The sequence below is a fragment of the Gopherus flavomarginatus genome, chromosome 4, assembly GCF_025201925.1.
Source record: "Gopherus flavomarginatus isolate rGopFla2 chromosome 4, rGopFla2.mat.asm, whole genome shotgun sequence".
NCBI classification, from domain to species: Eukaryota; Metazoa; Chordata; order Testudines; family Testudinidae; genus Gopherus; species Gopherus flavomarginatus.
Genome location: NC_066620.1, coordinates 15,036,986 through 15,109,074, shown reverse-complemented (window position 1 = coordinate 15,109,074; position 72,089 = coordinate 15,036,986). Strand labels below are relative to the sequence as shown.

The window sequence follows — 72,089 nt, the reverse complement described above, 5'->3', positions numbered from 1 at the left end:
TCCAGTAGTGATAATTGAAGCACAAAACCTCAAGTTCTCACCGAGCTGAGCCTTGTATTGACGCTGCTAAGAATTTTGCTGGAATAAGCTTTAATATTTCACCAAAAATATAGAACCTGGTTCTCTAATGTCTTTCACGTTACTCCTAACACACCAATATTCTAATTCACTCTCAGCTCAGGATGTTGGCTGGGACACCAGCTGGTTGGGACCCCTTTCTAAAAGGCTGGGACCATCCTGGCCAAACTGGGACTGTTGGCACCTCTGTAAATCTTTTAGGGATGTGAGCTGAGACATGTTTTAAGATTGTTCTTGCTTTGTCTCCCCCGCCAGCGTTGCACAGCATTATAATTAACTGTACTCAAACATTCCAAAATCAACCAGCATTTGCAGCCAGCACTGTGTTGCTTGCTTTATCCCCAGTCTATCAGTAACCATCCCCAGGGCCGTAGCAACAAAGAACGTGGCCCCCTCTGAACATATGTCCGGGGCCTCTTACAATGCAGAAACTGGAATGCGGTATTTATTTTATACAATATACAGGGTTCACATTATGTATACATAGGCTTACAGTGTACATGTATTCCGTATTTACGCAAAGCGCTTCTTTCGAGCCTTGTTCTCCACAAATTGGTTAATCAATGCGTCATATCCAGAGATCTGGCAATCTTGTTTTCGATTGAGATAACTGCAAGCGCAGAAAGCCTGTCATCTGTCATGGTTGAGCGCAGGATATTCGTGATCAGTTTCATTCTGCTGAAGCTCCTTTCAGCACCAGCGACAGTAACTGGTGTGGTCAGAAGAATTCTGATGCAAATGCAAAGATTCGGATATATCTTCTGAAGGCTGTTCTTGTATATGTACGTTAAAAAATTGTTTGCCGTGACTAGTCCTCTCTCTTTCTCGATGACATAAATAAAACGATTCGATTCCATTATGAGTTCGTTGGCATCAATGTCTCCCATTTTTCTTTCAAAATTTTTGCTGTGATTCTCCAGTTCATTTTCTCTGTGACACTGCTTCAGGCTGTTAGCGTTGTACAGAAATCCAAACAACTTATACCACTCCACGAGTTGGTCAAATCGCAATGAAACAGAAGATATGGCCTGATCAGCGAGAACAAGAAAGAACTGCGATTTGAATTTTTCTTCGGCAGAAAGACGACTCGAGTCATCAGCACATTCGTAATCAAACATTCTCTTCTTATGTCACACCCTGGTTTCTGGAAACACCTGCTCAATACCCATATGCTCTGCTATTTCACGTGCATTTGTGACCACAGAGTTATATCCTGTATTTCGATAGTCTTCCAAAAACTTCATTGTAGCACCGACTTCTGCCTGCAGTACGTCAATTGACACATCTGGTGACTGAATTAATTTGCTGGTTTTATTGATGTGAAATAGTATATCTTACTACGTGTACACAGTCAGAACAAAAAGGCCACGTAGTAACATGGTCTAAAAGCGCACCGGCTTCTGTTGCTGTATTGCCATCTTTCTTTTCGAGCGCATATTCTCGCAAAGATGACAAAAGCATTGCACAATTCTTCAAGGTGATAACGCAATGGCTTCACAGCATCAATTCTCAACACCCAATGAGTGTCCGATAACCCTTTAACAGATATTGGCATATGTTCTTGAAGAATATCCCAACGTGAAGGTGAAGAAGAAAAGATAACGTATATTCTGTTAATCAGACCGAAAAAGTCAACGGCATATTTCGATGACTTTGCCGCGTCTGAGATCACAAGATTCCAAGTGTGAGCTCCACATGGTACATACAAGGCACGGTCATTTATTTCTAGCATGCGGGCTTGAACTCCTTTATTCTTTCCTCTCATATTTGCGCTGTTATCATAAGCTTGGCCTCTCATGTCAGCAATGTCTATTCCTAAGTTGTTTGCCTTTTCAAGAAACGCTTCCAATAAGCCCTCGCCAGTTGTATCATGAACATTAAGAAAACCAACAAACGCTTCACAAATATTGATACCATCTTCACCGTTGCATTCAACAAAGCGTAACACCACAGCCATCTGTTCTTCATGTGACACGTCGGGAGTACAGTCCAAAATAACTGAATAATATTTTGCTTTTTTAAGCTGCGCTATGTTGGCCTCTTGAATGTTACTGGCAACAAGTTGAATCAGCTCATTTTGGATCTGTGGACTGAGGTACTGAACATGTGTTTCTGCCTTCTTAATCCTCTGTAAAAGTTTGCTGAGGACAGTATCATACTTTGTAAGCAATTCAAACAGTCCCCAAAAGTTGCCATTCGAAGGATCGCCGAGATTTTCATTACTTCCTCGAAATGCCAAGTTTCTTTCGGACAAGAAAATAACGACATCAACCATGCATTTGACAACATTTCTCCAGAAATCTCTTGTTTTCAGAAAAGCCTGCAATTCGAGTTGGTCAATAGACGTACGGTTTACTATGCCTGACCGAAGGTCAAACCATTTCACTATACAGTCTTGATGACCTTCGCCTGTTTCATGCTGCTGAAGTCTTTTTGACAGTGCTTTCCAAGCAGATGTTCCACGACGTAGCGGTATGTCGCCAGTGCCAAATAATTTACAACAAAAACAAAAAATGGCATCTTTCTGAACTGAGTACATTAACCATGAACGTCTTATTTTCTTGCCATTTGCCATGGTTCGATAGAAATGAGTACTTGTGAACCTCCGACTTTCCTCGTTAAATGGAAATTCGTAACTTTCATTCTGCTGTGGTGGGCCACTTGCAACAATGTCACACACTTGCCTGTCCGATATTATAGACGGCCAATCTCCTGGATCATCAGTCAGTGGTTCAGATTCAGATACTTCTTTCCCGGCAGCAGCTGGAATATCTGTCACAGTTTGTATGGTAAAACAACTGGCTTCACCTTCGACCTCACTTAAAGCACTTCTGGATACGATTAATCTCTGCTAGCGCTGTCCGTTTCATGTACCTGTACGTTGGATTGCAGCGCAAAATAAGTTGACAACTTTGGAATTTTCTCAAGTTCCTTCTCGGCATCTTTTGCTGCCTTTCGTTTACTAGCTCCACTCTTATACATTCTCTTAGACATCACAAAGCACACTTCTGCGTTGGAAACGATAAAAAACTAAACAACTAAATTAATAACATTTATACGCCGACCACCATTACACATAATGACTTCACGGTTTTGTCAGTAAAACCGACATGGATTGTGCAATTGCATCAATAAATGTCACTTACCTAGTTATACCTTACATTTTTTTTCCCACCTTTAGGGGCCCCCTTCCTTGCGGGGCCCCCTGCGGTCGGAGGCTACGGAGGGCGCTCACTACGCCTCTGACCATCCCTTGGAAAGCAGCTGGAGACAGCTATCAGTGGGCTCAAATGCATGTAGTCTGTGCAGTAACAAGCAAGTGTCTAAGGAAATTGCAATGCCATTCACATGGCTTATTCTCTCTCCTCCTCTCCCTCAGACATGCCTCCAGGAAGGAAACGTGGTGTTTTGCACTTGCGAGTCATGCAGTATGCTGCTCCTGGCAGCAACCTTCCTGTTTACACAGGCCACAAAAAACTTGTTCATTTTCTTCTCCATTTTCAACCAAGATGAGATGACAAAATTTGTCACCTCAGTGACATCTGATTGTTTATGCCACAGTACGCATCATTATCTCCTGATTGGTCCTCAGGTTCCCGTTTTGCATGTGTGCTGATCATTTAGTAAGTGTCAGATTGTTTCCAGCATTGGACATGCTGTCGCCAATACTTTCAGGGAGTGGGGTTGCTCTTACACCGATCTATAGCGAGCATTTAAGAAGTGCACATGAAATATGAGCAAGTAGCTAGATTTAACATAGAGTATTGTTCTCCACAAATTGAAAGACAAGCCACATGCCAAGATTTATCATCAAATTTAAATGGTGGCAAAAACTAACTAGGGTGATCATCGTTCCAGTCTTGGTTAGCCCTGTTTTTAAGTTTATGGTTCAGCTCCGCTGTTTTCCTCAACTGTTTTAAAAAAGAAGTCCAGGCTGAGACCCCAGATTTAACAACCCTTTCAATGTATTTTATTGGCAGATGAGAGATGGGCTGGGAGGGACAGTCTCAGATATGAACCTGTTGCTATGGCTTTGGTTCTGGATCAGATGCAGAACAAGAAAGGACCTATTTTCCCAGTTCTTGTTATCACATGGCTGGCATCTTGTGAAAACAGCCATTACTGGGAGATTTCCACTGTTTGAAGTGATGGAAATCTCACAAGGTCAGGCAAGTTTGAGAAATTTCTATTGTTTGGGGCAGACAGCCCACAAGAGTGGATCACAATATTTTCTCACTCCAGAATCCAAGCTCATACTTTAGCCCTGATTTTGCCTGAACCCATGTCCCAACCTGTCACTGAAACCCAATGCCACAGTGGCCCATCTTTGAGTGTGATGAGGTTTAATAAAATGCATTGATGATTTTGCTTACTTCCGCTTAAGATGTAATGGGCCCATCCTGCAAACACCTATTGAATTTCCATTTCTCCCATGGAGTACCTCTCATGATTTGGACTGATATTAATACCTTCCAATTCCATAGCCCCTTCTATCCTAGGATGGGAAAATGCTTTTCAAACATTAGTGAACTTAGGCTCACAGCATCTCCATGCATTAGGGCAAGGATTACTCTCTCCCTGTTGCCGATTAGGAAACGGAAGCATAAAAAATATAAGCAACTTGCCCAGAAATCTACCCAAGAACAGAATCCCTCTCAACTTTTGCCTTGCTATGCTTCCTCTGATAGCACAAGAAACAACATTAACTTCTGTACTGGATGTATCCAGGTGGAAATGGGACCCCAGGCAAGAAAAGTGCAGATGCTGTTGTCAGGTTTCCCAGAACTGCATCATCTTTGTTTTCACTTTCCCATAATACAGCAGACCTGGACAATTCACACAACCGCTTAAGTCACTTCCAGGACCGATTTCTCTTCAAGTCCTGGTGGATTTGTGTTAATCACAAACAGCACTCTGTCAGCAGACAGTAAAGAATCAAATTTCAAGACGGTAAACAAGCATTACTTCTTTCCTTGGGTTTATTATCTCAGTGGTGTTCTGTAATATTGCTGTATCCTCAGCAATAGCACTGATAGGAGTATGGACCATTAAGGGGAGATAATTCCACACAGAACAGAGCAGCCGGAAGTCCCAGTTGTGTCTCTGTCTTCTATAAGATGATTTATGTTACTGCAATCTGCTTATTAACCACACTGCTACGGCAGAATGGGTCCGAAATAAACATGCAGCATGAATCAGAGATTGTTAGCACTTAAAACATTTATCATAAATGCCATATGGCTTACACTCAATTTCTTATGGAAGCAGTTAAAAACTATTCCATTCAGAATTGGTGTTTTTACACCCTGGGGAAATTTTTTCAACTGGCATTTGAAATACACAAGACTCTCATGGTCCCAAATTGGGTAGTTAGTTGCACAGTTAACCAATGGTTTGCATTTCCAGATCAAATCCATTAGTCCTTGTACATCGAAAATTCTCACTGATTTCAAGGTAGGTAACAAATGCAGGACTGGGCCCTCTGCATATATCACTTTCAAATATATTTCCAGTATAATGTAATCCAGAGTTTCTGACTTGTTAAAAGCTATTATTCATACTGCTAAGACACAGTAGAGTATTCCTAAGTCATTATTTAATAGAACAGTTGGCTTAACGTGCACGGACTTGTCCAGCGATCTTGCAAATTCCATCTGAAACAAAAGGTTGTTAAACCGGACGTAGAAGGGCTAGTTTTGTGGCTCTCCTCTGTTTAAAAGGCAGGGCCTTCCGCATGCCTGGAGTCAGAGAGGCAAAGAGTCACCATGCCTCCTGCAATCCCACAACTCCAACAACTGTCTCCTCAGACCTAAGAGGGTAGGAGTTCATCTGCCGAGCCAGAAATTCAGTAAGATACACAGAATCAGGTCCACTAAGGGACTTCAAACCATACTCTCAGACTCAGTCTGTGTCCCTACAAAGACACACTGGGAAGCCGGCCATCTGCACCAAGCTCTGAGCTGCTTCTTTCTGGACTACCTATGGGAGACAAATCGACCAGCTTTTTGGTTCTCAGAGTACCAGCAGCCAAAGGTTCCAGTCACACTATGGAAAGTTACTCCTCTATGGTGCTTAGTTACAACCGAGGTAGCAGCCACACTTAAAACTTGGCTTTGTTGTCCTCAATCTCTCAGGGTATTTAAGAAGGTACTTTAAGCTCACAAGCAGTTCCATTGACTTCAGTGTTAGTAGCTCTACCCACATGCTTAAACTTAGATACTTTGCTGAATTTTGGTCTTAGTGAAGACAGAATTGAACAGAGCCTTTCACAGTGTAGATGGGAAATAACTAATGTCACAAAGGCACATGTCATAGTAATCAGATCACCATGTGACAGACACAGCTACAGCATGGCGTCATTCAGAGGGTAAACCAGTTCTCATATGAAAGCCTTTCAAAGTGATATTAGAGACTTATTTTAATGGGATGTGATCTTGAAAACATGATTGTGCAGATAGGCAAACAGTGTGTACTGTGTCAGTACTGGAACTTTCAGTAAGAATATTTTATACCGATGACAGAAGCATAGACACTAGATTACTAGTTAAGACTCCAATCCTGTTTTCAATGGAGTCAATGGGAAGTCTCCCATTGCCTTCAAATAAGGGTATTGTACTGAGTTCACAGCCCTCAGATCCTTGCACAGCCAAAGCCACTGTTGGAATTACTCCAAGGACTGGGCTCAACACTAAATTACTAGCACCATTGCCTGCAGCCTCTCCCTTTCCCTGCAGGTCTCTACCAGCTGCTAACCAGCCACAATTTTGCTTCTTTTGGGAGATGTGTCTGGGCACTACAATGATCATGCATTGAGCCATGGATAGAATTCAGGTTTTCAAACTCCTCAGGTAGGCCAGGTTCCTGCTACCTCAGATGCCATCTGCCATTCAGCAGCCTCAACAGCTATTTTCATCAGGAAGAGAGAAATTGTCCCACACACAAGCGTGAGACTTATGAGCAGAGGCAAGGCAGAGTTTTCTTGGAGACTAGCCCACAGCATTGGAATAGACTTCTACCAATGAGCCAGCACAAACCTCACTAGTTCAGGACAAAATACAAAGCCCAGCTCTTAATCACACACTTCACACAGTGTGTTAAGAGCTTTACTTTCCTGCATGCCCTCTCCAGCACCAGAGGAAGAGCACAGGGCTAGAGATAAATCAGCTTTGATTAAGCCACTCAGTTACACAAGGGTTAGAGAAAAATTCAAGGTGAGGTGCTCAGATACTGCAGCAGGAACCAGGCCCCTCTCTCAGTAAAAGATATACCAATATCTGGATACTAATAACCATGGGCTCCCCACTTCCTAGGGTGTTGGGTTTAATTTAGGTTCTTAAAAGAGAAAAGCAAAAACGTTAGGCCAACAACAAATCTCAGCTACTGATGGATCACTGGCCCAGCTACTACTTTAACCCTTCTTAACAGCACAGTACAGGACAAGAAACCAACCATCCTAAAGTCATAGTAGACTCACCCCATCCTGTTTTCTGGGTTAAAAGCCTTGGAGTGGGCTTCCTTACCAGTCTCAGATCTCCTATGGCCACAGCCAGCCCCTGTCTGTGGGTTATATAGTACTTCAGAGGTAGGCTAACAAGAACCACCTACCAAACCAAGCTAATTGTGTCTAACTCATGCTGGTGCTGGAAAAATCCCTGAAGTAAAAGCAGGGGTAGCAGGGTTTCTTATCCAGGACCAATTTGGGGGTGTGGTGCTGTCAACCAACACATCCCCTCACAATCGGTATAAATTACTAAACAGATTGGGCTAGATAGACCAAGATCACAGCCCAATGTTGGATACACCTGTCCTCATTTGGAGCCTGGTGATGGTATAATCTTTCACAAGACTGTTCTCCAGAGCCCCAGGCCAGGGTTGTGATCCTGAATTCCCCCCTTGACTTTGACAGGAGCAGGATTTCAATTAAAGTTGCTTATCTTTGTAATTCAATGCTTGAGCTGCATGCGTAGCACCTGCGTGTGAGGTCTGTTGGTTTGTTTATTATCTTTGCCCTTGTGTATATGCTGTTTCCTTGAATGTTTAAATAAACTGGAAATAGCGCTGAAAAGGCAGCTGGCCAGATGAACTTTTGAGCGTGGGCTTTGTTTTGATGACTGCAAACATGAAAAGAAACTTTTCCTAGTGTTCAGGCCAACTCAGTTCTTGTGACACAAGCACCGAATTACTTAAAGAAATCAGATGACTGCTACTCAGTAACCCTATTAGATGCTCCTTTGTGTGTGATACCTTATTCACTTAAAGGGAAGAACAGCTCCCATACACGAGCATCAGCACATTCACAAGTGGGGGTGAGCTTCACAATGCGCTGACCAATCGGTCTTGCAATTCTCGGTGCCCCAAGATACAAACAGCCCTCTCTGAGCACAACAACAGCCTCTTTAAGAGCCACCAAGTTGGTGGTTAATCTGGCATGTGGCCGTCCTTGTCACATGCAAGTGGGGAGAAAGCTGCAGCTTTTTCTTGGAACTCAGCAAACCAAGAGACAAAGGACAATGCTTGTAAGGCAGGGAAAGGAAAAGCCAGGCCAGGGAATAGCACATTATTAATGACATATCAAAACAGCAAACGGTCTCTTCTTAGCATCCCAGCATAACTCGTTGCAGTGAGTTACTTGTCATACTGGGGTTCCTGTACACAGAATGTGCCTTCGGGCTGAGAATGAAGTAGGCTGAAGCACAGGACTGGGAGTCAGAAGATCTGGGTTGTTCTTGTTTGTATTACATAGCAGTGCCTAGAGGCACCAGCTGAGAGCAAGCCCCCATTGTATTAGACATTGTCCAAATGCACAATAGGAGACAGCCCCACCCCAAAGAGCTTACAATCAAAGCACACTAAAGATGGGAGAAAGGAAGTATTATCTCCATTTTACGGATGGGAATAGAGAGGCTAAGGCCCAGATATACAAAGGTATTTAGGCTTCTAACATCCATTGAAATCAGTGAAAGTTAAGAACCTAAATACATTTGTAGATTTGGGCCTTAGTGTCTCTGTTCCCATCTGTAAAATGCGGATAATACTTCCTGAGTGACTTGGCAAAGTCACACAGGAAGCCTGTAGCAGAGCCAGGAATCAAACTCACATCCCCTGAGTCCCAGCCCAGTGCCTGAATCCCAAAACTATCCTTCCAGTCCCAGATTTGCCCAAGACGTCCCATGTGAACTGGGACTGTCATTTGACTTCTCTCTGCCTCAGTTTCTTCATGTGTAGAATGGAGCTAATCCCCAACCTTAAGATGACATGACAACTGATAGTTGTCAAATGTGTGGAGAGCTTTGCTATACATAACATACTGTTAAATAACATCTGATGGGATGTAGTTCATGAATAGATCTAATGCAATTACAGGTTTCATTTCATTCAGGAAATTTGGCTTGGTCGCTGCTCAGGGTCAGACTCCTATTCTCACTAAGTTTGCCCAGTTTCATTTTGTTTTACTTCTCTCAACACAGTCTTACATATTAAAATCTAAACAATCTCTTCCTTTACGTCTGCTGTATCCAGTCCTTTTCAGAGACCAACCAGAACTGCAGGGCAGGTCACCATCGTCCCACAGGAGGTTGGAGAGTGACAGCAGATAAGGCCTCCTTTGATTCCTGGAGTCAGGTGGTGTCATGGAAGTAGCATTGTGCACATTAGCTGCATTGGCAAGGTTGCTTAAGAGTTCCATGGGGACTCTCCAGCCCCCAAGAAAGGATATAGGTACTTGGGAAGGGACTGACTGCTCTTCTCCAGGAGAAAACAATATTGTTCTGGCAGCTGGACAAGTTATGAAATGGTTTCCCTGTGATGACGGGGCCCAGGGAAAGCCCAGCCACTTGGCCAGACTGACTCAGGCTAATTTATGTTAGTTAGTGCCTCGGCTGGTAGCAGCCCCCTTAGCCTTTGCCCGAGGATGAAATAGAGCTAGAGCGACAATCATACTGCTCATGGGAGAATTCTCTGCAACAAGGAACAGAACTTCCCCCCACTAAGGAAACAGCAGTCATGAGCATCAAGGCTGCACAGATTCTGTTACTGCAGCCACTCCCCACGCTGGCTCTTCCAGCCCCACAAAAACCAGCTTTGCAGCACGCCGGAGCTGCAAATTCCTTTTTGCTTGGGCTCTCCACATCCCACTTCCTCCCAGCTAGAGTGACCAGATGTCCTGATTTTATAGTGACAGTCCCGATTTTGGGGTCTTTTTCTTATGTAGGCTCCTATTACCTCCCACCCCCGTCCTGATTTTTCACACTTGCTGTCTGGTCACCCTACCCCTAGCACACACTGCAAAACAGCTGTCAATCAGGCCCTAGAGGTGAGGAGGGAGGGTTTGCCTCTCAATCTACCCATGCTGGCATGAGAAGCAGCAAACGGTCAGGCATAGCTAAGGAAGGAAAGGGCTCGCTATTTAATCTTTCTACTATCTACAGCGCCATTCTTTAGAGAGCCTTGCAACACCAACCATCGGTTCGTTGCGTGCTGATCGTACCCAGCAGAGCAAGACATTTCATCCAAATGGAGCTGAAAATGCAAAGGGTGAAGGTCACACTAGAGCTTCGTCCCACCGTTCACCCAGTGGCACTAGAAAGACAGGCAGTGACAAAGGGCAGAAGCAATGTGCAAGTACTCAAGATAAGGTCGTGCTCCTGTACCAGATCTGGACGGGCTGCAGAGCTTGGTTATGCACGCCAGGTATGTTCATCATAAGATCTTTGAAACATGCAGCCAGCTATAGCTCAATAACTCAAGAAGGTATTTTACACACAGTGCCGCCTAGTGGCTGAACGGCACAATACAGTTTAGCATTCCATTGCTACCATAAGGAGGTGAAGGATGATTAAGGCTTCAACTTTGTGACGGATGCCGAGACTTTCGGGGACCTCCGGGACGTCTCCAGTGGGTGGTGCGGCTGACCCCAGGACCACTTGAGAAACTCAGGCAGTCCCTGGCCAGCCGCACTGGCCGCTGCTGGAGCAGTCTCAGACCCCTCTCCCCCAGCAGCAGCAGGAGTTGCGTGTGGGAGGTGGCTCGGGGCTGGGGGTTGGAGCGTGGGAGGAGGTGAGGACTCTGGGTGGCACTTACCTCGGGGAAAAGGGAGGGCTCCACGGAAGCAGTGACTTTCCCCTTCCTCAGCTCCTAGGTTTCCCGGCTAATGAGAGCTGCGGAGCTGGTGCTTGGGGCAGAGGTAGCATGCAGAGCTGCCTGGCTGTGCCTCCACCTAGGAGCAGAAGGAAAGGGGTGTTGCCACTTCTGGGGAGGCGCGGAGCCAGGTAGGGAGCCTGCCAGCCCCGCCACCCTCCCCCCAAGGACAAGTGGGGGTCCCAGCCCATGCACTGCTGTCCCACCCCCTTCAGCACCAGCAGGGGTCTCAGATGACCCCCCTCAGCACCAGCAGCACCTCTGGCCTGCCCCTCCCCCAAGATTTATTCAGGGGTATATAGTACAAGTCATGGACAGGTCACAGGCCGTGAATTGTTTACTGCCTGTGATCTGTCCATGAGTTTTACTAAAAATACCTGTGACTAAAACACAGCCTTGAGGATGATGCATAGCCAGAAGCCCTGGGTAAAGTTTATGAAACCTGGGGAAATCAGTGCTCTGTAAAATGGTTGTGCTTTGGATTTCTCCCAAGATGTGTGTGATATGATGGATGCTCTTTGTTAAAATGCTGACAGGAGAGTGTTATGGGAACTGGGTGGGGGTTGAGAGAACAAGCAGAAAGTCCAAAACACAGTGGAATTAAAGTATCTGACTCAGAAGGAGGCAAAAAGCAATGTTTTTCCACTTCCACCCAAATATAGTCTGGAAATTCTCTTTAGATGATCTCAGGAATTCTTAATGATACTAGCATGAGCCTCCAGTGACACGCTAACATTAGCGAGTACACCAAGAGCCAAACCTCTGTTCATATCCCCCCTCTTCATTTAGCTCTCCCTTTGCTACCATTGCTTATTTAACTCTGTAACATAATGTCATGTGTACAGAAGACTGCATTGTGTTTGCCCCATGGCTCTCAATGGAGGCCACCCATGGACTGTGGCCACCAGACTTATTTCCACTATAGGGCCTTAGCTTCTATCTATGACTCAGGCAAAACCATTAAGGTCAATGACTATCTCACCTGAGTAATGACTCCAAGGCCAGGCTCTTGATTAATCCCACGTGTAAAGGAATCAAAAGCACCCAAGCTTTAGGTTCAGCATCGCTGTATTGGAAGGTAATTTTATTATATTTAATGCGATAGTCCATATAAGCACATAGCACGTCAACTCGGTGTCATTTCCCCAAGCCAGCATCTAGACAGAAAGGTAGGCACTGCATCATGAAGCAGGTTAGGGCCTGGCTAGACGTACAGCAGATTTGACACAGAGCAATTTCACACCTTTCTGCTTTTGGAAGAGAAGAGAAACTCTGGGGAAAGAGTTAAGGTGTTTTTGGGAAAGGCTGGAATTTAGCACGTTAGCAAAAAAGAAACAGCCCTCTCTGTACCTAAGTTACATCAAGCCTGTCAAGTAAAGCGTATTCAGTGACACAGCAGCTGATGATGCAGTCTTTGGATTTCATCTGATAAAAATACTTTTCTACCTTCTCTTCACTTCTGGATTTCTCTCTCCTTCTCCCATTGTTTCATATTTCACTCTTTACAGTGTACCCAGGTGGCAACAAACAAACCTGTGTCTTTAACTAGCTAACATGGCCTCAGTCTTGCATAACAACAGGCGTCAGTTGTATTTTCTATTTTCTTTAAGGAGCCAGATGCACGATGTAGGAGCGAGTTTTCTCCTCCCACTACGGATCAAGTTGACAGAGACGCTCCAAGTACCACCCGGGGTCTGATCCTGCTTATGTCCCCCACACCGCCTGTGGCATGATCAGATCTGAGCAAAGAATGAGCCTCACTGGCACTGCTTTTGGACCAGACCTGGTCATAGGCTACTACTGGAGGAATTCTGCACCACTGTGCAATGCAGAATTTTGCAGAAATTAACATTGTATGTACAGAATTTCCTTTCCTCCTACAGAAATGGGCTGCAGTGCTGCTAGCTGCCCCCCTTGCCCAGCTTGCACATAGAAGACACTGTTCAGGGTGGGGGCAGCTAGAGGGTTCCTGGCAGCTGCAGTTCCCAGCATGCCCCGAGGGAAGGAGAGAGAGGCATGCAGGAAACTGTGCAAGCCTGGGACCAATCATCAGGCTGTTCCTCCCTCTGGATCCCTGGGCTCTGGGCTGGGGGGCCATGGCTGGGCTCTGGGGTGCACGTGGGTATTTGGGCTAGGGAGTTCCCCATGATTGGGCTCTGGAGAGGAAGGGGTTCAGGTGTATTGGCTGAGGGGGGCATGGTTGGGCTCTAGGGGGTGGGTTGTGGGTGTCTCCCCCTCCCCCGACCTGGGTTCAAGGTGGAGGGGAAAAGTGGCAGAGAAACAGGAACTGGGTTGTCATAGGGGTTTCTTTAACTCTCTGTTCCTGAGGGGAATGTTTGTGTGTGCCGGGATTGCTGCAGACATACTTGCTGACAGATATTTTGAAATAAATTACTAAAATAATTGAAACTGGTGTGATTATATAGTGTTACTTTGACAAATAAAATTTACAGAATTTTAAAATATTGTGCACAGAACTTTTTATCTTTTGGCACAGCATGCCCCCACGAGTAACTGTCCGGTAATTAGTGCCAGGAAGGAAGGAGGAACTCAGCACCTTCAAGGGTAAAGTGTAGATGAGATATATTTTGGAAGGAAAGGAAATGTGAGAAAAGGGACAGAGAAGAAGTCTGCAGCTAGGAGTTTTTTACTCTTCACCCAGTAATTATAAGTCTGTGTAAACATGGATTATAGCAGTGTATTTCCATTCATATATTCTGTCCTCTGTCTGAGTAAACAAGGGTGCTCACTGCTCCTTACTGATTGAAAGGTCTTATACACACACTTATACTAAACATCATATAAAACACCCAGCTATGTGCAGATGTGCGCCATATAAATGTGTAATAACAGTGTGGGAGGTAGGAGAAGGGGGTCCAGGACTCTAACTGGTCCTAGCCTTGGCAATTCTCCTGGAAGTTCTGGCTTCACACCTTCACACCTTTCAGCTCAGCCCAGTAACTCAGTCCTGGCGCAGCTAATGGCCCAACTCTCTCCCCAGGACTTTGCAATCTTTTTTAATAGGGAGCATATTTACACGTATGTAGTGTTAGTGTATCAGCTGCTTTCCTCTTCAGCAGAGAGGAGCACAGACCGCAGCATTAGCCCCAATCACGCACCACCTGCACCCAAGTTAGGGGAAGTTCAGAATGGAGCCAGGTTTGGCTCTGTCACTCTCATAGGCTGACCTAGAACAAGGACTGCAGCCACAGAGACTTGGGCCGTTTAGATTCAGCTCCAACTCTAGATTTAAATTTTGCAGCATGGGTTTCCCATTTAAAGGGCTTGGTCAGGGCCGGCTCTAGGATTTTTGCTGCCCCAAGCAAAAAAAATTTTGGCCGCCCCCCCCTTTTTTTGTTCATGCCCCACAGCCCTTCACCACCTCCACCCCTTCTGAAACCCTTCCCCAAATCCCCAGCCCCTCCTCTTCCCCCAGACATGCAGCATTTCCCTCCCCCTTGCTTCCTGGGGGCCCCCACGACCTCCCACCTTAGTTCACACCTGCTCCCCCCAGTGTGCTGCTACTCCTCTTCTCCCCACTCCCTCTCAGGCAAGAGATGGCGGAGAAGCGCCGCATTCAAGGGAGCAGAGGTGAGCTAGGGTGGGGGGGGGCGCGTAGGAAGTAAGGAGGGGTAGAGGAACCATTCCCCACTCCAGCTCACCTCCACTCCATCGCCGCTGCCTCTCCCAGTGCCCGCCACTCGACTTCTCCTCCCTCCCAGACTTGCTGCGCAAAACAGCTGTTTCGGGCACAGCAAGCCTGGGAGGGAGTGGGGAGAAGAGAAGTGGCGACCGGGCGCTCAAGGGAACCTGCGGAGGCGAGCTGGGGCGGCGGGGGCACTTTTTCCTCATGTCCCAGAGTCAGCATTTATGATGGCTGGCGCCAGAATGCCACCCCTAGAAATGTGCCACCCCAAGCACCTGCTTGTTTTGCTGGTGCCTGGAGCTGGCCCTGGGCTTGGTATTACCTGAAAACATCTTTCCTGATCACTAGTTCCTAACACACCTTCCCTTGGCTGTCTCTATGCCCACTAATGCTTCTGTGATCTGGGCGGGAGGTTGGAGAGGTAGCACTGGGAGAGCAAAGGCAGGAAAGGAAGGGAGTTCCCAGCCATAGAGGAGGATAACCTGGCTAGGAATGGCTCCCACTTGGACTTGTTGAGCAAAAGCTCTTTTCCCTGACCCCAGACCCTCCCATCCTTCAGGAGCAACACATGATACAGAATTTAGGAAAGGAAAGGAACGGTTAATACCCTTCAGGATTCACTAAAGCCTCTGGCCCCAACTATCCAGCCAGTTTGGACTATTTGAAATTGCTGGCAAGTGCAGACAGCTTCAGATTCATTGATGCTGAAACTTAATCTCCCTCCTGCCCCAGGGGCTGATTTAATGATAAAAAGTACATCCAGCTTCTCTACTGCCAAATCACACCCCAGCTGACAAATGTTGATCATTGCAGTTTCCCTGGTGTCAAGGCCCAGCTGTATTTTCTACAGAGTCAGGAGCTGCCTGGTTGTGCACTGCCCTGCTGTGAAGGTGGTAGGAAAAAGACCTTCACTCAGCCCATCTGACAGGGCCTTGTTACACCAGACCACATCACCGCTCACTCCCAGGAGGGGGGTAGGGGCACCAGCCTTCCTGCTTTCCCCTTTCCCAAGACCTCAACCCCATACTCAATTATCTTCATGGCTGCTGTATAATCCTCCCTGTAGGGCTGCACAGCCGTGGAGGAAGTTCCACCCTTGGGCCTTACAGATGGTGGCTGTGATGCAGAAACAGGAGAATTCTCAGCACACCGCCAGCAATCCAGTAGGGGAAAGTCTACACAGAAAAACTGTCTTAAGAACAACATTAGAGGGACTAAGAAAGAGACAAGCGAGGAAAGTTAATATGAGCATGGGATTACTCCCACCTATTGTCTAATACAGATAACCTGTTTCTTTACTGTAAGATTTCAAACCAGTAGTAAGACCCAGAAACAGCAGAGCAAATTTAATCTACAACTGTGTCTTAAGTCAGACTAGCACTGCTATTTTAACCATTTTCATACATAATATGGAAGATACCTGTTTATGGGGAAGCCACCTGCATTGGTTAAGTGACAGAAGACTCACTGCCATGAGAAGAATGATCAGCTGGCTGCAGAGCATTTTCACCATCCTGTATTATTCCCAGGTTACCTGAGTGAAGTTTAATTTGCCTTGAGGTGAGTCTCTCAGTACACATTTGTTATCTTCTGCACCAGGCCCCACCTTGCCTCTCATACCCTAGGTTTGCATAGGCCTACTCAGCCAGCTCTTTGTCAATATGAGTCCTACTGTAAATCATCTCCTGTAATATCATCAGTGCTGCTTTCTGTCACTCCCCTGAGAGCTTTCTCCTGGTGTCATGATGAAGTTAGCTAGCACATACTGGGTGTGCTCTTATAAGCCTATACATCTCTCTTTAAAAAAAGACAACAAAAACACGCTACGATAAGCCCTAGTCCCTGCACATGCTCTTCCCAACCTTTCAGCGAAAGCAGCTGTAACTACAGCCAGCTGCTGTCAGCACTGCTTGGGCCAGGAGAGAAAGCACAGAGCTCCCTTGGTGCAGCTGACAGCAAATCAGCAGTTTGTAGATGGCTGACAAGAGGTGCTGAACACCCTGTTATCCTCATTTCCCTGCAATGGGGCACATTGTCCTCCCGCCCAGTGCTGAGTCACTAAATGACTCGGGTTGGGGATATTCAGACTAACAGCAATCAGACTCATGCAGCCTGCGCTAATGAACCTCTTTAGAAGACTCAAGGAGGAGGGAGGCTGGCCTCAGGCTCACATATGGATCTGGAAGTCAGAAGACCTAGGTTCTTTTCCAACCTCTGCAGCAGACCTCCTGGGTGACCTTGAGCAAGTCTCTTCTGATTGTCAGTTTCCATTAACTGTAATGGGACATGTGCCTGCTCAGCACATCTGGAAAAAAGCAGGGAAGTGACATCTGTGCTGGTTTCCTTATGTGTAACATGGGCCTACACACATTTATCTGCCCCGGAGGTAGTGAGGTAATTCACCATTTGAAGATACTTAGGGTGACCATATTTCCCTATGCTGGATACAGGACATCTAGTAAAATGACAGAAGTTCAATGGCAATCAATCAGAACTATGCCATACAAATGTTCAAATTAACATCAAGTTGACTGAGCCCCTCTTAAGAAATACCATGTAGTTGGATTCTTTATTTACCTTCTTATCTGTAAAGTTCACAGGGGGAGGGGTTACACACACACTCCTGTGAGCCTCTCTCACAGGGGGAGTGACCGACCGAGCCAACACTCCCTGCCCAGCACTCTCTGCCCGGCTGGGCCCTTAGCACAGACCCACTTCGCTTAGTAAGTCATCTTCGCAAGGCAACACATGGGGGGCCCACAGGGTCACATGCCCCCCACCCCAGATTTCTGACAGGGTTCCCACCACAATGTGGCCATAGCCTTTCTGCCAGGGATGGCTCCAGGCCCCAGCATGCCAAGCACGTGCTTAGGACAGCGTGCCATGGGGGGGCACTCTGCCAGTCACCGGGAGGATGGCAGGCAGTCAGCCTTCGGTGGCATGCCTGCAGGAGGTCCACTGGAGCTGCGGGACTGGCGACTGGCGGATTGACCCCCGCGGCATGCCGCTGTGCTTGGGGCAACGAAATGTCTAGAGCCGCCCCTACTTTCCGCACTGTGTGGGAGAGAATGGAGGGGAGCTGCTTCCAGCCACAGGGGAGGGGGAGTTGAGGGTGGAGGATGAAGCAGCTCGTGTCTTTGCAGAGATCATCTCTCCCCCCTCTGGCTAGAAGCAGCTTGTCCCTTCCTGCCTGCACAGTGTTGAAAAGCAGTTAACACTTCTAGGCTGCTGCTGGCCACTGCCATAACCCAGCAGCCTTCTGTACCCCAGCTACAGTGCAGGCAGGAAGGAGTTAAGTCCTAAGGATGGCTTGTGCACCTGGGCCTAGGGAACCTGACTGAAGGGGCTTCAGTGAACCCACCCAGAGAGGTGGCTCAGTTGCAGACAGGGCCAGCTTCAGGCAACAGCACAGCAAGCTGGTGCTCGGGGCAGTCCAGGAAAGGGGGCAGCCCATCGGGCTCTTCAGCGGCGGGTCCCTCTCGGAGGGAAGGACCAGCCACTGAATTGCCACCAAAGAATGAAGCAGCTGTGGGAGAGCAGCTGCCTAAGTGCTGCTGTTCATGGCTCCCCGCCCCTCACCCGCCCCTTTGCCGCTTGGGGTGGCAAAAAAGCTGGAGCCGGCCCTGGCCAGAGGGGGTGCCTAGGGGATACAGCAGCTCCGTGCTCCCTGGGGAAAGGACCCAGGGTGTGATGGGAGGGGGAAGACAGGTGAAAAGGTTGCTAAGCCCCTGCCTAGGGGGCTGCTGTGGAGCCTGCTGAGTCAGGGCATGAACAGGCTGGATGTCACCCCCTCCCCTCCAGAGTTTTGCTGAGGGGCAGGGAGGCTTCCCCATGCCAGCGCTGTGCAGGGCTTTGGCACATGCAAGGCTTGGCTCCTCCTGGCCAGCACCTTGGGCTGGAGGGTCTTAGGCTTTCCTGGGGCACGAGCCCAGCCAGAGGCAGTGGGAGAAGGAAGGAGCCTGCAGGCCAGGCTGTTGGGGAGCTGAGCACTCTGACCAGGGGGCTGGTTCTCTGCACAGCTCTGAGCTGTGCCCTGCCAAGGGGTGATATGGAGGAGCAGCAGGGATAGGCAGTGAAGGGGCAAAGCAGGGACAGGACAGTGAGGGGGAGCACATAAGGGTACAGACGGGTAGCAGAGGTGACAGAGCTGGCCTCTGCCTGCCTCCTGCCGTCACTCAGTCAGTGCAGCTCACAGCGTGCAGCCAGAAATGGGATGGGAGACAGGGCCCAGGCGGCTGGCGAGCAGGGATCCCACCAGCAGCAATACTCACCAGTACTGATGAGGGGGAGGGGTGGGACAGAAAATACAGGAAAATTTGCTGTTTTAAAAAAAAAAAGTCAGGACACCTGCAGGAAGGCTTAAAGATAGGACTGTCCATTTAAAAACAGGACCTCTAGTCACCCTATAAATACTTCACATAGAAGATGGTCTGTAAGTGCAATGTCATTTAATGGGCAGGTTACAGCTAATGCAGCAGCACTGCGATGACCCTAGGACAGGAGTGGGCAAATTTTTTGGCCCAAGATCCACATCTGGATATGGAAATTGTATGGCTGGCCATGAATGCTCACAAAATTGGGGGTTGGGATGCAGGAGGAGGTGAGGGCTCCAGCTGAGGGTGCAGGATCTGGGGTGGGGCCAGAAATGAGGAGTTCAGAGTGCACTATGGGGTTCCAGGCTGGGGCAGGGGGTTGGCGTGAGAGCTCTGGCTGGGGGTACAGGCTCTGGAGTGCAGGAGGGTTGGACTGAGGGGGTCACAGGGCAGGATGGGGCTCAGGCTCCAGGCAGTGCTCACCTCAAGCAACTCTCAGAAGCAGCAGCATGTCCCCTCTCTGGCTCCTATGCAGAGGCACAGCCAGGTGGCTCTGCACACTGCCCCGTCTGCAGCCCTGAAGCTCCCTCATTGGCTGTGGTTGCTGGCCAATGGGAGCTGTGGGGGTGGTGCTTGGGGCAAAGGCAGCATGCAGAGCCCCGACTGCCCATAGGTAGGAGACAGAGGGAGGACATGCTATTGCTTCTAGGAGCAGTGCAGAGCATGGCAAGCCCTACACCCCTCTCCCCAGCAGGAGCTTGAGGGCTGGAGTCAGCTCCTGGCCATAGTTTGCCCACCCCTGCCCTAGGAGGTATATTCTACACTTATTGCCAAACCACAGGCAGTATCCAATAATGCTGAATTCAGAATGGGATGAACACCAGGGGTGGGGAGGAAGCAACTGGACCTGCTCAATGCACCTATTTGGGCAGGAGCTCTCATGTTGCACAAAGCAACTTGAACTAGCCTTTTACACCAAAGGAATGCAGTCACCTTGCACCAAAGATACCACTCAGCCAACTTACCCCACAGAGCTGATTAGCCCAACTCCAGGTTTGGATGAGGCTTTCATAATCACACTCTTATAAGCTTCCTGACAGAGAAACTCAGACACTGTCCCTGGCAGGCACCTGTAGTATTGCATCCCAGTTCATCAAATGTTTGTGAAAACACACTCCCGGCTGATTAAAGTGGAAAGGCAGCATCTCTGTGCACTACATTAGTACCAAGGTGTGTCAGTCACAGACCAAAATGGAACAATACAATGACATATGGTTGCCACCTGAAAGAATAAAACAGTTGAAGTAAAGTGCAACAGTAGCTGTAACGTTACTTGAGAGGTATCCCAGCCTGGGTGCTCCTTTCCCCATGGCTGGCCTCAACTTCCAAGCAAAGAAGTGGCCATCATTTCAGGCATAGGACCGAGGTGACGGACCTCTGCTGGTTAACCATCCTTTCCCTGCTCCCTGGAAAGGAAGGAGGGTTTAGTGCATTTCCAAGTTACCAGGCCCAGGAAGAATCGTTGAAGCAGGCACTGTGCCCTAAATAGCCTACCAAAATATAGAGCAGCTGATTTTTTTCCGTGGAAAATACTGACCTCTGGTGGTCTGACAGAATTGCACTGAAATTCAGGAAGCATTTTTCAAGAAAACATTCCAACTGATTTCTATGAAGATGAAATAGCACTGGGGCAGAGTTGCTGCCATTGGCTAGGTGGGAAAGATGGAGGAAGAACGAGGCCCTGCTCGAATCCACTGAAATTATGGGTTGTTGTTTTAACCCTGCAGTACAGCATAGAAGAATTAAGTACAATTTGGGCTTTAAACCCCCTAGGTAATTGGCATTTGACATGACTATAGGCATACTACTTATTACAGAGCAGAAGTTCATGTTGGGGCACATCACTGTAGCCCAGGTATTTAAAAAAAAACAAAACAAAACAGAGGCTTCAGCTCTGTGGTATGCAAGTGCCTTACAGCTCTTTGCCAAGAACAGCAAGGTCAGGAGTTAAGCTTCTAAATAAGTGACTTACTCTAGGAGAAAGCCCTGAGCTTCTCACTACTCCCATTGCTGTCAATGAGGGCTGAGCACTTGGGAAAGTCAGGGCACTTGCTTAGAAGCCCTCTTTAAAAGGTCAGAGTGGGGCAGGGGGCTTGCTTCTGAATAGTGAGGGTGGGGATAGGCTCTTTCCTCCTACAGGGGCCTCTACTCCCTTTGGGGGAGGAATAGATCTCCCCTGTCACTCCTGCTGCACAGCCCAGGGGATGAGAGACTTGCTTTCACCCACAGAACAAGCTAGAACCTGGCAGCTGCATACTCACATCATCAGGCCGGGTTCAGTGCTGAACATGTTATGATGCAGCAGGGCCTGCATATCTTCTTCCACAACTTAACCTTGATTAGCACTAGTAAGTCAGTGACCAGCACACCAGAACAAGGCACTGCCATCCATTGTGGGACTGGGTCAGACAGAGATAGGATGTGAGAAGAGGAAACTTAGAGGCTGAGCAGCTCCAACAGGAAATAAGCCTGAAAAAAGGCTATTCTTTCATTGCCTTCAGAGCCTCACAATTAAGTTGCAGTCATTTTATAAAGTCTATTTTATTCTAGTGCAATGACAAGGATAAGACAAAGATCCTCTCCCCTCCCACACATGCTAACTAGGATTTCAGCCCTCCTCCAAACCCCCCCATAAAATTTCAAGCACAACACCTCATTATTTTCAGACAAGTCATTTCCATGAAGTTCTCATTTAAAATTATGAAGCTAGAATTCTGTACAGCTAGAGTTTAGAGGTAAGACAAGATGGGACATTTGTTATAAAGACACCACCTTTATGTAAAATTGTTTTACATTAGCACATGTACACATAAGATTAGATTTGATGGCAAAGAAAGCAAGATGGACTGCAGAGTGCCCAGGTAACAAGCGAAAGAAAAAAAAAAAGGAAGGAGGTGGCAGGAAGACCAAGGGCAATACAGTTAGAGTTGCCCTGGTACTGCTTTAGTTTACTTCAGGTTTTCAGTTGATATATTTGCTTAACAAGAGGCATTTAACTTTCTTAAAAACTATAATCCTTTCAGGTTTCCTGCTAACTGAAGTCTTCCGTCCTTCCCCACTCCTTGCATCTAACACCAATAGTACGCAAGGTGTACATTTTCCATGCAGAGTGAGATAACAGCTTTATTTGCAGGCCAGCTGTTTGCAGAAACAACTCCTTCCAGTTACAAAGAATCAGTGATATGAAACCTACAGACACTACAGGGGTCAAGAATCCGACCAAGAACCAAAATAAGTCTTTTGAGCCACAGCACTGTTCACTTCAGCCAACAGAAACAAGCATAGGAGATCCAGGATTGTTTGAGTTCTGTTGAAAGGAATAGACCATTTCAGTTCATGAATGGTAAAGAGGCAATCCGTAGAAAAAACTCAAACTTTCAGCATAGGTTTGCTTTACAAACATTCAGATTGCTCAAAGGAGATTCTGTAAGTCTCATTTGGGTGGGCTCGCACTTGTGATGTCCATTCTGGGGGTTTGGCTCTGAGCTTTGGCCGGAAGGGATCTAGGATCAGGTGGTCACCAAGGTTACTCAGATCGATAGAAGATACAGGCAGCTGAGACTGTGCTGAAGGTGTTCCACTTGCAACCGGCTCCTCAATACAAACCTTCTTTGCGGATCTTTTCCTGAGTATTGCGCACAGACTGCTTGCCACCACCACAAGGATGAAGATGAAGAATACTGTGGTACCGACTAGAATTTCCAGGTAGCTGAACAAACCACCAATACCTACAAAGAAAGACGGCAGTCTATATATTCAGCCTCACACCATAGTTTATGGGTCTTGTGTTGAGAGACTAACTGCCAGTGGGGCTTTTAGTCTGAAGGCAAACCACATTCAGAATGACCCTCCACTGCAGTGCCTTTCGCTAAGACTTTCCAAAGCCGCATGACTTAGGAACCAAAGTCCTAGTGACTTTCAATAGCTCACATTCCATTTTCAAAAGTGACTTTGGAGCCATTATTGCATGCAATGTTTGGTAGCTCCCAGGATATTAGAGGAAGTGGATGAGGCAGAAGTTGGTCTAGTAAAAGATGTTGTTATCTAGCCCACCTTGTCTTCCTTTGGAGACATTGAAGAAATATATATGGGACTTTGGCTTCTAAGCCAGTTAGCTGACTGACTTTTACTCATTAACTGCATGCACCTTTGAAGCAACTGCTCTGTGCTCTGCTATAACTGCAAAAGTCCAATTGCAGCTTCTTACTGGCGATAGATGTGATGTAGTCTGGGACAAAGGCAGTGGTCTCCTCACTTCAATCCTCTATCTGGCAGAAGAATTGAGACCTATGAATGGTTTCCAGACCCAGCATAATGTTTTACTCTGATTCTCTTAATGAGGTAGAGCCCCACTAGCAATACTTAGAATCCATTACAATTTGAGACCCAATTTATCTATTCTAGTTCTCATAGCAGAGAGAGGGGAGCTCACCTGGTAGCACATGGGCATTCATAGACTCTAGGACTGGAAGGGACCTCAAGAGGTCAAGTCCAGTCCCCTGCCCTCATGGCAGGACCAAATACTGTCTAAACAATCCTGGATAGACATTTATCTAACCTACTCTTGTGGAATCTCCATCTCTGGAGATATTTAACCTCCCTAGGCAATTTATTCCATTGATTTCAACTGCCCATTTATTCCCTATAAACATTTCAGTGGGATTTATAGTACATTTTGTTCTGCTAGTTTTGGAAAAAAATTCAAAATAAATAGAAAAAAGGAAGTTTGGTTAGAACTAGAACTGGCTGAATAAAAGGATTCATGAATATTTGAATATGGGCATAATTTCATTTGCCTTGTGTTTTTGGCAAAGGCATCTGAAGCCAGCTAATTTTGTTAAATGGTTTGGCAAATTTTTCTGAATATTTCAGAAGTCAATTAATTTGAGAAGAGTTAGCTAACAAAGGAAAGGCTAAATTAACAATGTACAACTATTTGGCATGATTACATTGACTAGTTATAATCTGACCCACAATTTATGCCATCTGTTTTGACTTATGCAACTAGGCCCAAGAGTTGTGTACACACTGGAATAATCTGAACCCCTTTCTTGCTGTCATCTGCAGAGTTCCACTAAAATATGAACAATTCCAAGACAATGTGGGGTAGTGATTAGGGTTCCTCAGTCCCACTGGCCAATTCTTTTGCAAACCCATATGCCAAATTCAAGTTCTAACTCTGCAAGAATGTAGGAAGACAAGTCATAGCAAGTAGATCTCTGGATCCTGGAAATTTCCTGGAAATTTCCACTACATGCATCTGACGAAGTGGGTATTCACCCACGAAAGCTCATGCTCCAAAACATCTGTTAGTCTATAAGGTGCCACAGGATTCTTTGCTGCTTTTACAGATCCAGACTAACACGGTTACCCCTCTGATGCTGGATTTTGAAACACTATTTTCACGTACTGGCTACTACCTCACATTACTGTGCCCAGCCAGCCCTGAAAGTTCTAACAGTATTGTTCCTCAGCCTGCTCAGCAGAGTGTAGATAGGTTTGATCGTTAGAATTTTAAGAGTAAATTTGGTTTTCAACAGCTTGGGGGTGGGGAGGAGAAGAGGAGTCTCTTCCTAACTTACAATTTACCACTGGAGAATCTTGCTCTTAACAATAGCAAATTAAAGTGGTTTTTAAATTGATACAAACCCCTCAGTGGGCACTCAGCCTCACTTAAAGAGTGGCTGATTTCTGTTAAACTGATTTCTAATAGATCTAATGCTAAGATAATAAGCCAAAGTAGGAGTTCTACTTTCTCACGGAGAACTTAGAGTACATCGGACACAGCCAGCATTGATAGTCCTTGCAAAGAAATGGGAAAGGTTCCTTGCTGCCTCATTCGGGGCTAGGCACAAAGACTGAATTCTTTCAGCAACAGAGTTGTTTCGAAAATCAAACTTAATCCACATTTAAACAAAAGTGAAGATTCATAGTGATTATTGTTACAAAGGACTAAAGTCAAGAGATTAGCCACTTACTGTGAGGTCCTTGTATTTAAACAGTTCTTGCTACTCATACCTGTTGAGAGCATTTCAGAGTAAGCGTCTGGACATGAAGAACTCATGTGGCATATGTTGTCACAACAGTAACTGATTAATTCATTCAGTTGTGTGGTGTCAATATATACATAGTACTTGTATTTGAAATGGTATTTAAGAGCATGAAGCTGCAAAATTTAAGATGCAGCACTACTCAAAAGAAAGGAGATCAGTATAATTCTGTCTCTTCTACCTGATTGTGGAATGCGGACGCACAGCGTGCCAGATTTTGTCGGAGAGCGATCTTCGTACTCTTCTTTACAGCGACATAAGTAAGTGCCATCTTCGTTGAGGCAGTCAGCCTCATCACCACACATTCCAATTCCAGAGTTGCATTCATTCACATCTGCAGTGGAGAGAACAGGTGCAGCACGTCTACCGTAGAGCTACACAAGTGCTTCTTCAAAAGAGGATTTCCTTGAAATATCAGTCACCTTGAACTAATGTGTTATTCCCACCCCAATCCAGATTTTTAAAATGTAGACGAGGCTACATAAGAATCAAGTTACACATACATACAGTGCTCCAAGCCAACTTTACTCAAGATCTCCTTTTCCCCACGCCAGATCTATCATGTTGATTGGTAAGCCCATTACAAGGAGCAGCAGTAGCTTTTAACAGTTCAATAATGCAAAGCACATACCTCTAACTGACAATAAAGCCATCTGCAACTTCTCAGCTCCCACAGATTTGCCAATGAGATCATTCAGTTGAGAATGGAGTAAGACAGACAGATTCCTTTCCTCTGGTTTTAAGTGTAACCAGAAAGTGAATGTTGGTTTTAGGTCATTTGTCCTGCATTAAAGCAAAGTAACTTCAGCTAAGCAGAGAAGAGAAACGTCCATCTGTGTACATGTTATTACTGAACTAGGCTCTACAGTAGGAAGTCATTTTCCATTTATCTACAGATGAGGTACTAGATTCTTCCTCTGATGTATGTCTCAACCCTAGAGGGACTACTTCCAAAAAGGGGAGAGAGGAGTTTGTTGTCCTTTCCCCTTTCAATTCTTGGGGAGTTGTGACTGAGAAACCTGTCCACATGGAGCTGGACTGAAGCCACTAGACTCATTTTTCACTAGGCCACAGACTGGCCATTAGACCAAAAGCTTTCAGTCTCAACCAGCCTTAGCTTGGTTTACTTAATGTCCTAGATGAAGTGGCTGGGGGGAGGAGAAACAAAAAAAAAACAAAACACAAACAACTTACCCTCGGAGGCTTCTTCTACCACCATGTGTTCTAAATTTCAACCAGAAACTGGAAGGGACTTTCAGAATCATTTTAATCTACACCAATAAAGCCTCCGTGCAACACTACCTTAGGCATTAATTTTGCCATCTCATTCCTATGGGATTGCATACTACAGCCAATTTGAAGTATAAAAAAGTTTTCCTACTCTCAGGAAAAGCCATATTTGCAATCCAAAGTAGAAGTCTTGCTTGATCATGGCAGATGGAGGGATGGTGAAGTTAGAGCAGATAACTAGCATCTAAATTTTCCTTTTATGAAAAATGACAGTTCTAGATAAGACACTACATCAATTGCATATAAGTGATTTTGAGTGGGTGTAGGGGTCACACAGTCAGCCAGCCATACCTTTTGATTTCCTTTAACTTGATTTCATTGACTTTGCTTACCAAGAGTTTCAGGTTCTTTTGTACCTGCAAAGTAACAGAATGCAGAATGTTAATTTTCATAAGGGGATGGCCAAAGCTTAGCCAAATACTACTGTCAAGCCTACTCTCAGACTTCCTCACAAAGACAGGGGTCTGTATTTTAGTGGTTCTATAGATGGGTGGTAGCCCCAGGGAAGAAAAGTTAGTCACCACTCTAAGAGGAGTCTTCCAAAGAACACAGGACACCTGTCCTCTAGACCAGTTCTCAACCCTTTTCCATGCCAGGCCACTCCCTGCCTTCCTTTAGTTTGGACTCCTATACAGCAATATGAGAAGTTCAGGGGGAATTGTAACCTCCCCGTCCCCCGAGTACCTTATCTTGGAAAATATTAAATCCTGTAGTAAATGTGGCAGCTGTTTTGACTACAAACAGTAGGCCAGGAGGATTCTGTACTTGTTTCTTCCTTGCAGTGAGTCAGGCTAGGAGGTGAATGCTGTTAGAGTAGCTGTGTTAATGCCAAATGCTGAGGTCTTATCTTCAGTGGGAATTTGCCCAATTCCAGCCATCAGCTAGCTAGCCACTGGAGTGGCTGCAGTGGTGCAAATCCCTAGCAAAGACAAATAAAGCTGCTATCTGCGTGGGTGGATCTTACTGGTTCTTGACGCTAGATAAGCTGCACCCACTGAAGACAGCAGTTTTGCCTGTCTACACTAGTGCAGCTATAGCAGTAGCAAAAGTCAGTATAAATCCTCAATGGAGCCAGTTTACCCAACCTGGAGTATATGACCTATGGCTGAGACTTCAATGTAAATGTAAGTCCCAGCTCTGAAATGTCAGACATTAGACACCAGTCCTGTGTGCCACAGAACTGATCAGTTATAACTTCATTCCTATAGAGGAACAGGGTCTCTTGAAAACAGCCACATCTAGCAGCCTTAAAGGTGAATGTTTGTAGGTCTGCTCTCCTTAAGTTAAGTAGCACTGGATGACAGCTACTGTAGCGGGTTTTTATTTTTAAGAAGAAATTGAGAGTTAAGGCGATAAACTGATCTTATGTTGTCCGAATGTTGATCTTTGTATCATATTACAAGCTAATAGATGGGAATTTTATGGTACATTGAAAATTTACCATAGACTAAGTATTGTCAGAAATGCATGGAGGCAAGACACTAGACTAGACACTACAAGGTTAGTTTTGGAACAAAATTAGCATATGGTAGCAAGATGCACAGAAAGGGGCATTTAGAAGGTCTCTGGCTGTGAAAGCTGGGACATCAGAGAGCCACAGAGGGACTGTGCACTGGGATGATCTTGTCTCAAGGCAGTTTAATAGCACAACATAACACATCCATCTTACATGAAGCTTAATGGATTCCATGAGAGCCTTTTTCAGCTCATCTGCACTATGTGGGATCCATCCCTTGTGTTCAATTTCACTAGTTACTTCAAACAAGACATCTGTCAAAAGAAATAAAACCCAATAAGACCTTAGCAAGGAGCTTCAGTTGTACTGAATTTAGCTGTGTAATTATGATTTAAGTAACTGTTCCGGCTAACACACAGCAGGGGGATAGAATGCAGTCGGAAGAGCTAAACCAAGAACTTTCTTGAATAAGTCAATCAGTGCCATATTAGGTTGATCCTTTTAGAAGTTGTGCCACACAGACAGAACAATGTTTGAGACAATCACAAGTTAAGTTACTATTTATGCAGTAATGTTAGTGTTATGCAAGAATTTACGCCTTTTCACCCAGAAAGGTTACACACTGTGCACTTCAGAGTCAGTCAATCTGTAGCCTTCCACTCGCTACCAACAAGGCAGTCTCCTTTGGGATGACAAGCTGTTTAACATGATATTTTTGCCTCTTAAGTAAAGCTGCACAGAGGGTGGTTTAGGTAGGCAGAATGCTGCAAGTGCAAATTGGATAGGATGCTAAAGTTAAGACTACCTGGATGCATGTTTGCTACAATGTCATTTACCCTCTTCATATATGAATGAATATTAGAAAAAATTAGGATTGACTATTTGTGCAGGTTGGTTCTTTGGCTCACTGCTCACAATTTGACTTGCAGCTTTTTTTTTTTTTAAGTTGCTTTTGGTCATGCAAGGGACAGATTTTTATATCTGTTCCCCAATTGGATGAGCATCATTTGATTGGGTTTCTGGCTCAAATTCATGGAACACAAGTTGACTTTCTAAGAGCATTTGAACAGGAGATATTAAAGTTGCTGTCTCCCAACAGTCAGGCTGGTAAAAAAATTTCACACTATTCATAAACTAACAAGTGCATGAATACAACTGCATCTAGTTCTTAAGTATCCAGGGAAAATTTTTGCAGTATCCACCTACTCTTAGGAATCATGCTTTGGGATCTTTTGCTTGCTTATATTAGACTTCCTTTTTAAAAGGCATAAATGAGATACTAAGCATCTTTCACCCTGTCCTGTTCCCACGAGATCAGAAATCTCCAGTGAGTTATAAAAGAAAGGACAATAAATGAAGGTCCATTGGCACACTGCACAAATAACTACTGATGAACGAGCACCAGTTTCTTTAAGTGTTCAAGGAAACAGCATATACATAAGCACAAAGATAATAAACCAACAGACCTCACATGCAGGTGCTATGCATGCAGCTCAAGCATTGAATTATGAAGATAAGCAACCTTAATTGCAATCCTGCTCCTGTCAAAGTCAAGGGGGGAATTCAGGATCACAACCCTGGCCTGGGGCTCTACAGAACAGTGTTGCGAAAGATTCTATCACCACCATACTGGTTAAAGTCTAAGCTCCAAATGAGGACAGGTGTATCCAGCCTTGGGCTGTGATCTTGGTCTATCTAGCCCAATCTGTTTAGTAATTTATACCGATTGTGAGGGGATGTGTTGGTTGACAGCACCACACCCCCAAATTGGCCCTGGGTAAGAAACTCTGCTGCCCCTGCTTTTACTTCAGGGATTTTTCTAGGTCCAGCAGGCGTTAGGCACAATTAGCTTGGTTTGGTAGGTGGTTCTTGTTAGCCTACCTCTGAAGTACTATATAATCTGCTGACAGGGTCTGGCTGTGACCACAGAAGATATGAGACTAGTAAGGGACTCCACTTCAAGGCTTTCAACCTAATGTCATATACAGGCTCCCCATCTCCTTCCTCCTCATCCTTGGAGGCATCAGCTGCTTTTCATTAGTTATCAAGGGCATTGTATTCTGCTGTAGTATACACCATATAATTTTACTGTTCATATTTCATCAATCATTAAAAACCCTGACAAGTCTTCAGTTCTAATTTATGACTATTAGCTGGAAGCAAGTGGTTAATGTCCCAGCTTTAATCTGGTTTCTGGTCAAATGTTAAATGCTTGTCTCATATTTCAGAACCTCACCCATGATAAAACGCTTCCCCTACCCAAGTCAGTTACCTCCAGGATTGTGCTGGGATTCCAGCGTGGTATCATTTTTAAGAGAGGTGAAGATGGAAGCCATATCTGTCAGAGTGAGAGAAAGGCCAATTTGGTAAACCATTGAGTAAAGCTAAAAAGGGAAGAACACAGTTTTACTATTCAATTATAACTTTAATAGAAGGGCCATTTGTGCTAGTGATACTTTATAAAGAATAGGCCTAGTGATCAGGTTACAGTCTGAGGTGCTTCTGCAATGAAGAGTCCTGAGCTGGTCTTAAAAAACAAGTACACACACACAAAAAGACAAGTTACACATCAAAAGCCTAAAGAGATTTCCCAGTGTTGCTTTGAACTTGCTAGAGCAGCTGTACCACAGCACTGCTCTAAGTACAGAAGTTCTATTTAATAAACTAGAGTCTGGTACCATGTGTTGGATCTTCACGAGAGGCCAGTAAACTAAGGGCATGTCTACTCTGCCCCACAGTTTGGAGTTAGTGCAAACTCAAGACTTTTACATTCATAACCACAGCATCCACATGGGGGAGCTACAGCATAGCACTCTGGTGCTCAACTATTCGCACTCCCTTAATCCAGACTTCAGGGAAGCATAGGCAGGCCCTAAATTTTCTCCCCATCACATGAAGTGGCAGGAGCGTTCAAAGATGTTGGACTCTGACATCTAAAAAGTCGAGGTTCACTAAAGTTTGGTAGGGAAAACACCCATCAGTTACAAACCAAACCTGTGAATTTTGAGACAAGCCAAAGAGTGGGTTTTGGAAGAGGTGAGGGAAGAAAACAAGCCGACAAATGCAGACCATTGCAGTTTTAACTGTGGAGAGTTGGTATAAGAATCTCAACAAGTATGGCACAAATGTAGGCCCAAGTCCTGTTAAACGCTAAATGCTGAGAGAAGAAGCTAGGCCTAGATGTCTAGTGCATAAAAAAAAACCAAACCAAAAAAACCAAAAAGACAAAACAAAACACTTTCCTTCCTCTGACACAGCTAGGCACAGAAGAGGTTTATAGGGAGATGTGCTGTTTATATTCAAAGCAATGGGGATGGTGAAAATCTTCATGTCAAGTCACCCAACACTTCCCAAAGTTATTTCTGACCCTGACAGGAAGCATCTTTCTGAAGCAATAAAAAAGCCACACCCATAGACACTAGAAACACTGTCTTTGTTATTGTCTTAACATGACCATATATCTGCCAATCCAAGTAGATAATTTATTCATAAAGTTTGATTAGAGCAAGTACTTACCAAAGGAATCTCTCTCATGTTCTATTTTCAAGGATGCAGTGTCTGATACTCCACCAGAAGCAGCATAGGAAGGAGGTGATTTTGTGCTCATGATCAGTGGAGGTTCTGTGTCTTGGGTTCCTGGAGTGCCAAGGTGTGCAGCAGCAGCTGTCTTTCCCAACAGGCCATTTCTGGTGCTGCTCAGGGAAACAGGTTTGAATTCAGTAGCAGTGGTCTCTGCACGGTAACTGCTAGAGACATCCAGCATGTTGGGTAGAGCTACAGTAACCAGGATGGACTCTGTTTTGAGAACTTTCTTAGGAGTTCCCAAAATAAGAGGATCAACATTAAGTTTAACATTTTTGAGGGCAGAAGCTGGCTTCATGTACAGATCACCTTTGTCATTTCCCTTTATGGGTGTTTGATGTTCACTATGACTTTCTTGAATGCTGCTCTCCAAGTTCATCACATACTGTACCAGACCAGTTACTTCTTGACTGTCCCTGCTCAGCCCTGCATTAGACTGGAAGTCTTCCACAAAAGCAGCAGGATGACTGGCCACACTCTCATCATTCACATGGTTTGACTGGAGAACCTCTCTATCTTTGATCAATGCAGCTCTAAAGCTTTGAGAAGAGGTCATTCGAATGTTTTGCTTTTCCCATGTGCCCTGCAGAGATTGCAAGACATGATGAGGAGTAGGATCTCTATGCACAGCTTGAATTGCCTCTGTCTGTAGGTCTTCCATAGTAGCTGGTCTCCAGAGAGCAACTGAGTTGTGCTGGGGTCCTACTGACTTGGTTGTTTTGACACTTTGCATCTCCACAGATTTAATGGGCTTCTTTAAATGCAGAGTCTCAGAGACCGGGTTTGAGTGGATTGTTGGCCTGTCCATAAGTTTACTGAAAGCAATAGTTTGCTCTCTCTCATTTTGGATGTTTAGCCTCAATATATTTAATGCTGGGGTTACCATTAGAAAGTCCGAATGTTTTTCTTCCCTACTGTTTTCATTATCCAAAGATTTCATAAACTGCTGCCACTTCAGATCATGAGTGCTGAAGGTCATGTCATCCATGGCTTTTAAGAGAGGGATGTGTGTGTTGTTCCCAAGAACAAATCTTAAAGTTTCTAGTCTTGTTGAGCTTCCATTTTTGTGCCAACCTTCTTTGTCTAACATAGGAAGCTTGTTAAGCTGTTGATTTTCATTATGAGCTGTGCTGGTCTTTACAAAATCCAGAAGACCTCTGTAGTGTTTTATGGGTGATTTAGGGTAGAATCGGATACTGCCGTGCTTAGTTCTCCTAGTTGTTTTCTGAACTGGCTCTTGAGGAGCTGCAGTAGATCTTGAAGTTTCATAGTCTTTGAACACATAATACTGTCCTTTGAAATATTTGCGTTCACGGTTTAAGGAATTGCCCTTGGACAGAAACACAACATGGACAGCCAAAGCTTGAGTAGCAAAGATCAGAGTACCTTGGTTCTTACAAGCATAGACTACTTTTCTTTCCACACTTGACAAGACCCCTTGAAAAATTATTTTATCTGGGTTTTCATCACAATCTTCCTTCCCCTGAAATCCCTTTATGTAAATCAAGATGTGTTTTTGGGGGCCTGCCCAAATGGTCCAGTTGCACCAGATGTTGGTTTGAATACCACTATGTGCCGGTGGGGAAAATGTCCCAATTTCATCTTTCAAGGTGACGTGGCAACTTCTTACAGGAAGATACAGCAACAACCAAGGTAATTTTGGCACTGAGGAGGAAGGATAATGCATGGAAGGAAAAGAAAATCAGTAATATCAATCTTCATTCTAGAAACTTTAACAAAGAAACCTTGTTTACAAGCAAAGCCGATTAATTCCACTATAGGAAGAGACCTGTCTCTGAGGTCATTCCTACTGCCAGGTTGTTTTTCTACCTTCTCTTGCTTTAAGTTGTAAAAAAGTTTGAAGAGAGAGTAAAACTATTCCTGGGGCTCTTGGTTAGCTATGTTAACAGGCATGACTGCCAGTTCTCTGCACTGTTTCTTCAGTTACCCCTTCCTAATTGAGGAAAATTCTAATGGTTAAGGATAGAGTTGGTCAAGTTATTCATTATGACCAGAGACAACTTATCAGTCTAATTTTTAATTGTTTCCACCAGCTCTATAGTTGGGCAGACTGCTGGGTAAATCATTTGTTTGATTAATTGAAACAGTCAAGCTACTCAAATATTTGCACTTCAGCCAGCTCCAAGAGCCATGCTAGTTGGATAGCAAGAATCTGTCCCCCGGGTCATCAGGATCTGGCAGTAGCAAAGAGGTTTAGTGTAAGAAACCTTGCCACGGACACCCGAGACAGGACTGGTGAGGAACAAGATAAGTTCAAAAAAGTCTCACACTCTCAGGACTGACGGGACAATGAAGTCTGCAGAGGAGGAAGCAAATAGAGCCCAAACACCCTTTTTGGTGATCACAAGAGGGCACAAACGATCAGGCTTCCAATAATGCCAGTCACAAGTCACAAGAACACTGGGGTCCAAAATTAGATTGAAGAGAGAGAGAGAGAGAGAGAGAGAGAGAGAGAGAGAGAGAGAGAGAGAGAGAGAGAGAGAGAGAGAGAGAGAAACACAAAGTTGTTATTCTATTAGAGCCAATTGAGATGGGCACTCAAAAGGGGACGCGATGCCCTTCAGACTAGGTTGGAGGAAGAATTTTGGCACATGGGCTGCCTAGTTGTTACTAAATGAAACTTGAAACCAACACTCCCCGACTGTCCCTTCAGACTACAGCTAGGATGCCAGTTCCACAATCCCAGTCATTAGAATTCCTAGACTAGATTGCATGTTAGTGCAAAGAAACTCCTATTTTTCATATTTCTCTTGGACTCATCTGCTGAATTGATCAGCATTAACAAGAATAAATTAGAAGCCGGTAACTGCATACTTTGCACAGCAGTTGTAAGCATTCAGCATCAGATGAGTGTGTACAGAAACTTCTAATTCAGCATCAAATACCGTGTGCATGCTGTAGAGTACTGCTAAAGTAGTTTAACAGCAGAGGGCTACAGAATCCATAGCATCCCCCACTCCTCAACCCAGCCACATGATTGCTCATGATTTAAACCAAGAGACAGCAAGATTTACCTAGATACACAGTAAACGTTAAACATACCAATGTAGTTCAGGAGGAGTCTTGCTTCTGAAGTTGACGCATTCTCAGGTGCGCGAGCAGAAGACGATTGGACAGGATGTGAAGCTATGCTCTCTTTCAGTGCCAGTTTCTTAGCTGGAGTCAGAGCATTACTATACGCACTAGCAGAGCTCTGAGAGGCACTGCTCCACTCAGTGGTTCGCTGCACTTCATGAGGTTGTGTGGTATCTGGGAATATTTGTTTCAGTGTTATGTTACTGATCTCCTTTACGGGATCAGTCAATTTAACTTGAGTATTCATGGCTATGTGCTCCAGAGGTGGAGTAGCCCTCGTGTTAGAGGTCATAAGACCATTTTTAAACATTAGCTCATTTTGCTTTACTCTATCCATCCTTGTTACCACTAAGGGTATTTTAGAGAGGTACTCAGTTACTGGAGAAACTTTACTTGTATGGCCCTCAGATCTAAGACGTCCAAGCTCAGGTTCTGGTTTTAAGGCTTGCAGCTGAGTGGTGTCTGAGAAGAAGTTGCCAGTGATGAAGTTTGTGATTAAGTTCCTTTCACCAGCCTTTCCAGGTTGTGCAGTTTCTGCCTCATGGATGCTCTCCTTTCTCTCACCTTTTAGCATTGATTGTTGGACACCTATTTTCTTTTCTTGAAGAAAGAAATTAAGAGACTGTGTTGTACTTGGGAGGGCATGTCTGTGTTCTGTAGCAGCTGGAGCCCCATAGCAGTCACTGTGTGGCTTTGAGGGAGGCTTGCCTTCCAACAGCTCCTCCTCCTGAGCAGCTGGATGAAGCAGCACAGTTGTACTTAGAGGGATATGATCTAGCTCTGTGTCAGCGTCAATGTAGTGGTTGCTTTTTGTTCTCAAATGGAGCTCATTTTTAAGTGCAGCTGGAGGAAGAGACGCTTCTCTGCTTGGGATGACAGGCTCCAGTTCCACAGCAGTCAGAGGAAAGGTCACTTCTGTCCCTGGGAAGGGGACAGGTCTCAGTTCTGAGGCAGCTGGAGGAAGGGATGGTTCTGTACTTAGGAAAGGGATGACAGGCTCCAATGCTGAGGTGACAGGCTCTGTTTCTGTGGGAAACACAGGAAGGGACACTTCTGGGCTTGGGAAGAGGAGAGGGCCCAGTTCTGAGGCAGTTGGAGAAAGGGATGGTTCTGTATGCGGGAAGGGGATGACTGGCTCCAGTTCCGTGAGAAGGACAGGAAGGGAGGTTTCTGTACTTGGGGTGAGCGTTAGTTCTGAGGCAGCTGGAGGAAGAGAAACTTCTGTACTTGGAAGTGACTCCAGTCCTGTAACCAGGCCCACCTGTTGGCTGCTTTTCATGCCCAAATAGAGCACCTCTGACACATTTACCTCAGCAGTGAGATGCAGGGACGCTTCTGTACTTGGAAGGATGCTTTCTAGTTCTATAGAAGCTGAATCCACATGTTGACTGCTTTGGAGCCTCAAGTGGTGCTCACTGTCTGACAAACCATATGGTGCTGCAGTAACCAACGTGATTTCTGGCTGATCAATTACTTCCATAGAACTTTCCAGAACAGAAACATCGAGAGGGTCAATAGTTTTGAGGTTCGTTGTTCTCAGATCCAGTTCAGTTACAGACTTATCTCCACTGACCCTCTGAGTCAAACTTACTTGGTAACTTCCAGCTTTATCCATTCCCCTTGTCTCAGGCTGTGACTGATCACCAAGCACCACTTGATCCCGATTGGTCATTCTGAGGCTAGGCAATGAACCTTTCACAAGGCTATCACTGTGACTGCTCATCACTTTATAAGCCAAGATGTTTGACTGCAAAGGATTTTCGTCATTCACCAAGGTAACCATGCTGAGACTTTGGGAAGGGGTAGAGCCAATCTCATTGTCTCCTATGGTTTCTACTCTGTCATGGGCTAGGGAATGCAAATACAAGTCCAGGACAGGGTAACTCAGAGGTGTTGGATTTATTTTCAGTTGTAAATCTCCCATATTAGTTTGCTTCAAACTAGTGAGTATGAAGGACATTTGGCTCTCTGGTCCTTCTAACTCCATAGATTTCAAGGGGTCAGTTAGATGAGAAACACTTAAGTAAGGAGTCTCAGAATGAAAGCCTGGAAGACTTTTTAGCCTGTACATCTTGCTAAAGTCCACCAGGACCTCTTCACTCTCTGAGGGTCTCAGCTCCCTGATATCAGGTGCTGCAGTTTGGGGTAGTCTTCCAAAAGACTTTCCTATGCCAAGACTCTTTTCTTTGTCCATCGATGTTGTAGACAAATTGAGAGACTCCAGCAAGCTCTGAGCTTCTGGTTTGAAAGGTTGAATCCTTGCACCATGCTGAGGTATAAGCTGAAGAGAATTTTCAAGAACTGTGACATTTTGACCTTCACCCCCTACCTGTAATAACCCTGTGTTATTAAGTACAGTTGTCTTGTTAAGATTCTCAGTACTTGAAGCTGTACTAATGTTTGTATTATCTGAAATCTCTCCATGGTATATTACTGATACTTTGTTAAATCTGGGAGTGCTGTGACTAGTTTTCTTTGATTTTGGAATAGGGGGTCCAGAAACTAAGATATCTTCAGAAGAGGAGTCAATGTCACGGTGTTTGAATATATAATACTTTCCTTTAAAGTATTTGTTTTTAGGGTTTGAAGAATACTTCATCAGAAATACTACATGGACAGCCCGGGCATAGGTGGCAAAGACATGAATCTTCTTGTTCCAACAAGCATAGATGACAGTGTTCCCTACTAATGAAGAGACTCCTTGAAATAGGATTTTATCCTCATTTTTGTCACAGTCCTCATTGGTCATAAATCCTTTGATATAAATGATTATGTGTTTTCTGGAGCCTGCCCATATGGTCCAGTTGCACCAAATATTTAGCTGAAAGTGGTTATATGTTGGAGGAGAAAACTCCCCAAGCTTTTCCTTCAGGACTCTATGGCAACTTCTCACAGGGACATACACCAACATCCAAGGGAGCCCAAGCTCTGGAAGACAAGATGAGAGAGAGATTCAAGCTGAAGCCTTCCCAGAAAGTGTTCCTTCATCTCAGAAACATTTCCACTGTCCTGCTTCAGACAAAGCTCTTCACCCTCCCCTGCACCTGTCCCCTCAGTGACCAGGTATATTATAAGACTCCCTTACACTAAAAAGGCCATGCAAGTAATTTGCTAGGAGCCAAGTCCCAGGTCCCCAGGCTTATTCAACTGCTTAACTCCCATTGAAATCAATGGGCAAAGCACCTAAAAAGCCTTTGAGGATCTGGGCTCAGCTGCTGTGGCTTGGGAAGTAGAGGAGTGTGAAAATAAGGCCATGCCTACACTAGCAAGCTTTCAGCAGCACAGCTGTACTGATGCTCTCTCATGTAGAGACTCTAGGCCAACAAGACAGAGCTCCCCCATCGACATCATTAATCCACCCCCAATGAGTGGCGGTGGGTATGTCAGCGGGAGAAGCTCTCTCTTGCCAACATAGCACTGTGCACATTACTGCTTATGCTGGCATAACTGATGTCACTCCGGGAGGTGGAGTTTTCACACCTCTGAGCAACATAAGGTTTGCTGGCATATGGTAGTGTAAACATACCCTTATCTCTAAAGAAAGTCTTAGGCTAACATGGGTTGGGCTTGAGTTACCAAAGATGTTTTATAGAATGATCACACCCCAGAGTACAGCTCTGAAGCTTTCCAATTCGTATAGGAAGATGGAAAGCTAGAGACAATCCATATCTAGGTTTATTGTGATTTAAGGAAAGTTACCTCCAGTCCTGGGATGGTTCTAAGAATTACTCATTTCCCAGCTGTACAAAACTAAGAGCTAGTTAGGTATTCAGAGGTCAATAAGGTTAGAAATGGAATCAGTAAGCAGTGCTCCATGTGATCCAGTGCTTCTCAGGTAACTGAGCCAGATATTTTACTTTTGGGGATAGGGGATTTGGACACTGAAGGCAGGAACTGGTAGCATCTAGAAGCAAACAGTGAGAAAGCATGTCCCCCTGCCTGAATTGGGAGACAAGTTACCCAGTGCTTTTTAATATGAACCAATGTCTGAAGAGCAGGTTAAAGCTCTCTAACTGCCTGGAGATGCTGCTGCAACTTGCAGATCACTGAGCAACCGTATTTGACACATCCAAATTTACCCAGATCACTATGGGACCTTAGATTCCAGTGTAGCTGCGAATGCTATTTGGATGCACCACGCATTCGAGACGTGCCTTGTGTCACATGGACTGCAGTTAAGCTTTTTTGGGAGACTGCCTAGTCTATATAAACTTCTGCTTTAAACGTTCAAACAAATGAGTCTTGGTGAATTGCCACTTGCATTGTCAGCATTAGGCAAGGTCGTAAAAATGCAGTTTCACTTAGATTCAAAGTCAAACACAATTCACTAGGAGTGAAGTGGTTAACATGTGCTGACCCAAACACTTCCATGTATACAGGCCCCAAACAGAGGCAAGGGCTATTAAGGCACAATTTTGTTGAGCAAGGTAGCTTTACAACTGCTTCAGTAAGTTCATCGAGCCCTTTGACAAGAAGATGAGACAATCCATTTAGTCTCTTATCTCTGCACTACAATTGGGAAATGAGCCCTGTTTGATTTGAACGCTCGATATCTAATTGCGCTCCTTTGACACAGCATTTTGCTGCCATAAAAAACCCCACAAGCATTGCATTGCATTCCATTGGAGTATTTTTCAGAGTATTTAAATTAACTAAGATGAATGCAGTGATGCTATACTGCACATACTGGTGCAGAGAGCTAAAGATGGCAAAAAAATGCATCTTTGCCCCTTCCAATACTGGTGTCTCCCCTTTAATGAGCAGTAGCAGCTTCCAAGAGGAGGAGAAAAATCAGTGACAGAGTCTAAGTGTAATTTGTTTTACTTACATTCATTCACCAGTCCTGAAATGAGATTGTCAGACAGCACACAGAGAAATCCATTCTTCAAGGATTCTCAGCCCAACACCAATACCCCATTCCTAGGGAGGAGCTTTGCCTCAGGAAGATCACAGCAGAAAAGCAAACTCTCCTGCTGCTTGCACAGCTCCTTCTCCTGGGACCCTGTCTCTACACAGAGCCTTGCATAACAAGTAGCAACACCACAGCATCTCTTGCCAGGTTTCAAAACTTGCTCACACAGCAAAGAACAGTACTTGGAAGACTATAACAGCACCACTTGGTGAGGCCTGCCATAAAATGATGCGGTGGGTGAGGGTGGATTTACTTCTGATTCTATACTTACAGCAGGATTCATAATACAGGAGCTACAGAACACACCCAATACAGAGGGGGAAATTTTTGGAGCAGATGGCCCAGTAACTGACATCAGTTCAGTAGTTTTGGGGGGCTGTTTCCCACTCTGAGTCCTCATCATTTTAAGAGGGGGTAATCTAGCTGGAAAGCCATTAGATTTTGGTGAAGAAAAAAAAAAAGGGTTAAACTAGGAGTGGTAGAAAGACGCTACTCAGTGAGCTGGAAAACCCATCCCTTGGGCAGGAAAAGGTTCAGCATTTGCCATAAAAAAATATCTTGAAGAAAGAAGGGCCCATGAAGCTTCATGTATGTTCAACTTAGAGACCTAGGATTGTTTTTTCAATCTGGCTCTGCCACCTGACTTACTGATTGTTTGAGGGAATAGTATTAGTTGCAATTAAGCATTTCTTCCTTAAGGCACCAATTTTCCAATAAGAATCTCTGAAGTGTTTTGTAGTTTGGGGATGGAGAAGGGACTTTTCTTTTCCATAGCTCTTGACATAAGGTACCCCAAATACCACTCTGCAATATGCAAGTTCTGCAATCATCTTTATTACTGCTGGCCTTTATTCCAAAGCCTAGGGAATGTGCAAGTTTTGGACTTAACTGAAACCTTACTTGGCTTAAACAATAACGGTGTAGTTAAAATTTAATTCTTACCTAGTTTCACCTCCTGAGACTCTTGCAGGGACCAGTTTGCCTGTAAAGAAAACAGAGGGTTAGTTCTTGTTACAAGAAAATCTCCTTACTCATGGTCACTTTAACCAAAGCCTTGTAGCAGCTGATCACTACTTCTGCCAGGTTATAGAAAACTAGCTTTGATGGTTTCTAGTTTCCATCTGTGGTGTATGAGGAGTAGAGAGGAAAGTGGGATTGATAGAGGAACAGAGACTGGACACTGGAGAGCTTAGTTTACTGCATTATTGGGGGGGGGGGGGGAAAGAGGGTGGTCTACATATTTATACTCAGGACAAACCTTCTACTGTTCTCTAGTACTTACCCTCTCTTCAGCTTTAGTCACATTGGGGCTGGACTTCACTAAGTCCAAGTGAACCTGCTCATTAAATACCTGTCCCAGGGAAGACAAGAATAGAAGGAGTGGAAATACTGAGAAAAGCAAAGGTTTCATGGCAAAGTTTTACTGAGAACCTACATTAGAAAGAAAACAAACCAAAACTCCCTCTCAGAGAATAAACAACCAGGTCTCCCCAGACACAACTAGTATGACAAACTCTGGATTTCCTGGTTCATCAGCTCACCCTCCCTCTTTGGAGAATAACCCCCTTGTTATAGAAGGGGTAGGGGGAGAGGTAACTAACTTATGCACTTCCTGTCTACTCAAGTGTTGTCTATTATCTAATCAGAGCTGCCCAGTAGCGTTCCTTAGGAGGAGAGCTCTTTCATTTGGAATGAACTATAATGCATATTTAAAGATTCTCTCCTGCTGCTGGAGGACTTTACTGTGTGTTTCAATGAGTTATTTAAAGGGACGCTGTCAGGAGGTTTATACCAAACAAAGACTTTGACCTTGTTAACATTTTTGGCATATGCTTAACTCTACACACCTGAGTAGTTAATGGGGACTATTCACATCCATACAGTTAAGCAAGCTGGGGGGCCAAAATTAGAAAAAAATTAATTAAGTTTTTTATAAAACCTACTATAAACATCAAGGTTTTCAATAACATTTTTAAACCAGCTGTCAGTGAAAGCTGAGATGTACATCTTTCCCTCCCTGTGTTTGTAGCCCAGGCATGGCAGCATTATGCTAGTGGATGAGAAAGGGAATCAGACTTGAAACACAAATGAATCTTATCCCATTGTATAAACTGAAAGAAGCACAAAAAGCAAATAGGCATATGTAAATTAGATGTTTAAAATTCTTTATCCTGTAATACTCTCAACATGTCATTGGTAACACACACAAGGCAATTAGAGTTTTTAACCTGATAGTGTCAATTTAAAAGGTCAATCCTAATTTTTTTAAAAATCTTTCAAATTGTCACAGCTGATGTTCAGGTAACTGCACATCTCTTTATTCTCTTGACGGGACTCACAATTAAAAATCCAGGGTGGTGGTAAAGCCAGTGTTTGATCTGGTTTTCTTTACAGCAGGGTCTGGTTCTTAGAAGGAAAAGCTGATGGCCCTGCTCTTGGAATGAGTTTTGTGTGGGTGGATTCCTGCACTTGTGCACAGATCCATGCAGGATCAGGACCTAACTCATTTAGGCCCTTAGTCTGAAAATTGCATCATCTGAGCAGACCTCTGCATCTGCACACAGCTCCATTGACTTCAGTGGGGCTTCATTGGGGGCACAGGGACTGCCTGCATGGAGCTCAGGGCAGGATCATGACCTAAGCAGTTGTACTTTGGCTCGGGGTGGTTATATTTCATTGGCAAGCGAAGTGATCCCTGCTTATAGCAATTTGTAAGGTACATTTGGATTGTTTGAAATGAAAGGCACTTATAATGATCATAACACTTACTAGAAGTAACCTATGAGACATTCATGGTGATGTAATGAAGCCCTGGTCAGATCATCTGCTCAAACCCAGGACATCTGGATCTAAATATATAAGCCTCTAGGTCAGTAGTGGACAAACTATGGCCCAGTGGCCACGTCCGGCCATCCAGATATTTTAATCTGGCCCTCGAGCTCCCGTCAGGAAGTGGGGTCTGGGGCTTGCCCCGCTCTGGCACTCCAGCCAGGGAGCAGGGTCAGGGTCTTTCATCACTCTGCAACCACTCTGGAAGCAGGGGCATGTCCCCTTTCTGGCTCCTATGCATAGGGGCAGCCAGGGGGGTCCACATGCTGCACCTGCCCCAAGTGCTGCCCCACAGCTCCAATTGGTCAGGAGCTGCAGGGGTGGTGTCTGCGGACAGGGCAGTGTGCAGAGCCGCCTGGCTGCACCTCCTCATAGGAGCTGGAGGGGGGACATGACGCTGTTCCTGGGAGTTGCTGGAGGTAAGTGCTGCCCAGAGCCTTTCCCCCGAACCCCTCCCATGCCCCAACCTTGATCCCGCTCCCACCCTCTGAACCCCTCAGTCCCAGCCTGGAGCACCGTCCCGCACCCCCAATCCCTCATCCCCAGCCCCACCCCAGAGCCTGCAATGCCAGCTGGAGCCCTCCTGCCCTTCAACCCCCAATTTTGTGAGCATTCATGGCCCGCCATACAATTTCCATACCCAGATGTGGCCCTCAGGCCAAAAAGTTTGCCCACTCCTGCTCTAGGTCCAGCTCCACAAAGGTATGCAGGCTCCTAACATCCACTGGAATCAATAGATGTTAGGAGTCTTAATATCTTTGTGGTTCTGGGCCCTAGCGCCTATGTTGAAAGGCAAGGTCCATCTTCTTGAGCCCAATAGAAGACACATAAACGTTTAAGTCAGTGTAGAGGCCAAAATGACACACAATGTTTCACTTGTGAAACAGTATTAAGGCTTCTATTTTATACTCTCTGGAGTCTGCAGCCTCTAGTGAGTAATTAGATCAGCCACACTTTCAAGGTGTCAGTACTTAGCCACTAGAGTGTGACTGGACCAAGCACAGTTGAGCAAGTCTGACATTCCATTCAGCAGAAGGCAACGGCACAAATACACATTGGGGAGGATAAACACAAACTGAACTAAGCTGTGAGACAGTAGCCTGATCCTAAACCCACTGAAATAAAAGGGAAAACTCCCACTGACTTGAGTGGGCTTTGGATCAGGGCCCAAAATCTGAAATCCTAGTTTGGGCAAAATTATTTTTTTAAAAGAGTTTACCCAAGTGTGGATGTCAGGCACTGGTTGACTGGGAGTTTTGCATGAATAACGACTGAATGACGTCTGGGCGACTCCCAGGGTTTACAGTTCAGCATGTGTGTAAGTCTCACTCAGGGTCTGTGTGCTCTGCTGAAGATGAGGTTTGGGCTCAGGGATAAGGAATTCAGCCACCATGGTGCTCGGCTTCCCCATTTGAAGGTGTTAGGACTCGGCTTTTCTATTATGTATATTGCACTAATTCCCCATTGTGCTGGGCTCTGTACACACACACAACAACAAAACCAGTCCTGTCTCAAAGACAAGAGACAGCAGATGGATGCGTCAGATGGATGGAGGGAGGTACAAGGTAACATTGAGGTTATAGCAGTGATCAACTGTACACTAGCTGTCGAATCATTATCAAGGCTTTTATAAGCATCACAACGGAGGTGCGTTTTAAGAGGAGATTTGAAGGAGGATAGTGGAGTGACCGGGCAGATTTTTACAGGGTGCTCCTCCCATTCAAAAGGGGTGGCCCAGCAGAAAGCATGAAGGAGCTTGTGGGAATATTGGGCTGATGGTTGACAAAGGTATCATTGGTGGAATGGAAGTGGGAGTCAACGACTGAATAGAATATAGGAGGTGATAGGCAGGATGGGGTTACAACAGGAAGGACTTGTAAAATAACGAAAAATAATGTGTTTCGTGCTGCAGAGAATGGGGAACCAATGGAGGGATACAAAGGATTGGGGGAGTGACAAGGTTGAAAGAACAAGCCAAGAAGATGGTCTTTGCAGCAGTGTTTAAAATAGATTGGAGGGCAGGGGAGGCGGAGAGGGGGAATGGTATTTGTCAAAGCCAGAAAGGAGGAGGTTGCAATCAGCCAGGCTATTCCTGCTTTATAGATAAATATACTTTGCAATCTGTCATTCCTCTTCTATCTTCATTTTTCTGGTTGCTGTCAGTGGATGCATATGTCTGGTTCTTTCAGTTAAAACTTCCATCAGAATCTGGAATTTTTCTGTCAGTGAGATTTCTCCATCCATAATCATGTATGTTATCTTTGCACTCTCGAAAATGTGAATTGTCCCATCTCTTGCGCTTCTGTACTAAGTGTGTGTCCATGAAGAGGTAACTACTGGTTTTGTGGAGAATAGCTTGTATGGGTGCACAGACCCAAAAAAAATTTTTAAATTTATAAGGGTTTCATCTTGATAAGCTTTAAAGCAACTGTTGTATATCAAGATTTAGATTTCGTAAGCTGTGTGACCTATTTAGCACAGTTAAAAATAGGAAGTTTACTGTAATTGGCTTGTTTGCGCATTTCTGTTTCTAGCTTAGTAAGTGAGAAAGCATAGATGATATTTATCATAAGTCTGAGTTTATTTTTATTTTGCTGATTAATAAATGTTTTGAGCAACAGTTTTTTTTCCCGTTGTTTGGGCTGGACCTTTTCCCAACAGTTATTTTTAGAAGGATTTTATTCGAATTTTCCATAAACTAGTGACAATGTCTTTCAGAGAGACGAGGTGGGGGAGGTAATATCTTTTATTAGACCAACTTCTGTTAGTGAGAGAGAGAAGCTTCTGAGCTTGTCTCGCTTATCAACAGAAGTTGGTTCAATAAAAGATATTACCTCCCCCATCTTGTCTCTAATATCCTGGGACCAACACAGCTACAACAACACTGCATATGTCTTTTTAGGACATTTGACCCATGTCAGCTTTCTCAAGAGTGGTCTTCTGTGTGTGGTTGTTTTTGATATTTTGCGGGAATCAAAGACCAATAGTCTCTGTGATATGAAAAGTACTGAATATTTTTTAAATTGCTGGCTTAAACGTGGTTCTTCGAAGTTGACACTTGCTAATGATAACTTAATTCAAAGTTGATTGGATTGAGTTACGTGGTTTCAAGGTAGGCCTTGCAGCAGATTTGTCCAAAGACGTTGGAGAGAGGTATTGCAAGGCGGAGTGGGCAAAAATGTTTCCATTGAAAAAATTTCAACCTGCTCTAAGCGAAAGCTAAAAGAAACACTTTGGGCCAATGTCTATGCTGTTGTAAATGGACAGCCCAAAAGAACTATGCTCATTTATGCCAACAGACAGTTTGGCTCTCAATTTTTAGTTGATTATTTTGTGGCTATAGTAGTTACTCTCTTATACACATATGCAAAATGTTCCCTCTTGAGAAACCTCTGCATTACCTACCCTGAGATAAGCATCAGCTGCAACTCCCATTTCTTTGTCTCATTGCTTAGAGGGAATTGTTTTAGATTTGCAAAATTCAGAGATCTTAGATGTGATGAAATATAAGGGATTTCTCAAGAAATATTGCATAACTTTATTGCATGGATCATTGATTTGACAAACCTTGGTCACCTTGACCCAGGACTAAGGGCCTAAATACCTTTGAGGATATGGGCCCTAGTCCATCCACCTAAATTGTTCCTAGTAATATAGTCATTAGGCTATGTATAGAGTAGTTTTAACATGCTAAAGGAATGAGTCTCCAGTTTCCATGCACATGACGTAGCTTTATCTACTTTATTATTTAATAGCGTTTGTAATGCCACTAAATAAAGCCTGGTCACATTTTACAGTCTTCAGATTCCAGGAAGAACTAGTGCTTTAGTTTTTTTCTGCTAGATAAATACATAAAATAAACAAGAATGATGGTTTTTGGAACAGAAATCTACAGTGATGCTGTTTTCTCGGGGCTTTCTGATAATTTCAAGCAATTGTTTGTCAATAGTCTATTGTTTATTTTCCCAGAGCTGGAAGACCAGAGTCTTCATTACCTATGAGAGGAAGTCATAGCATTATGACAAGGCAGAGTCTTGCTTAAAGATTAGCTATAGTAATCTCCTGAAATTCGTCATATTTACATGCTGAATCATTTTCAATGGCAAGTAAGAAGCTTAACACTTGTATGTTTTCGTTATAAAAAAAAAGAGACAGAATGCACATTCTTGAAGAGGACAGTAAGTTGTATAATGGCAATAACCGAGTAGCTCTGTTAGCAAACCACGTAAATATATAGTGCCAGTATACAAGGAGCTGGCTCCAAAGCAGAGCTGAAACTGGTATGCAGTGGGTAATTTAAAGTCTGCGTTCCTTGCTAGGAGGAATATCTGTTTCTTTTCAGCTCTGATCTGTTGGCAAGGTTAGTCTGAAATAAAGACTGTTGAATGCAAGCAAAAAAATTGTTGACAGAGCACCTACAACAGCGGTTTCCTCATGTGGAGAAGTTCCAGGCGTTGTGAAATGGATGAGCTGCACATGATTAGCAACACAGTCTTGGAATAGCATCCTGATTTGTCAATAGTAGTAGGATATTCTTAACGGGGGCTTTTCTCTTCTATCTTTTTTGATGGGGTAGCCATTTTTCCAGCATCAAGAAAGCTGGGTAAAGTGAGTCCAAGACCTATCAGGTATGAGAACTACAGACTGTGTAGAAACCTATGTTTTTTGGAAATCTCTTCAGCACAGATATCCATTAAAGTAGAGCTGGTTGCTAATAATACCAACTGTGATGAGTTAGATGTTAGCTCTGAGGTTAGATTGTAGCTACAGGATGTTTACAGCTCATTAATGTAATTTAATTTGTGCTAGTTTCACAACTCACTAGTCAAAAATCATGCACCAGATAACAGCATGAGGGATGGGGAGGATTGGCTTGCTTTTGGGATTTGAAATATAATCCAGAATTTTCACATCTAAAGTAGTAGTTCAAATTTGGCCTGCGTCATAAATGTCTGAAAGCTGTCTTATACCATCAAATGACCTGCAATGTCATGAGTGAGATAAGACCCCTAATTGTAGTCGGAAAACTGCTGCTCTGCCAGATTTGCCCAAAAACTCACTAAATGAGTCAATGCGATCCAGTCACTGATGCCAACCCATAAAAGGTTATTTACAAAGAACAGTGTGGAAGCTGCTTGTGTGTCCCCAAACGCTTGTTTGTGGGTCTCTGGGCCAATTGGCTAAACTATGGGAACAGCAGATTTAACCAACTAATAGGCTATTATGCAGAAAAGAGAGTGGCTGGAGATCCCATGCCCCGCTGCCTAGGTGTGTTGCTCTGATAGAAGCAATTCCCATGCTAAGTGATGCAGAGGCATTGTGGGTAATGGCACAGGAAGGTAGTGCTAGGGCAAAGTACAAATGGTCAAGTGAAGAGACTTTTTAAAAGCCTAGTGGGAGACAGCCTGAAAGAGGATTTGGGGGAAAGGAGCACTGAGCATTAACGACAGCCCTAATGGCTTTGGAACCATAAGGCCATTTAATGAAGTTTTAAAAACCAATAATGATACCCACTCTATATAGGGAAAGAACAGAATTTGCCTCAGTCTTGTAGCTTGGTTGCCTCAGTCTTGTAGCTTGGTGGAGATCTCTGGTACCTGTCCCCTCTCAGAACACTGCATTGTGGAACACCACAGCGGCATGGAACTGGCCGCTGCACCTTTAGAAAATGAATACAAAAGACTCCTGTGAGGCAGGTAATTAGGTACAATTAATATTTGACATCTGAGGACACTGAAGGTAAGGGACTTGGCCAAGGCCATACTGTATGTGTCAGAGCTGGAATTACATCTTAGGTGGTTTTGCATGATATTCTGAGCTGTGCTCAACTTGCAGCCAAAAGAGGGGTAGAGGAAGTCTATGGTGACTTAAGCCAGCCTTGCTCCTCCATGATCCTGCAGTGCTCCAGCAGCTGTAGAAGTCCCCAGCATAATTTAGACAGCTCTGGGGTCTTTCTAAGCCTATACCTATACTGCAGTTTATGTCGGTGAATAAACCACCCCCCTGAGCGACATTAGTTACACCGATATAAGTGCTGGTGTGGGCAGCACTATGTTGGCGGGAGAGCGTCTCCCGCTGACGTAGCTACCGCTGCTCGCTGGCGTAGGTAAGCTGGAGTAGGTAAGCTGACGGGAGAGCTCTCTGATGCAGCTGCACTGCAGTAAGCTCTCTAGTGTAGCCATTGCCTAAGTTACAGCATCCTCCCTGGGACTGCCCTATGGGCTGCAATGCTGCATGCTATGGCCTCACATGTCCCCTCTGGCCCCCAGCTTGCTCCCTACCCAAAAGCCAGGGAGTGGGTCCTCAGAGGGCAACTTTAAAGCAATCTTCCATAGTGTCTGTATTAGGGAACCCTCCCCCAGCCAGACCCGGGACTTTCAGGGCCCCTTTAGACTGCTTCAGTGATTTTATAGATGTTAAGAGACCACACGGATATGACAATCTCCCCCCTTGTCTCCCAGTCCTGTGCTTAGACCAGTAGATCACAAATCTTGCTGCCATATTGCATATGACAACCCACATTTCTGAATTTCCTTTAGGATCCCAGGAAGCAGCTGTTAATTGCCCTGAAGTGCTCTGGCTGGAATTGATACATAACAAAGAGAAAATTTGCACTGAGTGTTTACAAGACAATAGACATGGGTATAGCCTTGATACTCATGGTGAACATTTCAATTCTGTGCAGAGATTCAAACCCAGTGTAATTATAGCGAGACTAAGACCCTGGAAGGATCACAGAGAAGCAGAGTCGCAGCCTTAGGTCCTTTTCACAGCCACTGTGGTATTCTCCAGAAGCTCTCACGCCTTTTATTTTTTACCTTTAAAAATGAAGTTTCTAGCCTTTCTGGATGTAACCCAGGACACTAGCCTCTGTTTGCCAGAAGCTGGGAATAGGCAACAAGGGATGGATCACTTGATCATTGCCTGCTGGGGCTAGATGGACCTTTGGTCTGACCCAGTATGGCCATTCTTATGTCCACTACTGTCTTGTGGTAGCTGATGAAACAGACTGAAATAGCAGCACCAGGAGAGCAGTGTAAGTAAAGGAAAAGAAGGAGCTTTACAAAAAGAAGGAGCCTAGGCCATTGAAAGAGAATGAGAGTCTTCACTTAGCAACCTCCACTACAGCTTCCCTATACCTAACATAACTCATAGCTACGTTATAGCTTTTCCCTCCTGTACCCCTCACTAGGCCATACAATTCTGCACAGTCTGCAAGGAATTGTCACGATTACTAAAGGATGATGGGCCACTACAGACACTTAGGGATGGTTGGAGGGAAGGTGCTAGCTAAGTGCAATGTATTGTCTCTAGGAGACAAACTCCAGTTGACACCTTTATTTTTGATATGTGATATTTTCCTCTCTCTAAATTTAATTATGAAGTCGATGCCTCCACTAACATTTAAAGCACAGTAAAATGCATAGGAAGTGGTGTTCCTTGCTCTGTTCTAAGCATCAGTGATGTTTTGTGATGGAGAAACACAGTATTTCCAGCAGGCAGGCAAAGACCCTTGCAGTCCCCTTTAAGAGCCACCTTTATTTCACAGACCCTTCAGCAACAGAGCAGTGTCCCTAATACCAAAGCACAGCATTCTGCTAGAACTGCATGTAGCTTCGACAATCTAGCACAAGGTGTCACTGTTGGAAACGAGTTGCTTTACTTTAGAACAGCGTGGATCGCTCAGACCTGGCTTTAGTATTTTTCCAAATGCCTTTCTACCAGCTCAGTGTCAGGAGGGAAAACTCCTTTCTGTTATGTCACTTGTTTTCATTTTATTAAAGGAAATGCAAATGCTCACATTTGCTCATTTTCAGTGGCTCTCTTAGAGACTCCAGGCCCAATTTACCTCTGCACTACTTGTTTTATGCTGGTGTGACTTTGACCGCAGAGGACAACGTGGAGAAGTCAAGTGGTGACTCAGTCCCTATTGGGAAATGATTAGCAGTTGTTTCTGCAATTTGTATGTGTGGTTTGTATTTCTTCCCTTCAACGTTTTGGTTAGTCTGGTGTGACAGTTCTTTCCGTCTGAATAGGTGGAATCCTGTGTGAAAGCTACTGGTGATTGAATTCCAAAGCTAGAGAACAGTCCTGTTTACCTACCTCCCAGGTGCTTGTAAGGATGAATTGGCTGATGGCTGGCTGAAAAGTGCTCTGAAGAGGATCTGTGATGTAGAACAGCTAAGCGGGGGTGCTATTATTTTTACAAACCTGGCCAGGGTCTTAGGACCAGACCGTGCATCTGGGAGCTCCCCAGCACTCCCCAACTCATCGTTTTTTAGGAGGATGCAGAAGCTGCTGATCAGCTCTGCTAGATGGTATGGAAGGGAGCCAGGGTCATAATCCCATCTCCTCCCTGCCTTTTTTAGCAAGACGTGCCCCAAACAGCTCTATCAGGGAGCATCATCTGTGTGGTCAGGAGAGTGCAGGGCTGCAACAGAGCCTGTCACATGAGCTGGGGAAGGGTATGTAAGTGGGGGAAAACTCCTTGGGAATCTGTCCAGGGACCAACCACCATCTGCACCCCAAAACGTTGTCCCCTACAGGCCTCACCTACATATGTCATGGTGACAGCCTGGGAATTTATTGCTGTGACTTCGTTGGCCTGGAGCAGAAACTGCTGCTGTGGCTTAAGCATGACATAAACGGCCTACTGAACGTTCTTGGAATTTCTGAGCTAAGAGCACAGAGAAAAATCTTTCTCCACTTGGATGTTGCCTTCTGGATGAAAGTGATTTGGGGATCTCTCTCTTATTATTTCTTAAAGGCTCTTCTGCCAGTGGCAGAAATGGGAGTAGGGGAAGCTCTCAGTGCTCCTGCCAAGAAAGAGGGGGAGTTGCTGCTGCTCAGCCAGGCCAGGGAGAAAAGGGGAGTTGCTGCTCAGTGAGACCTGGGCATGGAGAGGGAATTGCCGGTCAGCCAGACCTGGCAGAGGATAGAGAGCCAGGCCAAGGAGTGGAAGGGGATCTCCCCTCTGCTCCAGGAGGGGCAGTGTGTTCTCATTTTCCCCCCTCCCTGCTCCCCCTCTTAAACCCCTTCTCTCTACTAGTGTTACCATGTAAATCTTACCATGTTGGGATGTGTAGGTGTCAGTACCCAAGCCACATGACGGCATTTCTGTTTTTTCAGTTTGCTTTTTAAAAACCTAGGAAGTTATTCACAAAAGATCTACAGTAACTCCTCACTTACTGTCGTCCCAGTTAACGTTGTTACGTCACTGATCCACGTGCCCGTTTAAAGTTGCGCAGTGCTCCCGTATAATGTTGTTTGGTAGCCGCCTGCTTTGCCCACTGCTTGCAGGAAGAGCAGCCCGTTGCAGCTGGCTGGTGGGGGCTTGGAACCAGGGTGGACCGGCAGTCCCCCCATCAGTTCCCTGCTCCCTTGAGTTCCCTGTGTGGCAGCTGCCCAGCAGGCTATCAATTTTCGGGTAGTTCAGGTGTCCCTCCCTACACTGTCATGTGCTCCTCCTGCCCTCTGCCTTGGAGCTGCTCCTGGGAGTCTCCTGCTTGCTGTGCATAGGGTGGGGGGAAGAGAGGTGCAGATGTCAGGGTGTGTCCCCCACAAACTGTGTGTCTCTGTCTCACACACACATGCACAACCCAGCACTTTGGATAGTGGAGAGAGTGGTGCACTCCAGTGGGATAGTGTGAGTTCATCATCATGTTCAGTTTCTGCAGGGAATGGTTGCAGACACTGCCATGTGTCTATTGTGTCTGCTCCCTCCATTTGTGCTGCCTTGCAGAGTGTAAGGCTACATTAATAACAATGCGTTAACCCTTGAGGTCTTAGCCGAGTGCTAGTTCATCATTTAGCAGCAAGGCATTCCCTGGGAAATATCCTACTCTCTGACTCCTCAACCAAGCTTCACAATCATCATTGCTTTGTACAGTATTAAATTGTTTGTTTAAAACTTATACTGTGTGTGTGTGCATGTGTGTGTATATTTATTTATTTCCCTGGAACCTAACTCCTTCCCCCCCACCCCATTTACATTATTTCTTATGAGGAAATTGGATTCGCTTAACATAGTTTCTCTTAAAGCACCATTTTTCAGGAACATAACTGCAACGTTAAACGAGGAGTTTATCTTCATCATCATCACCACCACCACCACTCCCATAACCGCATTGGTTGTTGGGGCCTCATCATTGATGAGCAATCAACCAATTGTCTCCACTCCTGATGTTTGTGTGTCACTGCTTGAGTCTCCGCGAAGTCCATTCCCGTCCACTCTTTTATGTTGTCAATCCATCTCTTCTTCTGTCTATCTCTTCTTTTCCTCCCCTGTACTGTCCCATGGAGGATGATCTTAGATAGGCCAGATGATCTTGTTACATGGCCTTACCACTTCAGCTTGTGCTTCTTCACGATTGTCAGGAGGTCTTCATATGACCCAGCACACTGGGTGATGATGTTGCGGACCTCTTCATTAGGCACGTGGTCGAACTAGAAGATGCCCAGGATTTTATAGAAGTATCTCATCTCATCTCTAAGCAAGTGGTTGCTGTACATTAAAATAGTATTACTAAAGGTTGAAAAGTCAAGTACTCAAAAGTCAGGAAATGGCCGAGGTGAAGTTGATTGGGCAGGACCCTTCCTCAAATCTTATTCTCAATAGAGAATTCTTAATTTCTTCATGGGCTTTCCTATGGAACTCACCATTATAATATCAGAATTCTGCACAGTTATTAAATCCATTTATTTTCACAATACCCTGGTGAGGTGAGGAGGTGATATTGATATCCCCTCTTTACAGATGGGGATCTGAGGCACAGAGAGATTGAGGTCAAAAAATGTCCACTGGTTTTGATTGTTCAATCTGAGTCACCTAAGACCTGATTTTTCAGAGTACATAGCATTATTTAGCACTTTATACTTTCAAAGCATAGCTCCCACTGACTCCAGTTGCAGTTATGAGTGTGCAGCACTTCTGCACCTCAGAGGCTGAAGTCAGGCAGCCAGGAAAGAAGGAACATACAATTAGTGACCACATGTGAAAAGTTTGGTTTAAGTGACTTGCCCACATAGGAACTCTGAATACATAAATTCAGTTCTCCATGGCAACATTCAACAACCTTAAACGTAAGACCCTACAGTCTCACGCCTGCAATCCATACACCTATCAGCTTCTGTCACAAATGAGACAGGGGTCCTACAGATGACAGCCTCCTCCTTTACCACACAAGCCTGGTTCATACCAAAACCAGACCCATCCTCTGCACTGACTGAGGCAGGAGTCCTATGGAAAAAAAGAGCATGTGATCACATAATCAAAGACTGTAAAACAGTGCATATGCACTGAATTAAGGTTGCATAGGCTGCAAGGAAAGGGGCTGTAACACAGGTATCACCTGAGATGGTCTGATCCATGAAGGCAAGACCAAGCCTCCTTATACAGTAACTCCTTGCTTAATGCTGTAGTCCTGCTCCTGAAAAATGCAACTTTAAGTGAAACGATGTTACTTGAATCCAATTTCCCCATAAGAATTAATGTAAATAGGTTCCAGGGAAAAAATTTTCAGCAGACAAAAGACTATCTATAGTCTTATAGTCTATAGTGTATATATATATACACACACACACAAACAATTTAATACTGTACATAGCAATGATGATTGTGAAGCTTGGTTGAGGTGGTGGAGTCAGAGGGTGGGATATTTCCCAGGGAATGCCTTACTGCTAAATGAGGAACTAGCACTTGGCTGAGCCCTCAAGGATTAAACACACTGTTTAATGTAGCCTCACACTCTACAAGGCAGCATGAATGGAGGGAGGGGAGACAGCATGGCAGACAGAGATACACACCCTGTGTGTGTGTGTGTATGAGAGAGAGAGAGATGCACACTGCCCCTTTAAGTATGCTGACCCCACTCTCAGTACTTTGCCTTTTTAAGTATGTCAGCAAGTTGAGACAGTAGCTACTGCCAGCAAGCTCTCTCCATCCTGAACCCCTGTCGTGCCCCCCCCATGGAGATGGGTTAAGTGGGGGGCAGGAGCTGGGGGGAGGGGGCACATGCTCTTCCCCTCTCTGTTCCCCCTCAACACATAGCAAGCAGGAGGCTCCTGGGAGCAGCTCCAAGGCAGAGGCAGGGGCGGCTCTAGACATTTCGCCACCCCAAGCATGGCGGCATGCCATGGGCGGTGCTCTGCCAGTCGCCGGGAGGGTGGCAGGCGGCGCCGGAAGACCCCCCACAGGCACGCCTGCCAGAGGTCCACTGGAGCCGCCTGCCGCCCTCCCGGTGACCGGCAGAGAGCCCCCCGTGGCATGCTGCCCCAAGCACTTGCTTGGCGTGCTGGGGCCTGGAGCCACCCCTGGGCAGAGGGCAGGAGCAGCACATGGCAGCGGGGGGAGGGACCGCTGAACTGCCCCAGTAATTGATAGCCTGCTGGGTGGCTGCTGCACAGGGAACTTAGGGGAGTGGGAAGCTGATAGGAGGGCTGCTGGTCCACCCTGGTTCCAAGCCCCCACCAGCCAGCTGCAATGGGCTGCTCTTCCTGCAAGCAGTGGACAAAGCAGGCAGCTGCCAAACAACGTTATAAGGAAGCATTGCGCAACTTTAAGCGAGCATGTTCCTTAACTGATCAGCAATGTAACAACGAAACAGCGTAAACCAGGACAACTTTAAGTGAGGAGTTACTGCAATACAAATGGAACAGTCTTGTTGTGACCATATACCCCAACATAGGTGTAATTACAGCAGAGACAGGGCCTTAATTTAATGAAGGCAGTCACACTGCAGATGATCTTTCAGTAGAAGGCCACACTGTTATCAATGTAATGCAATCAGAGCATATTTTAGTATCAGTTCTGCTAATTACATCTGGAAATAAGGGAATGGAAGCGTCTGTGATTGGACTAATGGAAACTTTCGGTGGGTGTCTCCATTATCCTCATGTTGAATAGCCTAGTTTCCTTTCTTGAATGATCAATGCGAACACAGCAAGCTGCCGGAGCATGGGATGGCAGACTGTTTCCATGGTGCTACAAGAACAACATCCAGGTTATTGGGAATAAACTGATGTGTAATAGGATTAAAAAAAATTCATAAAATGTTTTTAACAACATTCTGAGTACTTGGACTCTGACGCGAGCCTCTTTATCCTCATCACTGCTTTGCTGAGACTATTAGCCAGAGGCAAGACTGTTTCTTATTCAGTAATGGAATTCCCATCTAGAAAACAGCTCTCTAACTCAAAGTCTAAATCAGCCAGAGCATCCTCCGGGGAGTCACATGACTAAACTCCACAAGACACTCAACAGCTTTTGTTCAGAGCAGTGCGGAAAACAACCCAAACCATCTTTTGCGCCTAACAAAAAAGCTTGAAAAAAAGTTGACGCTTAGGCTGAGAACCAGCTACAGACATCAAACTTCAGAGGCAGAAGGGTTTTTCAAGGAGGCACCCTCAGCCTTTAAGGGAAATAAGGGGAATCTTGCAATAGCCTCAAGTGACCTAGAGACCCCTCTGAGCAGCAAAGGTCAGACCTGGAGCTAGATCCAAATTGGCACATGCTTTAAGAATGATCAGAACTGGGGCTTGTTTTGGCCACCTTTAGGCAGAATCGAGAAAGTCTGGGTGCTCAGCACTGGCATTTTGGTTGTGACCCATCTCTGCACCCTACTCTGACCTGGGAGGAATCTCCTCCTTCTCCAGAAGAAAAAAAAATAACATTCAGTTCCCTAATGATTGTAATGGGCTGTTATCACAAAACTAGAAGTGTCCTTCTAAGTGTGACTTCACATAAATGCTTAAAAACACCTTTTAGTGGGAGTGGGGATATGTGAAGCAGACCATTCATAAAGATCAATTTTCCTTTTTATCACTTGTATTACAATAGCTCCTCAAGCCCCCTGTATGCTAGGCTCTGTACATACACATAGGAAGAGCCAGGCCCTACCCCAAAATGCTTACAATCTAAACTGCAGTATTATTCTCCCTATTGTACAGAGAGATATGGCTGGGGTTTTCTAAGGGAGTTAGACAACCAAGTCAAAGTCTCAGTGACTTACCCAAGGTCGCACAGCAAGTCTGTAGCAGAGCTGGGAACTGAATGCTGACGTCTCGAGTCCCAGTTCAGTGCATTAATCACAAACCCAGCTGCACATTCACTTCCAGGAACCTGACCCCATAATGATACATCCACCATTATCTGAGGGTGCCATTATCCAAATTAGTGCAAGCAGGTAGCACTACTGCCCACAAAATAAAGAAGCTGTCCCCAGTTGGTCCATTTGCATATGAACACTTGACATGTATGATTCTAGGTGCATAACTTTGTGGAGGAAAGCCAGCTTTTGTCTTCCTTGAAAAACAGGTTTGTAATGGGTTGAACTACCTGAGAAAATGAAAGAGAGAAAGTGGTGACTCTGCAGTAATGAACTTTACCAGGCACATCTGATTGAAAAGCATCCACATGTCAATGAAAACAACAGAAAAGCAGAGTTTGGCAGCTGATGTTATTTCTATGCTAGGAGCACTTTACTGGTATAGGAATACCAGGATACTGTACTAGCAAATGCTCCTAGGATGGATGCAGTTATACTGGCAAAGCTGTGCTTTCTACCGGTGCAGTAAAACCACGTCCCATGAGCAGCAGCATATTATCGCCTAGGCCAACAGGCTTAAGCCTAGGGCGGCAAATTTGCTCAAGCCCCCTCCCCAACTCCGCTCCCTCCCCAAATCCCCAGCCCACCTCCTCCCCGCAGGCATGCCGTGCTTCCCTCCTTCCACCTCCCTCCTAGGCTTGCCATGCGAAAGCACTGGGAGGGAGGGAGAAGTGAGTAGCGGCGCGCTCGGAGAGGCGGAGCAGAGGTGAGCTGGGGCCCACAGGCTCTGGGAGTAACCTGGGGGAGGGGGCCAGGAACCGCTCCCCGCCCCAGCTCACCTCCGCTCCACCGCTGCCAACCCCCTAGCGCGCCGCAACTCCCCTTCTCCCCCCTCCCTCCCAGGCTTGCTGCGGGGGAGCGGAGGTGAGCTGGCGCGGGGGGGAATTTTTTGAGGGCCTAAGGGTGGCAAATTTGTTAATTTGCCACTGCCCATGAGCAAAACAACCCATCCCGATAACAGTTTGGCCAGTATAGCTGCATCTACACCATTAGGGACCTCCGCGAGCACAGTGGTGTTGGTCAGGGACATAGGTGCTGGAACTAGGGGTGCGGGGGGTGGTGGTGGTGGTGGTGCTGCAGCACCCCCTGGCTTGAAGTGGTTTCCATTATATCCAGGGCTCCCAGGTTGGTTCAAGGGCTCTCAGCACCCCTGGCACCGCTGGTCAGGGATCACACCTCTTTGCACCCCTGACCAACATAGCGGTGCCAGCAGATATCCGTAATGTAGACATAACCACAGTCACAGACTGGAGGAAAGAGAATGGAAAGTCCTACTCTTTTGTCAGCTCTGTTAGAACTGGTAGACTTTGCAAGTCATTTGTTTCCCCTTTATTTTGCAAAGAAGTTTGCTCCTGGGCCAAGACCTTTCCTGCCAGCTTCAGCAATCAGCAAATTTGCACAGCTGCTATATAAACTCCTAAAAATAGGGGGCTGTAAAGAAAATGCTGACACAGCCTCAGAAAGGGGGCTCTGGGGTGCTGCGATAACAGTGACTAAGCTTTTTATTGGTCACTTAATTATGTCATGAAGCCTAATGGCCTGTTTGCAACAAATGCTACTGCGTGAGATTAATGGCCTCAGGATCAGGCTGGGCAGCAGGGAGTAGGTAATGATTTCCAATAATATTCTGACCAAGAAATCTGACTATTACCACTTACCTTCAGAGCTTGCCTGCCCCTGGAGATTTGCTTTAATTACAGCAATTTGCATCCACTCATCAGTGCAGCTGCACCAGCACAGCCTCCTCATGTATGCAGTCTCTTCACTGCAGGGTGAACTCAAGTTATCTACACTCATGGTAACACCTCTGTAGTTAGCCCAGCTAGAATGAGAGTGGCCACCCTGCAAAATAACGCGTGAGCCCCGCAGAAGGACTGAGTTAGTAGCTGACAAGCAGTGCTAACTTGACCTCTACCGTGCACCCCCAAACAGGCCAGCCAATTTAAGTTAAAAGCACCACCACACTGTAGTTAAGGGTGTTTGTGTTTGGATGGGATTTGAGTTAGGGTCAACGCTCATGTCATAACTCAAGCTAACTGTGCAGTAAAGGCAAGCCCATAAACAGTGGACACCAGTATAAGCCACAACTTTTACTGGTTCATTCAGGGACAAACTTTACTAGTGCAAATAGTAGCTTTCTCTTCTCCACAACAGGGGTTTGCACTGGTGCAGTGACTCTAGTGGCTGGCTAACAATGCCTGGAATCGGGGCAAATCTTCATAATTAGAGACAAGCCTTTACTGGCCTATAGCACTGTACTTCATTTACATGGATTCATTAGGTGGTATGGGATGCACCAGCAGACAGAGTTGTAGGAAGATTTTTCTTGAGCGTGCTGAGGGGCCTGGGTTTGTCTGGTAGCCTGGCCACCAGTTTGCATTCCTGAGCCTCTGGTGTCACAAACAACTAAGTCCCTCCTGACACCTGACCCTCTTTCTCCAGTCCGACTCATCATACAACATGTATGATGAAAGACCTTTGTTATAACAGATATGTAGGAAACATGAGTCTGGTAATACTGAGCCACATCTCCCCTCCTCTGGGAAAAAAACCCCTGGAGAGAGCAGCAGGGGGGAATGTGAAGAAAACTCCTTAAATTGTTCTAGATAGCCGGGCTGCACATGGGGTAGTTCTGCAGGGAAGGAAGGTAGAAAAGAGGATCCCCCTCCAAGTTGTGCAACAGCAGAGAGATAGCTACTACAGAAGCCTCAGGTCTTGCAGGAGTCACTCACCTTTTCTTCCCTCCAGTTCACCCATCCCTAAAGAAAAAATACCTTAAAAAGCAAAGAAAGGCAAAAGCTAAGAAGGGTGGATTTGGTGGAGCCTGACAGGTAGGAATTTTCCTTGCTCCAAGGCAGGGTTTGCCATAAGGTAGAATAATGTACTTCTCTGGGGACCTAACCATCTCTGCTTAGATTTGACAATGGCCTTATGTTTTACAAAATAAATAACTAATACCTACTAGTGACACTTTTGTGGGACCTGACTCAGGTGTCATCTAAGATTTTATTGTGTTTTCTGGCTGGATTACTCTTTTAACTAACTCTGTGGCTTTCATAAGAAGTCTGATGACAAAATGTGAACTTTTCATATTCATCAACTCAGACTGAGAGGGGACATGATAACAGTTTTCAAGTACATAAAAGGTTGTTACAAGGAGGAGAGAGAAAATTTATTGTTCTTAACCTCTGAGAATAGGACAAGAAGCAATGGGCTTAAACTGCAGCAAGGGAGGTTTAGGTTGGACATTAGGAAAAACTTCCTGTCAGGGTGGTTAAACATTGGAATAAATTGCCTAGGGAGGTTGTGGAATCTCCATCATTAGAGGATTTTTAAGAGCAGGTCAGACAAACACTTGTCAGGGGTGGTCTAGATAATACCTATTCCTGCCTTGAGTGCAGGGGACTGGACTTGATGACCTCTCAAGGTCCTTTCCAGTCCTATGATTCACATTATTTCAACCGTAAATTGACCCAGGCTTGACACTTGGCCCCAGGCTGACTGACTCAGGTTCACTGAAAGGCTCCTGAGCCTCAGTGAACCATTTCAGTTAATATGGTTTGACTTTTCAGATTGGAACAAAACAAGTTACATGTGGTTTGACGTACCCTCGCAACGCTTTTGCACAGCTGTAGTCTCGGCTGATTGAGGGGCAGGTTGATTGAGGGGACTTACAGGAAGAGTCCCCTCGCACCAATGGGAATACTCTTGTGAATTAAATAAGGCAAGCAAGATTTGGCCCAAATAATGTTGAAAAATATTCTTCAGAAGGAGAATTCATACTCTCTGGAAAGCAAATCATGTCTCCAAGCTGCACTGTTCAATCAAGGCAACCTGACAGAAATCTCTCTCACTATGAGCATTTTAAATTTGTCAGCATGAACCTGCCAAGAACTAAATACCAGGCTATGACCTAAACTAAAGGGCACAGTGTACACAGCTGAATGGAAAGCTTAAAATGCCAAATGGTTTATTGATTTACAGTAAACATGGCCCATAAGGTCTGCGATGGATATCTCTGATATTGAGGGACAATTGACTAATATGGGCACATATGACTGGGCAGAACTCAGCATGGAAACAAATACTTCAGAGAGCAAACTCTGTTGCAGATGCAATCAACAGTAGAGAAAATGCCATCAGGATACTAGACTGTTGTTAATAATTAAGCTAGGAAAATAAGCATGCTCATTGCTGACTGTATGCAAGAGTTCACCACCGATTCCAGTTCCCAAAGAAAATACATTTTCCCACGCCACTTCAACCTTGCCTTTAAAAGCTATTAAATCACGGTCTCAGCCTTTTTTCTTCAAATGTCCTTCTGGGGCAGGACACAACACCACATTTCTTTCTGTCCAACACCTTCTTTGGTTCTCAGACTGCTATAAATATTTGCTACTTCAAACCAACAGCACCATTACTCTTACAGTTCTCAGTCTGGGCTGGCCTTCCTGGTCAGCACTTGATATCTCTCTCTCTCAGATCTCAGACGTTCATTTTTTTTTTAAAAATGTATTGGCTCCTCATCTTCTGAACAGTCCCCAAATCCTGACATCATAAGAATGAGTGTGATGATCTGACAATTCCAGATGGGAAACTGCAATCAATAACAGAGACAGCTAACTAATGTTCTGATCCTACAAATATGTACATACCTGAGTACTCTTTTGAATCAAGTGGAACTATTCAAATCCATAAAAATTATGCACATGTGTAAGTGTTCTTACCACAGTGCTTACCAGGTAAGAACACAGACAGCACATCAAAACTGACTGGATAATTTGATGAAATTTGCATCTTTCTATTTGTAAGTTGTTAGCAAGCAGGTCAGATTTATTCACAAGTGGTTAGCAAGCAGCTCAGATTTATTCACTGAATAATTTCTGCAAATAGCTGTTTCTTGAACAGCTCATTGCTCGTATCTGATATTGGAAACTCAAAATGTGCTAGTTTTGATTTGATACAGAGGTAACCTGGTTTTTGTTTTGTTCTCTTACTGTAATGGTTATGAACAGCTTCCAGTACAAATTCTCAGACTTTTAAGTTCAGAATTTGTTTTCTGTGGATGTTCGCTGATATTTATTTAAAAGTCACTGTTTACATGAACTTTCCTGTGGGTCCTGGGTTTACTAGAATACTCTAGAAAACAAACACAAAAAGGTCTGTGAAAACCACCAAACAAATTCAATTGGTTATTCAAGTAAATATTTGCAGAAAAATTTCTGATCAATTTACACCTCTCAATAGAATTTAAATTTTTTGTTTTTAGAAATACTTGTCACTTGCTTCAGTAGTTTGGGCCTGGCTTTCTACTCGTTTACACCCATGTTGCTCTGTGACTGTATTGGAGTTACTCCTGATTTACACAGCTGTAAACAAAAGGAAAATCCAGCCCTTATATCCACTAAATAGTTGCTGCTGGTGTAATGCCAACAGACCCTGGTTGTTGGCAGGCAGGATTGAACTTGGGACTTCTGGAGCTTAGTGCATGAGCCTAAAGCTTACTAGCTGTTAGCTAAGGCTGCAGAGCAAAATCTCTCTCTCTCTGTCTCCCCCCCATCACCCGTCTGAGCCCCAACTTGTAACGCTGACAGACTCCCTCCCCAGTGAAAATCACTTCCAGTGTCCTCCCTGATATTGTCAGACTCTTAGGCTATTTCCCTTTCCCCATATTTGATTGATCACTATTATTTTAAAGATGTTTTCATGTTTTTCACATGTTACTTTTCTTAGCAATCAGATGCTGGGATTTACAGTGACCTGTTCTCTGTAAGACTTGCCCTCAAGATGAGGTCAAAGAGTTCAGTATTTTGCTCTGGTTTTTCCTGTTACCAGTTTTAATACTGATCTCAGTTCACACTGCGTGAAGTTCACTTCTGGGCAGAAGGCCTGGGCATCATTTTTAAGTCCTACTTAAGCCGTACTTTGAGGGTTTGAGTGGAACATAGGCCCGGTGCTGGGCCTTCATACAAGGGTGGATTTCACCCAGGGAGCGTTTTTCTAGGACACCTACGCACCCTTCAAAATCGTTATCTTTGTTTGTCACTTCAGCTAACTCCCCATCCATTACATTTGTCAAGTTGCATTTGGCATCCTCCTAGTCCACCCAGTCCCGCAAAGGTCTCTCTTCTGCCAAGCTGCTGTTAAAGCCAGCTGATGCACTGCCAAACTGGCAGGCCCTAGTCATACTTACCAGCATATTCACATGCAATAAAGTCTGCAGTCCTATAGAGATTTGTTTTAACTCTGCGCATGTGTCATGGGGTGTAGAGACCCCATGCTGGCCAGGCAGCCCCTGAGTCAATGCGGCAACTATCATGAGCACTGACTGGCAGAGCAGCTAGGAGAACAAAAGAGCTGAGAAGCAGAGGAATGAGTACAGTGAGTGCCAGAGAAGCAAGCAGGCTACAGAAGGAAAGTCCTGCCAACAAACTGGTGAGAAGCCACCCAGACAGCAGCACTTCAGAGCAGGGTCTGGAGAAGCCCACAGCACCAAGGGAGGTAGGAAATAGCTCAGGGTACAGCAGGAGGAATTGTTGAAGATTGTTTCTGCCTGCCTGGTTTAAAGACCCTGAGCTGGAAACCAGTGGAGTGGGTGGACCAGGGTTCCTGTAATGATCCCTCAACCCAACAGTGACTTAAGAACCACAAAGGGTTTCCAGACCCTCTGAGGACCAGAACTAGCTAGACCTAATATCAGGGGAAACCCATGCGCTCCAGCCATACTGGAACTAACACCCTTCATAGCCCAGAATAGCACTGCTAGAGTCCCAGAGTCCTTTGCACCCTGTGTCTGACCCAGGGACTGTTTGTTTATTCACAGTTGGGTAGCCAATGGGCCAACAAGAGCAAAAAGCAGGAAGGACCAAGTCGACTCGGTGCAATGCTCTGTCTGCCCAAAGGGGGTCGCTGACACATTAGTACATCAGCCGGCAGCCTATTCATGTCCTCTGCATTTAGTCTCGATTTACTACCTAAACTTAAAAGATCAGGAAATCAGACAACAAATTAACGAAACACTTATTACTTCACAGTTTTTATTATGAGCCAAAGTAAACGGCATCCCACTTGGGTGGCACATAAAGCTCATCTCTAATCCTCCCAGCACCAAGGCTGGAAGTAATTTGAATGCCTACAGCATAAACACAAGAGTGAGCAATACACTCAGAAAAGCCCTTGTTGTGGCATTGCACTTACAGTGTTCAAAGTACGCTGGTCACCAGCCACATGTGACCTCGGACCCCATTCCCAGAGCTCAGACAGTGGAAGAGGTCACCTGTTTCCAATGTGTGGCTGTCTATGAAATATGACCCACGTGCCGTAGTAAAGCCCCAGTCCCAGAGTACAGGCTGCAGAAGATCAGCTGCATGAGGAAATGCCACACCAGCGACCAACTCAGCGGCGGCTGGTCCTCAAGTTCATTTCAGGTTATGGCATTATGGACAATGGGAGGAAAAAGTATAGTCAGAGACCAGAGTGGGGAGCAGGTAGGTGGTCACGAGGGGGTGAAGTTTGTGAAGAAACATTCCCCCTGTTGCTAAGCATGCACAACCCAACACGCTCTGCTGCCTAAACTCTTCTGCAGCCTGCTGACAAGTACTGTGACTAGCCTGCCTTCAGAACTGCCGAAAACCACGCTAGTCCACAGTGGTAAGTGCTGGGATTTTCTAAAGTGCCTAAGGGTGAGATCCACAAAGGGACTTAGGCGTTGCGGTGCTGACCATCACGGGGCCTAGAAAATCACAGGAACTACAGTGTGATCCACAAAACCAAGTTAGGCCCCTTGGCTCCCTGTGCAGTGCAAGGGGAGATGGATGGGCCTAAGAATGGAACCCACTGAAGCCAGCATGCTAGGTGAGGCATCACCTAAGCTAGGCAGTGGGAGAGGCTGACAACAGGGCGTGTCCTAAGCCCCTCCCCTCTCTTGGAGCTAAGGCCTCAGGTTATGTCTACGCTTCAACTGCTACAGAGGCTCAACTACAGCACTTCAGTACAGACACTCATTACAGTGACGGGAGGGGCTGTAGTGAATCCACCTCCCCGAGAGGCGGTAGAATTCTTCTATCAACTTAGTGCTGTCTACACCAGGGATAAGGGTTTTTCACAACCCTGAGCAACATAGATGAGTTGACCTTACCTTTAGCATAGACCTGACCGAAGTCTGGGCTGCAGAGAGGCAACTGTCTCTGCTTGGTAACCCACAAATGGGAACCCACCATCTGGAGTCAGGCAGCGTAGGCACCTGAGCTGTTCTTTGAGGGAATGCATTAGGCATCTGCCTCACAAAAGAGAAGCAGCAGAACCTACCTTTTAAATGCAAAAGACTCAGGTTCAATTCCCGGGTGGGAAGAAAGGATTTCATGAGGGATTTCCCACCTCTCGAGAGACTGCTCTAACCCCTGAGCCATGGGATAGTCTCCTGTGGGGCTCCCTCAGTCTCTCCTTTGTAAGTCTTAAATGATGATACATGAGGAAGATGGACTGTGAATGCCCTGGGATGTGAGTGGGAAAAAGTTATTTCTGAGGAAAACCCATGCCGCCTTGATTTTCCTGGCAGTGCAAGCCGCAGCCCAGGGGAGTAACATTCATAGCACTTCTGCTGTTCTGCTTGGAGTTCATTAAAAAGTTAATAAGAAGAGGGGGTGGGGGAGGGCGAAGAATTCTATGTGACTGGTTAGCCACAGGAATGCAACAAGAATTCAGAAGCACAGCAAAACCCAACCTTTTGAGGTGTTAAGCCGTGCCCGTGACTGGTTCAGCACCTCACAGGAGCAGGCTCTTGAAGTACACAGGATTACAGTTATGACCAGCCACGGACAAAGAAATTTGACTTTTCAAGTGTGAAAGAAGCTCATTGTGGATTTGAACAATTTCCCTACCTCACTCACTGGGCCTGTTTATGATAGTTGTCAGAAATATCGGACTTGCCTCTCTCGCTTTCCGCTACCCAGCTTCTTTTCCTCTGCCCTGTGGTAGTAAGACTATGAATGTTCCAGAAGATGTAGTTCTCCTTGGCCTAGTTGATAACTAAAGGCTACACCCTCACCCATTGAAGTCTGTGGGACATTTGGCACTGACTTCAGAAGAAGCCAGGTTAGGGTCTGAGTGCATTTAACATCTCTTGTCCTCTAGAGCAGTGGTTATTTGATCACTCCCCCTTCTTTGTGTCTGTAGTCATTTACGCTCCCCTTCCCTTCCCTTCCCTCTCCCCCGACAAGTACCTATACCGCCACCCAGCACAGAAGGCAGTGTCGTGCCAGCAGCAGTGCAGACGGAGGGGTGGCAATGTGAAAAGTGATATTTCTCACTATTGCTTTCCACAGCAGACAGTGCCCCGTTGCTGCTGGCACGGATGACAGCCAGAGCCCCACCAGTGCAGGGCTGACAGCCAGAGCTCTGTTACCTCAGGGCTGACAGCAGGATCCCCTCTGCCCTGGGGCTGAGAACCAGAGTCCCGCTGCTGCCTCCAGGTGAGGGAGTGGAGAAAGGAAAGCCCACGCCCGGGCTGCCTCTCACTGAAGGATTGGGGTGGGGCAGGAAGCCCAAACCCAGGCAGCAGGGCACCTGTGAGCCCCAGGTGGCAGGATGCCGGTTGTCCCCTTTTTCCTCTCCCTCCACCTCCCAGGTGTGCACAGCTCTTCTGACAATCCAAGCCCTGCCACCCGGGGCTGACAGCAGGAGCTCTTCAAACAAAAGGCACGCAGCCTCCCTTGATATATTCCCTCCCCTCATTTGAGTATTGCTGCTCTAGATGGATTTTCATTCACCTGCACATGTGGTACCAGATCCTGACTCACAATAAGGTCCTTTTCACTGCCAGACCAACAAAAAGGTACTTGAAAGTGACTTTACGTGAGCAGCCGAGGTGTGACAGACTACAGCCCTGTCTGCACACCCCACAAACTATTGCAATGTTTGTACAGGGCACGCCTTGTGGGTATCATTTAAAAACTCATCATTATCTGTCAATAAGATCATGGCAAAATGAGCATAGGAGCGTTGTATGTGAAGTAATGAACATAAGCTGAGCTCATGACTAAAGTATGTTTTCTAGATAACTCTGGAGAGAGGGCAAACCAGTTCCTCAGAGGCAAAGGGCAAGCTGACGCCTCAGCCCGGTGTAAACAAGGCTGCTGGACCGTTACCTGCCATTCTTTGGCAGGACAGGGGGTAGGGGCAAAAATCTACATCTGAGCAAAGAAACAGCGTGGAGTTTCCTTTCATACAGACTGCCTGTCGCCTTGCATCCAGCTGGAAATGCTTTTTAAAGGGGGGACAGGACTGTACAAAGTAAGGGCAGCCACCCCAGGACACACCGTCTCTTTCCCTCTCCCTGCCCATTGCATTCTCTGCGCCTGAAAAGACAAAGGAAGTAGCCCTTGGACTCTGGGGTGGGGCGGGTCCTGACCTTGGTCAGTATGACTGCTGAAAGCATGTGCTGGGAAAACTTTGCTTTGAATCCAAAATATAGTTTGTTAAGTTAGGCACCGCTAAGCATTTTCTCTTTATTTTTCTTGTAACTATTTCTGACTTTTTCTGCCTAGTTATGTGCACTCACTGAAAATCTCCTTCTGTGTCATTAATAAACATGTTTTATTGTTTTATCTAATCCAGTGTATTTCAATTGAAGTGGCTGGATAACTATTTAAAATACTAAGCTGGTGTATTATTCCCTTAATGGAATAATGGACTTAATATATTGTACTGTCCAGGAGAGGGCTGGGCAGTACAGGACATACATTTCTGGAGGAAGATCTAGGACTGGGGGGACGTTGGGGTCACCCTGCTGCATGACTAAGGCTAGGAAGAGCCAAGTTGTGGCTGGCCGGCTGCTGCACACACAGACATAAACTGGGAGTGACTTACATGCCGGAGGCTGTTTGTGAGCAGTCTGGGTTGGAAGCTACAGCAGCAAGGCATTGCAAAGGGCACCCCAGATTACTGGACGGGGTGACACAGGTACTCATTAGTCTGGATTGTGCCCCGGTATGTCACAGTGACACAGTATTTCCCCCTTGTGGAGAATCCTCAGCTGGTGTAAAGGCCAAATAGCTGGCTCTACCTCTAGCCCTACCACCCCCATCAGCAATGGGGCTGGGCAGGAGCATTTTGTGGACCAAAGAGGAGGTAGAACCAGAGCACTATGGCAATGCTCACTGGCAACATGGCCGCCACCATAAATCAGCTCAATTTAGGGCAGCTCTTGGGCTGCTCTAGCTTGTACTGGGACTGGATCAGCCCCAGGATGGGGGTTGGGGGCTGGCAGAAAGATGTCTCAGAGCCACTCTCCTGCACCAGCTGCACTGAGGGCTGCGGTTGGGTGCAGCTGTGGCTTGAGCCCAGGATGTGGTTCAGTTTGGTGAGGAAGCCCTCCCGTGTGACATCTGTAAATAGTGGGTTCCTGGAATCAGGGGCATAAAGCCAGTGAGCTGTTAGCAGCATGTTCATCTTTGACATTATTTCTTTGTAACATGGAGATAACTTGGTCACAAGCAGCGTGTGCTCAGGGCACAGGGTATGCCTCACCCCTGGATACCTATTTGACATGCAAAGAAGAAGCCACTGCTGTGAGCCCATCTCAACTCTACAAAGGATCAATTAAAAACCAGCTGCTGGGGGCAGGAGTCGTGCTATCTCTGAATGATTTGCAACCTTTGGTTGTATCAAATGAACACGCTGCAAAGGAACTATATCTCCTTCAATGGATTCAGCTGGCAAACATTTAGGTTTCTAAAATAATGATTCTATTTCAAATATATGCCATTTTATAAGCAAGGGAGCTTCATCCAGGGTGTATGATCTAATAAAGCATGGGCACAAACACATACACACTCACACCTTGGGCACTCGGTTTCATTTCAGTGCACCCATGGGATGTGCGTTTTCTCTGACTGACACCCACACCTTATCATGAGCTAGCTGCTTAGCGCTTCGTTTTCAAAGCACCTAGCTAATTACTACTACCTCTGCACAGAAAGGTTAACGTGATTTGCCCCACACCACACATGACATCAATGGCAAAAACAGGATTAGAACAAAGGAGTTCCCAGCTTCCTGTCCTATGCTCAGTCTGTTAGATCGTGCTGACTGGCTTGTTTAGGACCTGAAATCAAACTCTTCCAGGAAGACATTAAATGTCAGACAATTGCCAGACCAGAGGTCATTATTGCCTAGCTATTAAAAGACAAAGAAGGACAAGTGCAAATCTGATGAGGTTCAACAAGGACAAGTGCAGGACTCTGCACTTAGGACGGAAGAATCCCATGCACTGCTACAGACTAGGGACCGAGTTGCTAAGGCAGCAGTTCTGCAGAAAAGGACCTAGGGGTTACAGTGGACGAGAAGCTGGATATGAGTCACAGTGTGCCCTTGTTGCCAAGAAGGCTAACAGCATTTTGGGCTGTATAAGTAGGAGCATTGCCAGCAGACCGATGGACGTGAACATTCCCCTCTATTTGGTGTTGGTGAGGCCTCATCTGGAGTACTATGTTCAGTTTTGGGCCCCACACTACAAGAAGGATGTGGAAAAATTGGAAAGAGTCCAGCAGAGGATAATGAAAATGGTTAGGGGGCTGGAGCACATGACTTATGAGGAGAGGCTTAAGGAACTGGGATTATATAGTCTGCAGCAGAGAAGAATGAGGGGGATTTGATAGTTGCATTCAACTATGTGAAAGGGGTTCCAAAAAGAGGATGGATCTAGACTGTTCTCAGTGTTACCTGATTACAGAACAAGGAGTAATAGTCTCAAGTTGCAGTGGGGGAGGTTTAGGTTGGATATTAGGAAAAACTTTTGCACTAGGAGGGTGGTAAAGCACTGGAATGGGTTACCTAGGGAGGTGGTGGAATCTTCTTCCTAAGAGGTTTTTAAGGTCAGACTTGACAAAGCCCTTGTGGGGATGATTTAATTGGAGATTGGTCGTGCATTGAGTGGGGGGTTGGACTAGACGACCTCCTGAGGTCCCTTCCAACCCTGATATTCTACGATTCTAAGGATTTCAGCTGCAGTTACAAAGAGCCAATTCCAGATGTGTTATTAAAGAACATAACTGATCATGCACAATTCATGGATATAGTTTAAATTACTGGACCCGTGTCGGCAGCACTTTGTCAGGTGTTTCATTCTCATGGCAAAAGGTGCCCTCTTCTCTTCCGGCTGAATTCAAATAATTTTGTAAGGTGCGCAGCTGACTAACAATCCCATAGGTTTACACAAGGGAAGGACTTTGGTGTGCAGGGTAAAACCTGCATAAGAAGTAAAAGGGGGCAGACTCTGCACTCCCGAACTGCAAAGTGCAAATCTGCAGCTGTCTGCTGGAACACAAGATGGGGCAGGGCTGGCTGTGGGAGGGACTAACTCCCTGGACCAGTTATTCATTCTTGAGTGAGTGCTGGTTGCTTGCCAACCCCTTCGGAGTAAACCCCGCCATTTGCAGTACATCTGCCAAGTACAAGATTAAATGTCTGTGATACAAAAGCCCAAAACGCAGCAGTAAAGAGATTCACTTGGCATGGCAGCCAGTGACTGCCCACCCAATACGTGCATGCTGCCAAAGCCTCATTGCACCTAGAAAAATGATGCAGCATGGCTGGAAGTGGCATAAAACACATAAGTACATAACTGCACAGCAACAACCTGCAAAATCCAGCAATCTCGACTAGCCTCCGCCATTAACTCTGCAGCAGGGATGTATTGTAACTTCTAAGCTCTAGACCTGCACATGAATGGGGTGGGGGAAAGAAGAGAGGTGGCTTGGTTCACACGACTGCATTTCCTAAGAGTAGCACTTAGCAAGTGGCTGTTCCACAGGGTTTGTCTACACTACAAAATTAGGTCAACTGCAGTTAGGTCGATCTACAGCTTCTGCAGTAATTCAATCGGTTGTTGGTGTCCACAGTACCCTCCTTCTGCCGATGGTGAACATCCTTACCAGAAGCACTTGCATTGACTGAAGTGGGGCATTGTGGGGCACTGACAGCTGCACGAGGCTCACAGCTGGAGTCCCCCATCCTGGAGGAGAGCCTACTGGCAAGGAAATTGACATTCTTGCCCGTTTCATGGCTGCTATTGTCTCTGCTCCAGCTGTCAGCAGCAAGGGGCTCACAGCTGGAGCTGTGAAACTGCCAAGAATGTCAAATTCATTGCTGGTAGATTCCAAGCTGTGAAATTGAGCCCAGCACCTGGCTTACAGCTTGGGATGTAACCCCAGGGCCGCCCAGAGGGGCGGGCAACAGGGGCAATTTGCCCCAAACCTCCATGAGAATATAGTACTTTATAATATTGCAACTTTTTTTTTTAGGGAAGGGGCCCCCAAAATTGCTTTGCTCCAGGCCCCCTGAATCCTCTGGGTGGCCCTGTGTAACACCAGGGGAGGGGGTCCAGCTGTGAGCCCGGTGCCCAGCTGACATGTGGGGGTGGGGCAGCTGTGAGCCCAGCACTTGGGCTTTCAGTGCCAGGGCAGGAGGGGGCCCCAGCTGTGAGTCCAGTGCCCAGCTGACAGCTGGTGGCGGGGAGCCCAGCTGTCAGCCCCACCTGAACACTGCATCTCCCTAACTACACCGACATAAGTGCTACACCTCACGTGGAGATGGAAGTTATGATGTTGGGGTATGGGCCACTTACTTCAGTGGAAGCAGCATGCTAGTGTAGACACTGACATAATTAGGTCTACGTAAACTGCCTTATGGTGCCCTAACTCTGTAGTGTAGACCAAGCCAAAGTGGTTAGGATTTCTAATCTGCACCTAGCAATTGACTTTCTCTGTGGGAACACAGTAGTACCACCCCCAAATGTTCAAAAATCATGAGATTGGTTTTAAAAGAACCCAACATTCTGGGTTCTTTCTCTGTCTTCTGGGTTTTGAGCCTTTAGGTTACACCGGGGTCCTGTTACCTTTTTCAAAAAATGAAAGCGCGAGATTCTCATGTATTCAAAAGACTCCAGGAGTTGAGGTAACTTAGAAAAACACCAGCTGTCATAAGACTCACCATGAAAGTTGGCAACACTGGAATGGTACACGTTTAGATACAATGGTGATGAGCATGGTAGGCTTATTTAGTTGCTCTTTTAAACGGGAGGTCAACGGTTAACATTTGGTCACCAGTTTGATGACCTTAGTCGTGGTTTCTCACTTAACAGAGTGGGCTGCATGAAGGGTTGTCACCCTCCAGCTCATGAGGCTGGTACAAACGACTATGCAGACGATGAGAACAAGGGTTCTCAAACTGGAAACATTATATTAGTTCAGTGCCTTAGTTTCGAATCTGTAAAATGGAGCTAATATTTCCTTCCTGCCGCCCTTTGTTTGTCTTGCCTATTTGGATATTTTAAAGTACTACAGGCCAGGGTCTATCATGTATTATGTAGTTGTATAATGCTTACAACAGTGCAGCCCTCACCAAAGCTGGAGCCTCTGGATACTACCCTAATAAATAAACAAACAAAAATAATAATAATCTTCCCGCTCTAGTGAATAGCCTCAGATCACCTGTCTATCAGAAATCCCCTTTTGTCACCCCACAATGAAGAATAATCT

The 72,089-nt window shown here is 45.5% G+C and overlaps 1 protein-coding gene across 1 annotated transcript; it reads right to left on the bottom strand.

Annotated features, from left to right (window-relative positions):
* Positions 1-21,877: 21,877 nt before the first annotated feature.
* Positions 21,878-62,620, bottom strand: LOC127049501 (uncharacterized). The gene is made up of 14 exons (XM_050950339.1): positions 62,478-62,620; positions 53,543-53,687; positions 52,794-52,894; positions 51,518-51,593; positions 40,902-40,970; positions 40,562-40,601; positions 34,675-37,635; positions 31,546-33,276; positions 30,302-30,367; positions 28,243-28,343; positions 26,865-26,929; positions 25,915-26,066; positions 25,465-25,617; positions 21,878-22,961 (listed from the first exon to the last, which is right to left on the bottom strand). The coding sequence occupies exons 1-14, from the start codon at positions 62,618-62,620 to the stop codon at positions 22,627-22,629; spliced, it is 6,138 nt and encodes a 2,045-aa protein (XP_050806296.1). The 3' UTR covers positions 21,878-22,626.
* Between the last annotated feature and the right edge of the window lie 9,469 nt (positions 62,621-72,089).

What these genes read in the sequence shown, in the direction of transcription:
- LOC127049501 (XM_050950339.1), bottom strand. Translation starts at nt 62,620, where the DNA reads ATGGATGGGGAGTTAGCTGAAGTGACAAACAAAGATAACGATTTTGAA. An exon ending in AAGAAGCACAAGCTGAAGTG is followed by an intron (nt 51,594 to 52,793) that starts GTAAGGCCATGT and finishes ATAACTTCCTAG; the next exon opens with GTTTTTAAAAAGCAAACTGA. An exon ending in CGTCCGCATTCCACAATCAG is followed by an intron (nt 22,962 to 25,464) that starts GTAGAAGAGACA and finishes CTTTCTTTGTAG; the next exon opens with GTATTGGTGGTTTGTTCAGC.